At 44.2% G+C, this 72089-nt stretch overlaps 1 protein-coding gene across 1 annotated transcript; it reads right to left on the bottom strand.

Moving 5' to 3' along the window:
* Positions 1-23182: 23182 nt before the first annotated feature.
* On the bottom strand, positions 23183-32354 carry PAX1 (paired box 1). Its single transcript, XM_032859399.1, has 5 exons — positions 32084-32354; positions 31003-31632; positions 29274-29416; positions 28527-28749; positions 23183-23274 (listed from the first exon to the last, which is right to left on the bottom strand). The coding sequence occupies exons 1-5, from the start codon at positions 32352-32354 to the stop codon at positions 23183-23185; spliced, it is 1359 nt and encodes a 452-aa protein (XP_032715290.1).
* Between the last annotated feature and the right edge of the window lie 39735 nt (positions 32355-72089).

The raw sequence follows: 72089 nt of genomic DNA, 5'->3' as shown, positions 1-72089 counted from the left end.
GAAGAGCATGAGACATGGTAAATAGATAAATAAATATAAAATCAATTGGAGGGGTTTTTTGGTCATAATTTCCTTAAAATACAAGAAAAATATAATGTGGTGAAGTTTACAATATACACAGAAATAAAACTATTACAATAATGTCACAAATGGCAGAGAAGAGGTTAAAGGGATTTGACTGTGGCAAGGTGATTGTGTTTGTGAAATAGGAAGGAAGATGTATCAAGCTAGATGTGAAGTACAAAGTGGGAATTGATATAGGGTTGGTAATGGAAGAGTGTGTATTAATCAGCAATTGAGGAACCACCAAAAAATTACATAGAAGAGATATAGCTAGGAAACACATATAGGAGATACAAACAATTCTTACAATTCAAAAGGGAGATGACAACCCCATTAAAGTATGGGGGGGAAAATTACATGGTACTTTACAGAAGAAAATATCTACATGTCCAATATGTCAAAGGTATTTGACATCATTAGTCATTAGGAAGATATAGATGAAACCACAATGAGAGCACACATCCACTAGATAAAATGAAAAATATGAAAATGACTCTGGGGGTGAGGATATGGAGAACCTAGAATGTCCACTCTGTTGGCAGAAAGTGTGCTAGAGAGACCATTTTGGAATAAAAAGTTGTTGGTTCCTTATTTCCTTATAAAATATGCATATTTTATGATCCAGAGACCCCACTCCTAGGTATTTACCAAATAGAAATGAAAAAAGGTTGAGGAAAAGACTTTTAAAATGTTCATAATAGCTTTATGCATAACAGCCCCAAACTAGAAACTTCTCAAATGCTTATCAGTGGTAGAATGCATAAACAGTGACATATTCATATGATGGAATATTATACAGTAATAAAGATAAATATTGACTGAGAGAAGCCAGACACAAAACAATCCACAATAAATTTTTCCATTATAAATCTCTGTATCGGTCAAAACTGTTATTTGGTACTGGAAATCATGACTGTGCTTAGCATTGAGGAAATTGGAGGGAAGAGAAATAAGGTTTCTGGGTATTGAAAATGTTCTATTCCTTGAGCTAGTGAGAAGCTGCATGAGTGTGTTCACTAAGAAAATTCATTGAGCCCTAAACTGCTGACTTGTATACTTTTCCATTTAGGTTTTACATTGACATAATAGTTAATACAATTGGCAACCACCAAAATAATTACTATTTCAGACAAGCATCATGAGTGGACACTAAGCTGAGTGAGGACATCATGAGGATGAACAGGACATTTGTAGTTTCTGGGTGTCTCCTCATGACATATCATTAATTGCAAGGGGAAAAGTAGTAATTTGGCAATAGATAAAATTGATAGATGCCACCTTACCAAGTGATCAAAATTTAACCTGTGAGTTTATTGCTAAGGCTACCATAATTAAATACCAAAACTAGGTGGTTTAAACACCAGAAATTAATTTTCTCACAGTTCTGGAGGCTGAAAGTCCAAGATCAAGGTGTCACCGGGGGTCTGTCCTTCTAAGGGCCACAAGGGAAGAATCTGCTATTCCAGGCCTCTCTCCTTAGCTTGTAGATGGTGGTTCTCTCCCTGTGTGTTCACATCATCTTTCTATATGTGTCTGTGTTCAAATTTCTCTTCTTACAAAGACACCAGTCATAATGAATAGTTACCACCTTAATGATCACATTTTAATATGATTACCTCTGTAAAGATCCTGTCTCCAAATACAGTCACATCCTGATATATTCAGTGGTAGGACTTTAACCTATGAAGGAGGGGGTACACAATTCAGTCCTTAACAACATGTGACAATAACAAGACAATTGGACAGCGTCTGCCTTGTGATATAATAAACTGAAATGGTCATAGTATCACGTTTGTGACATTCTTGCCAAAAATCCGTAACCTGAATCTCATCATGACAACAAAATCAGAAAAATCCAAATTGGCGCCCTTTGACAAAATAACTGAATTGTACTCAGAAGTCTCAAGGTTATAAAAGACAAAGACCAGTAACAGTTCCAGATTAATGGACACTGAACGAATATACAACTTAATGCAAAGTGTGTCACCAGTTTGTCTCCAGGGCCAGATAAAGGGAATAATCAGCAAAATTTGAATGAAGTCCATCAGTTAGATAATAGAATGTTAACTTCCTGGTTTTACTAATGGTGGTGTGGTTTCAGAGGATAATGCCCTCGATTTTAGGAAACACACACTGAAGTATTTGGATACAAATCTGAGGTATCTTTTTTTTTTTTTTTTAAAGATTTTATTTATTTATTTGACAGACAGAGATCACAAGTAGGCAGAGAGGCAGGCAGAGAGAGAGAGAGGAGGAAGCAGGCTCCCCGCAGAGCAGAGAGCCCGATGTGGGGCTTGATCCCAGGACCCTGGGATCATGACCTGAGCCGAAGGCAGCGGCTTAACCCACTGAGCCACCCAGGCTCCCCAAATCTGAGGTATCTTGAAGAGTTATAGAAATTCCTTGTATCATTTCTGAACTTTTTTGTAAGTCTAGAATTATTTCAAAATTTAAAAATTAACAAAAGGAAAGGAAAACAATTTAAAAAGCCTTCAATTGGAAAAGATACATAATAAATATATATGAAAGCAGCTATTACCCATCAAAAGTGCCTGAGGAAACAAAAGGTGCTCTATTTGCTCATTCATGCATTTTTTTATCTCTTTGTTTGTTTGTTTTTGTTTTTTCATTCATACATTTTTTAAATGAATAGGAATGAGTAAAGGGATAAGTTGAAACCAAAGACAAACATGCATGAATTTGCACCTTCTCGGGATCAAAATAAAAATAGGTGGTGCAATCAGGTTCCTCAACTGATACCAGAGCTTGGGCTCAAATTCTGGTCAAAAGCAAACTTTAAACAGTGTAAACCCTTATTAAAATGTCGCTAGTGCCACATAGATTTAACTTCTATTAACCAAAATCCCACTATAAAGATAAGGTTTCCATGACAGTTTTTCCTTGTTTCATTGCTGAAAGCACAGTTACTGTCACACAAGCCCCAAAATATAGACAACTGACAGAAATTTCCCCTTCTAAGATATGATTTTGGGATGGTGCAGATCAAAGTTCAGACTCTGGCTCAATCAGGACTCCTCTCTAGAATCTTCCATTGGGTTCATTCATTATTCATCCAGCAATTACCTAGTGTCATGTATAGTGTTACAAGTGGCTTGAATGGAAAGATAAATAAGCATAGTACTTGTCTTTGAGGAGCTCACCCACAGATGCTAAGAGTAAGTGTATTCCCTTCTTTTTTTTTTTTTAAATGATTAATAAAAATAGAAATTCTAGTCAGTAGAGCATGTGATACTTGATCTGAGGGTCATGAGCCCACACTGGGCATAGAGATTACTTAAAAAAAAAAAAAAAGAAATTCTTCAGGATTAAAATCTTGAGTACTGCCTGTGGTAAGAAATTACCACAAATTGAGTGGTTCAAAACACCAGAAATTAAATAGCTCATAACTCTGGAGCATAGAAATGCAAAATCGAGGTATCAGCAGGACTAAGTTTTCTTCTGAGAGTCTGGATAGAATCCTTGTCTCTGTCTAGTTTCTGAGGGTTACAGTCAATTCTGTGGCTTGTAGCTACATCACTGCATTGTCTGCCTTTGTCATCCCTATGTGCCTCTGTCCTCACACAGTGTTTTCCTCTTCTTGTAAGGTCACTGGTCACATGGAAGTCCAACCCAATGCCATCATCATCACTTCCACAAAGACTCTATGTTCAAATAAGATCATTTTCACAGGTACCAAGGGTTAAGATTTCAACTCAGCTTTCTGGGTGACACAATTCCACCTAGAACATGCAGTTTTCAGTGATGGAATTTGATCATCTCCCTTGAGAATTTAAATCTTTAAGGAGAAGGGCAACATTGGTGTAGGTCTTAGGCTTGGTTTCCGTGAAATAATTGAGTCTCTCCCTGATTTGAAGAGCATCCTTCTGGGCCTATGGAGAAGGTTTAAATATAACAGCGAAAGGGACTGTTTAAGAGGGCTGACAGGTAGTGGGGCTCAAGGGTGCTCAGATCCTGTTGCTAGGTACTGATTATCTATGCTTTGAACTGGAAAAGGAAAATGTTGGAAGGAGACAAGTGGAGAAAGGAGATTGTGTAATGTCTAGAGGAAATGCTGCCCAATCCACACCATCAGGCATGCCACCCACCATTACCTCATTCATTACCTGCCATACACAGGGGTGTCTGCATAGATTCCCTTTGCAAAACAAAACAGTTCTCCAACTTAAAACACTGAAAAGACCAATGGCTTAGGGGCACCTGGGTGGCTCTTGGTTTAGCACCTGACTTTGGCTCAGGTCACGATCTCGGGGTCCTGGGATCAAGCGCTAAGTCAGCCCATGTCAGGATCCATGCCCAGCAAGGAGGTTTCTTATCCCTCTGCCCTCCCCATGCTCATGCTCTCCCTGTCTTTATCTCAAATAAATAAATAAAATCTTAAAAAAAAAAAAAAAAGAAACTAATGACTTAGATGGCTGGGACATTTTTCAACACAGCTAAACATCATTCCTGCTGGCAGTGGTTTTTCTCCCTCAGTCTTTTAATAAAATTAGGCTGTTCAGTTTATTTTCTACTTTAAATTATATTTTCCATTTCATCGCTTTCCTGCTCCTGTACTAATAAAATGCTATCATCCTAAGTTTCTACCAATTGTACAAATGTTTGACTAATGAACACTAGAACATTTTGCCTCAATGTTTCTAACAAAATTCTGAAATATTTTCCTTTTAAAAATCAATAATTCCCTTTCAGTAAGTCAAACTCCAGTATTGATTAAAATCTTAATACTGCTGAAACATTTTCTTATTACTGCTATGAAATATTTTGGATTCATTTTTTTTTCCTCATTCTGAATGTCTTCTCAATAAATTCTGGCCTTCTACAATAATGTCTTGTTTCATGGAAGAAAATTGTGTTCATAATTATTTTTCTACATTTTGCTTATCATACCTCTCTATAAATCTTTTTTCTTTTCTTGCTTTTTAAATATTCTCCCTACTTTTACTGTTTTCCTCTATTACACTTAAGTTTTTAATTTCTTTTTTTATTCTTAATCTTCTTTAACCCTAACACCAAAGCTCCACTTTTTTAATGCCTTATACTTAAGTGATTCTATTTTAGCACTTTTCTTCACTCTTCTTACAACAGTTTTCATTAAAAAAAGGATACTTCATCTTGTTAAATGAACATAATTTTTACTACAAAAATTTCAAAATACAAAAAAACAAAGATTTGAAGAAATCTGATGTTCCTCTGTTTTATTTAATTCCAAATATGAATGAAATCATACAGGATGGGAAGGGAAAAATAAAAAAGAAGAAAACAGTGAGGGAGAAACCATAAGAGACTCTTAACTCTAAGGGACAACTGAGGGTTGCTAGAGGGGAAGGGGGTGGGGGAAATTGTGTAACTGGGTGACGGGAATTCAGGAGGGCACATGATGTAATGAGCACTGGGTATTGTATGCAACAGATGAATCGCTAATTCTACCTCTGAAACTAGTAATACATTCTATGTTTTTTTTAATTGAATTTAAATTTTAAAAAGAAAAAACCAAGCTACCACTTTGGGCAGCATTTTCAACACTTTGAAAGTTCTACTTCCAGAACTTTGCTTAGCATATATAAATTAAATAGTTACTTTATAAAAATGTAAGGATACTGTAAACTGATCCTTATGGGTACTCCTGGTGAGGCACAAGAAATCGAACAGAGGAATCAAAGCACAGAAAGGGTGGCCTTTGTTTGGCCTCACAGGCCTGGTAGAGGGTGATGCAGGTGTACACAGACAGGAGAAGCTGGGGGTCCCAGGTTTGCCCTCCTTGGGCCACCACAACTACTGAACCCCAGACTTGCCCTTGGGAAGCTGAGGAAGACACTGGAGAGTCATCCATACCCAAATGTCCTCCACCTAGTAGATACTCTGCTCTCCACATCTGATGGTGTGGAATGTGCTGGAATGCAGGAACCTCCACAGCTGCTGGGAGTGCCACAAGTGCACAGTCCATGGTGCCTTTAGGGGGTGCAGTAGCTGCAGGGAGTTGCCTGTCCCCCTTTGCCAGCTGTGGCCCACTCCAGGGATGTGAAGGCCCCACGCTCTTGCTTATGGTTGGGACAGCCCTAGAGGCCCACTCGTCTTCAGAACTCTCTCCCAGGCATCACAGCCCTGCTGTCCTCCAGTCGATCCTGCAGATCCCACACCACAACTCACATCAGTTTCCAATGGAATCTGCTTGCTGAGGAACCCCGCCCTGCCACACTGTCCAACTGGACTCCAGAAACAACAACGCCAAATTCTCCTCCCTCTGCCAACCACCAGGCCCACTGTCCCAACAAGCCCCTCCGACATTTTAAAAGAATCTCTGTGGGCTCCTTGGTGGTTCAGTGGGTTAAGCCTCTGCCTTTGGCTCGGGTCATGATCTCAGAGTCCTGGGATCAAGCCCCACATCAGGCTCTCTGCTTAGCAGGGAGCCTGCTTCCCCCTCTCACTGCCTGCCTCTCTGCCTACTTGTGATCTCTGTCTCTGTCAAATAAATAAATAAATCTTTTTAATGTACTGTTGGATGCTGTTTGCTAGGATCTTGTTGAGAATCTTAGCATCCATATTCATCAGTGATATTTGTCTGAAATTCTCCTATTTGGTAGGGTCTTTGCCTGGTTTCGGGATCAGGGTAATGCCGGCTTCATAGAAAGAGTCTGGAAGTTTTCCTTCTGCTTCAATTTTTTGAAACAGCTTCAGGAGAATAGGTGTTATTTCTTCTTTGAAAGTTTGATAGAATTCCCCAGGGAATCCGTCAGGTCCTGGGCTCTTGTTTTTTGGGAGGTTTTTGATCACTGCTTCAATCTCGTAACTAGATATCGGTCTATTCAGGTTGTCAATTTCTTCCTGATTCAATTTTGGGAGTTTATAGTTTTCCAGGAATGCATCCATTTCATCTAGATTGCTTAGCTTATTGGCATATAACTGTTGATAATAACTTCTGATGATTGTTTCTACTTCCTTGGTGTTAATTGTGATCTCTCCCTTTTCATTCATAATTTTATTAATTTGGGCTTTCTCTCTTTTCTTTTGGATTAGTGTGGCCAATGGTTTATCGATCTTATTCTTTCAAAAAACCAGCTTCTAGTTTCATTGATACGTTCTACTGTATCTCTGGTTTCTACCTCATTGATCTCTGCTCTAATCTTGATTATTTCCCTTCTTATGTGTGCAGTTGTTTTGATTTGTTGTTGGTTCTCCAGCCCTTTAAGGTGTAGAGACAGCTGGTGTATTCTGGATTTTTCAATTTTTTTGAGGGAGGCTTGGATGGCTATGTATTTCCCCCTTAGGACCACCTTTGCTGTATCCTATGGGTTTTGGACCAAAGTGTCTTCATTTCTCGTTGGTTTCCATTAATTGTTTAAGTTCTTCTTTGATCTCCTGGTTGATCCAAGCATTCTTAAGCAAGGTGTTCTTTAGCTTCCAGGTGTTTGAGTTCCTTCTGAACTTTTCCTTGTGATTGAGCTCCAGTTTCAAAGCATTGTGATCTGAGAATATGCAGGGAATAATCTCAGTCTTTTGGCATCAGTTGAGTCCTGGTTTGTGACCCAGTATGTGGTCTATTCTGGAGAAGGTTCCATGAGAAGAATGAGTATTCTGTTGTTTTAGGATGGAATCTTCTGTATATATCTATGAGGTCCATCTGGTCCAATGTCCAATCTGGTCCAGTGTCATTCAATGCTCTTATTTCTTTATTGATTTTCTGCTTCGATGATCTGTCTATTACTGAGAAAGGCATGTTAAGATCTCCTACTATTAATGTATTCATATCAATATGACTCTTTATCTTGATTAACAGTTTTCTTATGTAATTGGCTGCTCCCATATTGGGGGCATAGATATTTACAATTGTTAGATCATCTTGGTGGATAGTCCCTTTAAGAATTATGTAGTGTCCTTCTGTATCTCTGACTACAGTCTTTAGTTTAAAATCTAATATATCTGATATGATAATCGCTACCCCGGCCTTCTTTTGAGGTCCATTGGCATGAAAGATGCTTCTCCATCCCTTCACTTTCAGTCTGGGTGTATCTTTAGGTTCAAAATGGGTCTCTTGTAGATAACATATGGATGGGTCCTGTTGTTTTATCCAATCTGCAACCCTGTGTCATTTTATGGGTGCATTTAGGCCATTCACATTGAGAGTGATTATTGATAGATACATTTTTATTGACATCGTGTTACCTTTGAAGTCTTTCTTTCTGTAGATTGTCTCTATATTTCTGTTCAATGATATTCATCCCTGGATTATAAGGATGGTTCAACATTCACAAATCAATCAATGTGATAGAACAAATCAATAAGAGAAAAGAGAAGAACCACATGGTCCTCTCAATTGATGCAGAAAAAGCATTTGACAAAATCCAGCATCCGTTCCTGATTAAAACGCTTCAAAGTATAGGGATAGAGGGAACATTCCTGAACTTCATCAAACCTATCTATGAAAGACCCACAGCAAATATCAACCTCAATGGGAAAAAGCTTGCAGCCTTCCTGTTGAGATCAAGAACATGACAAGGATGCCCACTCTCACCACTCTTGTTCAACATAGTATTAGAAGTCCTAGCAACAGCAATCAGACAACAAAGAGAAATAAAAGGTATCCAAATTGACAATGAAGAAGTCAAACTCTCTCTCTTTGCAGATGACATGATTCTTTATATGTAAAACCCAAAAGACTCCACCCCCATACTACTAGAACTCATACAGCAATTCAGTAACGTGGCAGGATACAAAATCAACATACGGAAATCAGTGGCTTTCTTATACACTAACAATGAAAATACAGAAAAGGAAATTAGAGAATCGATTCCATTTACTATAGCACCAAGAACCATAAGATACCTGGGAATAAACCTGACCAAAGAGGTAAAGGATCTGTACTCGAGGAACTACAGAACACTCATGAAAGAAATTGAAGAAGACACAAAAAGATGGAAGACCATTCCATGCTCTTGGATCGGAAGAATAAACATTGTTAAAATGTCTATACTGCCTAGAGCAATCTATACTTTTAATGCCATTCCGATCAAAATTCCACTGGTATTTTTCAAAGAGCTGGAGCAAATAATCCTAAAATTTGTATGGAATCAGAAGAGACCCCGGATCGCTAAGGAAATGTTGAAAAACAAAAATAAAACTGGCGGCATCACGTTACCTGATTTCAAGCTTTACTACAAAGCTGTGATCACCAAGACAGCATGGTACTGGCATAAAAACAGACACTTAGACCAGTGGAGCAGAGTAGAGAGACCAGATATGGACCCTCAACGCTATGGTCAAATAATCTTCGACAAAACAGGAAAAAATATACAGTGGAAAAAAGACAGTCTCTTCAATAAATGGTTCTGGGAAAACTGGACAGCTATATGTAGAAGAATGAAACTCAACCAGTCTCTTACACCATACACAAAGATAAACTCGAAATGGATAAAAGACCTCAATGTGAGACAGGAATCCACCAGAATCCTAGAGGAGAACATAGGCAGTAACCTCTTCGATACCAGCCACAGCAACTTCTTTCAGGATATGTCTCCAAAGGCAAAGGAAACAAAAGTGAAAATTAACTTTTGGGACTTCATCAAGATCAAGAGCTTCTGCACAGCAAAGGAAACAGTCAACAAAACAAAGAGGCAACCCACGGAATGAGAGAAGATATTTGCAAATGACAGTACAGACAAAAGGTTGATATCCAAGATCTATAAAGAATGCCTCAAACTCAACACACACAAAACAGACAATCATATAAAAAATGGGCAGGAGATATGAACAGACACTTCTCCAATGAAGACATACAAATGGCTATCAGACACATGAAAAAATGTTCATCATCACTAGCCATCAGGGAGATTCAAATTAAAACCACATTGAGATGCCACCTTACACCAAATGGCCAAAATGAACAAGACAGGAAACAACATGTGTTGGAGGAGATGTGGAGAAAGGGGAACCCTCTTATGCTGTTGGTGGGAATGCAAGTTGGTGCAGCCACTTTGGAGAACAGTGTGGAGATTCCTCAAGAAATTAAAAATAGAGCTTCCCTGTGACCCTGCAATTGCACTACTGGGTATTTACCCCAAAGATACAGATGGAGTGAAAAGAAGGGCCATCTGTACCCCAATGTTTATAGCAGCAATGGCCACAGTCACCAAACCGTGGAAAGAACCAAGATGCCCTTCAATGGATGAATGGATAAGGAAGATGTGGTCCATATACACTATGGAGTATTATGCCTCCATCAGAAAGGATGAATACCCAACTTCTGTATCAACATGGACGGGACTGGAAGAGATTATGCTGAGTGAAATAAGTCAAGCAGAGAGAGTCAGTTATCATATGGTTTCACTTATTTGTGGAGCATAACAAATAACATGGAGGACATGGGGAGATGGAGAGGAGAAGGGAGTTGAGGGAAATTGGAAGGGGAGGTGAACCATGAGAGGCTATGGACTCTGAAAAACAACCTGAGGGTCTTGAAGGGGCGGGGGTGGGAGGTTGGGGGAACAAGGTGGTTGGTATTAGGGAGGGCACGTATTGCATGGAGCACTGGGTGTGGTGCAAAAACAATGAATACTGTTATGCTGAAAAGAAATAAAATAAATAAATAAAATCTTTTTTAAAAAAATAAAAAATAAATCAATCTCTGTATATTCAGTGAACAAAGAAAAAAATGGTAACCATTTTTATTTGGCCTTTGATTACTACAAATGTGTGATTTTCATTGCTTCCCCAACATCCGCTCTTGACCTTTGTGATTGATACACAAATGTTTGTTTTGTTTTGTTTTGTTTTTCCCAGTAACCCACTTTCTACCACAGTGAGCATCTTTCCCCTACTAATTGGTACCTTTCCAAATGTAACCCTGGCCTTCAGGGTTACTTTCAAATAAGCTGATGTTTTCATTTGTATGTAGTGAGATCTCTCAGTCTTCTCCTTTGTGATTTGTGTTTTTAATATCACATACACAAAGTCCTTTTTTACCCTACCATTATATAAATATTCTTCCAGGGAAAAGATTATTTAGAACTGCCTTAAAAAGTATAAAATTGTCTATATAAATTGGGAAAGCTCTGTTATGGTCTTATTTGCTGTGTCGGTGTTCTAAAAATTTATTATTTGGGCAGGAACCTGGCTGGCTCAGTCAGTAGAGCATGTGTGACTCTTTATCTTGGGGTGGTAAGTTCAAGCCCCAGGTTGGGTGTGGAGATTACTTAAAAATAAAAAATTTTAGAATTTAAATAAGATAAACAAAAATAAATAAAAAATTAAGGGTTATTATTTTGTCAGGGAAGAAAACAAAAGCCAACCAGTATGATATCCAGGAATGTCTGTCCTCTGTCCCACAGATTCTGAAGTCACAGACATTTCCTCAGGACAGGCAAATGTCCTGGTTGGGCTTCTCCAGGACTCTCTCAGCCTTCACTGCCTTTTAGGCTCAGTGGGTTGAGCCTCTGCATTCGGCTCGGGTCCTGATCTCAGGGTCCTGGGATCAGGCCCCGCATCGGGTTCTCTGCTCGACACCCCCACCTCTCTCTGCCTGCATCTCTGCCTGCTTGTGGTCTCTCTCTCTCTCTCTCTCTCTCTGTCAAATAAATAAAAATAAAGAAAGAAAGAAAGTGTTTTTCCTGGGACCAGCTACATCATTTTAGGGTCTGGTGCAAAAAGAAAACCTTGGGCTCCTTTTCAAAATTAGTAATAATTTCCATAGAGCAACAACAGAGCATTAAACCAAGCTTGGGCTACTTCTAAGCACAGGAGCCTGTGTGACTGAATGCACAGACCATAAACTTTTGAAGCCACCTGCCCAGGACATAGATACCAGTGCTTCCAGTTCGATTCTTTTGATCAGGTAGATCAGTTAAGCTGGTCAAAAAATGTCTCATGAGGTTTCACTTGATGAGTTTCTAAAAAGGATGTGACTGAATTCTTTTTGACCGAATTAGCTGAGTGCAGTGGTACCAGGTGGGAAAGCAAGAAGATTATCAGAATGTAAGTCTTACGAGCAATTTGGGGATAATATCTGAAGTGAAAACCTGAAATGTGAGATCTTTGAAGATCCCAAAGACAGAATTCCAAAATTCAACAGTAACTATCTATAATGATCATCCTCCAGACCCTGCCTGGGCTAAGGGTACTAACAGGAAGGTTTGTTATAACCCATTTGGCAATCCTACTGGGTAGGCACTGTACAGAACGATTTCACAGATGAGGAACTTGAGGCTTGGGGAGAAAACAATAAATTCCCCCAGTTAACACAGCCCATCAGCAGAGAACAGGGGCTCAGGTTCAGATCTGAATCACCTCCCTCTTGTCTCCATGTTGTTCTGGCACCATGATCACAGCCCCTACTCTCCACAAACTCATGTGAAACTCTGGATTGGGGAAGACTGTGGGGATGTCCACATGGTGGTCTCACACTTCACATGCCTTAAAACATGTTTTATGCTTATGAAAAGGCCTCATGCTTATGAAAAAACCAGGAGCTCCTGAACAAATGTGAACTTGCATGCCCAAGCTTCAGGGCTGAGGAAGGAGAAGCTGCTGTGTTTTCTGCTAAAGAAGGATTTTTTTTTCTCCCCTTCTCTGTATAAACAGCAGGTTGTTTTCCTAGTTCTTAGCTGAATACCAAGCCTCAATAAAAAATTTTTAAAAATTTAAATTCTTGTGTAGAACATTAAGAATTCAGCAAATGGATCTCAAAAACACAAGTGTGGGGGTGCCTGGGTGGCTCAGTCCTTAAGTGTCTGCCTTTGGCTCAGGTCATGATTCCAGGGTCCTGGTATCCAACCCTGCATCAGGCTCCCTGCTCAGCATGAAACCTGCTTCTCCCTCTCCCACTCCCCCTGCTTGTGTTCCCTTTCTCTCTGTGTCTCTTTCTGTCAAATAAATAAATAAAATCTCCAACAACAATAACAAAAACACAAGTGTGTTCAGGTCCCGTGTATATACCCCCAGCATTCCAGTTACTTACTTAAGCCTTGCCTTCCAACGGTGTTTAAAAGCTGGTGGTTATATAAGGTTTTGCATTTGATTAGCCCTCTGCTTTTGATCCTGCTAAAAACAAAGCTAAAATGACCTGCTCACAACACTGTGTTTATCTGCTCTCCTTTCACAGAGGTCTCCAGACCCAGGGCAAAGTCTGAAAGCAGGAACTGAACTGTCTACATGATTGAAGCCAAAATCAGAGGACATATGGCTTTCTTAGCTTTTCAGTTTACTATTTACATACAGATATTAAAATAAAACATCAAATATCTATACCTTTTCCTACTTCCCACGTTCCCTCCAGGATGCAGACAACTGGACAGAAGTTTAAGAAGAAAATACATTTATTCACTCTTCTCATTCATGTTGGGTTTACTAACAATCCAGAAGTGTCTACTGACTCCATACCTAATGTTTGCTTAACACAATGATTATCAATGTCTTAATGAGAACCTGGAAGTAAGATGCTGAAATGACTTCCAAGCCATTAAAGATACCATTGTAAATAATGTAAAAACTATATTTTGTTGTGTTTATTTAAAAATTGGTAGCCCCGCAAAACTTGACCGTAAATTCCTCCCATCTGGGTAGTCATGGCCCTTTGCAAAGTCAATTTGCTGTTGTCCCATAAAGAAGTCTATATTCTAGAGTCTTTTATTACCTCTGGAGTCTTGGTTGGTCTTGTGACTTGCTTTGACCAACAAAAGTCTAGGGAAATGACATTATCCAACTTTCAAGACTATGCCTTGAAAGACCTTGCAGCTTTCACTCTGTCCTTCTTGGACTGCTATCCTGGGATGGCGAGAGTAACCAAAGAAGTTGTTCTAGCTTACTGGATAAGAAAAGGCCATATGGAGCAGACCCGTGGAGGCCCAGTCAAAAGTCAGCACCAACTGCCAGCTACATGAGTGAGGCCACCTTGGGCCTTCCAGGCCAGCCAACCTTCAACCAAATAAAGCTGCATAAGTGAACTCCAGGGGAACCAGCTGAGGAACCACCCAGCTAACCCACAGAATCATGAGAAATAATAAATCATCGTTTTAAGCCATTATGTGTTGGAACACTTTGTTACACAGCAATGGCTAGCTGATACATCTGTGATAATGTTCCAAATGTCATGCACAGATAATAATTCTGCATTGCCTTGGAACCAATCCCAAATGTAGGGACTTTCCAAATGTAACATCATATAAGCATTAGAAACAGGTAAGACCTAAAGGGCAGAGACTCTCCACTTGGGTTCAGGGGGAAGAAAGAATGGAATCACTGAAGGCTTAGCAGAATCTCTTGGTTTTGTAGGGATTAAGCACAGGCTCTGAGGCCAAAGTGTATGGACTTGAGTACTAGATCTGCATTATTAGTTGAATAACCTCAGCCAAGTCATGTTACCTCTCTGTTCCTTAATATCTTCATCTCCCAATGGGGATAGAAACAGCATCTCCCCCGAGGTCTGTGAGTATTGAATTAGAAAATATTCATAAGCTATTTTGAAACATAAGTGGCACCTATTAAAAGCATAGTATTAGCCTTTATTATCGAGGATGGAGGAAGCCTATGTACTTTTTAACAGTGAATTTAATAATGTAAGGTGATAGCTAATGTTCATGGACCCTGTTCTCCTACACCCTGGCTTTGAAAACTCTACATTAAGTATCATTGATGAGGTATCTTTCTATCTCTGTTAGGAAAGTTTGGGACAAACAAGAGATTCCACTTCATCTATATTGGGGCAGTGAGAATGGGTCTTTCAAGATTAGAACTTTTTCTCCTATATTACTTCTTTTTTTTTTTAAGCCATAATACTTTTTTGGAAACAATACTATTTTACACATATGAGGGTATGAAAACTTCATTTTTATCCAAGGAATCCTGAGTTAAAAGGCTCTACATTGATCAAAACAGATGGAAGTCAACTAAACCATTTATTATTTTCATGTGTCTTAAACTCTTAAAAGAAATCTCTTACTGAACCAATGGTTACCACTCTTAACAGCAATTGCTAACATCACAGTGGAAAGTGAATCTTGCAAGAAAAAAAAAAGTGTCTATGTTAATTTGTTTTCATTTAACTAAATGGAATGAAATTCTTGCAGCCAAAATTTCTTCTGATGCTGAGCCTAGTACAACCTGAATAATTCTCTAAGGCTATGTTATCATGACAACTGAAATTAAAAACGTTGGCTACATTCTTGACTGGACTATAGATCTTTCACCGATTCAGAACACAACTTAGATACAAATGTTATTTTACATTCTTGACAGAATCCATTCCATGTGACCACAGGGTCTGAACATTGCTCCCCTTCCACTTCTTTTCCTCTCTCATGCCTCTTCCACTTCAATGTAAACATCATGAAGCCTCAACTATTTGACTCCACTGTGGGTGCTAGCCAAACTTAAATAACAGTGATAGTGTGCTGAGCATAGCAACCTGGAAGTTTGTGCAGGAAGAAAGAAGACTGGCTATAAACTGTAGAATGTGCTTTAAAACAGAAATTCAAATTGCAAGGGCCACTCTGAAGTGTCTTTAAAAAAAGACCCTGGGGGGTAATAGTAATCATTATCCCATAGTTCAAATGACATCATAGAATGAAGGAGTCTGCTCCGTTATGAATATATTATGCACCTCTGATTGTTTTTAAAGTCTAATGTGAACTAAAAACACATTGTAGCCAGCACATTTTCTTTTAATTTTTAAATTCATGCATATCCTAAGAGAAATGAGATCCATATGCTTATAAAAATTCATTTACACTTTGCACTTCACGCTGTGTGACAGAGTCTTTTTATACGTGTCTTAATGTCTTTGTTTACTTTTGAAAGCATCCGTTCTGTGAGAATAAATTCCAAATAACTTGGAGTCAGAACCCAACTGCCATATTCAATCAGTAGGCACCTTTCACATACAACTGATAAGGCTACAAACATTTGTAGACTCCCTCTGGAGCAAAGAAGCATTGTTAAATAAAAAGATCTAGAAGGATGCGTAAGAATGTTACTAAAATAGTAAAATCTAAAACTACACTTTAAATATTCTTTTGCCACACAAATTTGAGCATGTGTGGATTTCTTCTACTTAAACTTCAGCAACGTATGATCTCACCTACACTTCAAGTTCCAAAATGGACACCTAAGGGGTCCATTTCCTCTCCCGATGTCCTGAAAAGTCTCTTAGGAAATTCTTGAAGTTACTGAGGTGAAGACTTCTGTGTTCTTTGTGTCCCCATTGCAGCCAACCAGAGGGAGAAAGCAGGAATGGGGGTGGCTTTATCTTTATAAAACTCATTTATTCAGAAAAGAGCAGGAAGACAAAGGCCAAAATCCAACATGGCTGCCAATAATCAGCATGCTACAGTCAGCAGGAAATGCAACAGGCCTTTTGGCCCCCTTGAGAGAAAGAGAGTAAGACAAGTTCTCTGTTTCTGGTCTGTTGACCTGACAGGAAGCATGGTCACATGACATTGATCTAAGCACACTTGGCACACAGTAATGATGGCAACCTGGCTGGTCATTAATCCTCACTAGTTTAGCTATAAAATCATCAAGTACTCTTAAGGTTTTGGTGAATGTCCCAGGACTACCAGCTTTGATTAGTAGCTGACAGTGGCACTCCCTTTGATGCTGTTGAAAGTTTCAGGAAATTCCAAGGCCAGCATTAGCAGTCTTGACTGCCTCTGTATTTTTCACAAATCTGATATATAGAAAATACAGTCTCCAGGACTGTGACATGAATGAATGCACTATAAAATATTGATGGGAATGCAGAAAGGACAAGAGAAGAAAGCCACAATAATAAAACTAATCACAACCAACTGACCCAAAGCAAGTCTCTACTCTTTACATATAATTGAATTTAATCCATAGAAGTGCCCCAGAAGTCCCATTAAACAGACAAGGAAACTGAGGCTGTTAAGTTTTGTCTAAACTTGCTCAAAGCACCACAGCTGCCAGGTGGTACAACTCAGATTTGAACCTAGCTAGCTCTGCCAACTTTTAGCCAGCATGTACCCCATCTCTTCCCAGACTACTTTCAGCAGATGGAGTGATCCACAGCTGGTAGGATGAGTTCAATATATGTAAAAGTCCAGGTTAGAAGTGACTAGAGAGGAAAAAATAATTAGAGAGGTTCCCCCTCCTTTTTTTAGGATTTTATCCTAAAATAAAAAGAAAAGTAAGAAAATAAAAGTCTTTTTCCTTGCTGTCTGTTGCCTCTCTGCAACACATTGACCATTACTGTAAATGTGAATTGTGACTTGACCTGATTAAGAACCTCAAAAATCACTAAAAATGGGTGTGTTGCTTAAAAATTCAGGTTCAAACCCAAATTAATCAAATCAAAAAAATCAAATCAAAAAAATTGGACAAATACAGATAAAAATCCATTGTATTTCTTAAAAATGTCAGTTTCGAATAGGTTACTTTTTCCAATTCATACTTATTTGTTCTGGATTCAGAGAATTGGATATATGTATCTACCAGAGTCAAAGGCAGAAGTGAAACTTATTTATAAAGGGCTCTTGACTTCTCAGCTAACTTATTTGATAATTCCCATGTGGATGAGCCAAAAAATCTATTTTCACCACACGCCCAACTGCTCCTCTTTGTTCAGAATCAAAGCGTCTGGTCACCAATTACAACAATCATATCAACAACAAAAGCACTCTTCTTGTAAACAGATGTTGTTCACAACCTGGAGAGGTTCACCAAAATGATGATTTTTTTTTTTTTTTTTTTTTTTTTTTTTTTGTAGACGGAGTGTTAGCTTTGTTTTCCTCTTTATCTTCATGGAACAATGTGTGCTCCCCCTGGTGGCCAGAATGATACCTTTGGCTTCTTAGATCATCACACTAATCTTTTTACACCTTGCTTGCCTAAGGAACGTTTTCTTTTCTCTTTTCCTTTCCTTTTCTTTCTTTTTTTTTTTCTTTTTAATGTTTCATGGGGTTCCAGGTTCTAATTCAACTCTTCAAAAAAAATCTACTTCTTTCAATTCATTCAAATATCTCACTTATTTTTTCCTCCAAGAGATTTCTTGTTAAATCCAAACCAACTAGTTAAAGAATTTTCACTCTGTTGTGTGTTGTTTGGGGTAAAAGAAAACCTTAGGAAGCTAAAACCACATCCACCAGCGACCAGGAGAACTCCCAAAAGTGAACATTATGTGGCTGGTCTAAGAAACTGAAGATAATCCATTGATCAATATATCTCACCAGAGAAAAAGGAAATAAAATGGTACAGGATGGAAATGTAATTTAAGAGCTGAATGAACACACGATCAGCTTATTTCAACCTTAAGAAGAAAAAAGACAGTGGAGGCAGCCCAGGTGGTTCAACTGTAGTGCAGCTGAAATTCCATCAGCCATGAAAACTGTAATTGGGATTCCACTTTTGGATTTGGCTAGCCCAGAAACAGATGTGTGTTCCAACCAAGATCACAGACTGCTTCTCCTGGAGAAGAGCTCTTTAGAGTGAAACAGGGGTTTCAACCAGTTTCAATTCCAAAGAAGAGACTTTCCTAAATTGAGTATAATTGTTCCAAGTGTTTAGAATTCCCGAGTTGGATTCTGACTAAATGTGTGGTTCTTGTTGTAATGCCTTGAAAAAGAGGCACTGTGATTCCTCCTTGCTCTGGCCTTAAAAAAGAAAAAGCAAAGAAGAATCCAAATCAAAAGAATCCAGAAGTTTTGTTTTGTTTGTTTTGTTTTTTCTAAGTGGAAATCCGATCGTTTGGTTAGAACTATCTCGACCATGGGACATTTCTTCAGCGAATGAAGCTATAGTTCAGACAGCAAGGTCAAGGTGAAGACCAAATACCATTTTGCGCATAATTCCTGCCTATTAAAAGAAGAGAATCAAGTGTTTCTCATTATGTAGCCTGTCTGGATGCACAGTCCTTTCAACTGAGCTCCTCAGGCACATTTTGCCAAGATTCTAAATTCATATTATCCAGCATAACATGGAGCAGGTAGAGTTTCTTTTGAAAAGAAACTGAGGCCAATGTAATTCTAGCTAGAGTGCTTTAACAGAATGCTTTAACCCAAACCACCATTCAATTAAATAAATCCCATCCTCTTTAACAGGAGTCAAGAAACAAGCAAATGGGGAAACACAGTTGTCTACAAGTGAGGTTCATCTGTCAGGAAGCTAATTCCATGGGGATTCCACGTGAATTGGGACAGGTAAGAAGCAAGGTTGTACCAGGATTGGATATTTACATTTTGTTCCTATCCAATATTTTTCCCCACCCCTTTTGCCTCTGTCTCTCTTTCCTGACCTAGAGAAACATTTCTTTCAAAGGAAAGGAAAATTGCATTTGCCAGCCCCTCAGAGCTTTGAATCTCTTCGGTGATCTGGAAAACAATCAGAATATCTTTAAGAAGGACAAAACTCGGTGTCTCTTGTCTCTATGTCTCCTTCTCTTTGGTTTGCTTCCTTCCCCTCTTGCCGAAAAGCAGCCACCTTTCCCAGAGAAGTTATTACAATCCACTTGAAGCACTTTCTCCAAAAATGAATGCAACAAAATCCTGCCTTTATTCATTTAAAGCTCGAAACTGGCCCCCCTTTACAAATACTCTGTTTTCAATAAACCCTGTTGATATGCATCCTTTCAGAAGAATAAAGTGAATGCTGTGGAACTGAAGCTGCTGGTATGCAAAGATCAGATCTCCAGACCCTGTCTCTGTGTATACAGTTCAGATCCTTGGTGTGCACTGTTAAATAGCACACATACAGAAACAGATTCTGCTGCCTGCCTTTTTTTTTTTTCTGGGAAAGATTCATAAAAGACTGTAACAGTGTTCACCTTTAAGGACAGAGAAGAAGACAGGAAAAACTTTCACTTTTCTTTTCAATGTTCCTGTACTGCTAGAATTTTCTAACAATGTACATATATTACTTTCATTCTTTAAAAAAAAAAAAAAGCAAAGGGTTACTTGAATGATTACATCTTTTTTTTTCCTCTTTAGTGCTTCTCTAAATTAAAAAGAAATATTATTCTTAAATTAAAAAAAATAAAAGGCAAGAAGAAAAACAAATTGCTTTTGGGAATGATTTTTCTTAAATTATCCTACCTAGCCTGGTATTACCTAATTTTATCCTATGTCCCCACTATCTCCACAGATCCATAAGCACAGACACCAAAATTGTAATATTCTGATGGGATCTTCTGAGAAAAAAAGTTTAAAATTCTGGATCCCCCGTCAACCGTTAAAATGACTTTCCTATCCTTTGTTAACAGCAAAATCATCTCCAGAGGGATGAAGCAACACAAGTATCAGCTTTCCTCGAGGCCAGGTCACCATGGGTGTCACTGCATTGGATGGTGCATTTCATAGACAAGACTGTGGAGGCTCAGAGGTCACAGCTTCCTTCAGTCACACTACAGCAGAGCAGGGATTTAACCCAAGCTCCCTGGGACTTCCCATGGCCTGAGACTCAAGGGAGAAGGGATATCCTTGCATATCCCACATGCAATGTCAAAGCCTTCCAGCAAGCCCTCAGACTGGATGCAGCTCAGGACCCGTGAAAGCTCACCCTAAGGCCAAGGAACTCTGAAAGGTTCATCTCCAGCCACAGGACACGGGGAACCATCGGCGACAGATTTAGAACATGCCGCCCTTTGCAGGTAGCTTTTACAATGTAGGTGTCTTCCATCCTTCCTGGGTGGCTTTTCCCAGCTTTTTTACCTTTAACTCCCAGAGCACAAACACAAAAGTGGGAAATGTCAGGGAAATAGGGATGATGGCAACTCGGAGACAGGCTAACCACAGAGTCTTCTTTCTTCAGAAAGCAGAGGGATGCCTTCTTCCTGGCCCAGGCAAACCCGTCCCCTCCGGGGAGCAAGTGAGGACTCATGAAAATCATGAGCATGTAAAGCTCATTTAAGTACATGAGGACAGACCGAGAGGACTTATAACTTGAAAACATGCTTCCTTTTCATACATTATTCCTATTACCTTTTTGACTAGTTTCTCTGTAGGAAATGCTGGCACAGAAAATTAAGGACCCCAGACTCAAAGTACAAGCCCCAGTCCTGGCTCTCTGATGAGATGGTGCCACGTAGTTTTCGTGCCCAAACCCTGCAATTTGCAGTTAGCTGTATAGTTCAAAGAAAGGAAACCAAATAGCTAGTCCTCAATGTTGCTACCTATAAAATGGAACTTTTTTAAGGCCAGATCCTTTGAAAACCTGGAAACAAAAGTTTCTATATGAAAAAAAGCAGATATCATTTTGTAATTAATACCTTCAGTGTGTATGATTGCAATGAGATATAATAATTTCCCCACTGGTTCCCTCCATTAGTCTGAATAGGCCACTCCATTTACAAGCAAAACCTTCAATTCAAAAATGCCTTCTGTCAGTTTGAAAAAGCCAAACATGAAAAGGAAAAACAAAACAATTAGCCAAAGACCCCTGTGTAGTTAGAAATCCCTAGATGGTTTGGCAGCCTGGCATAATTTTCTTTCGCTTTCAGAATGTGAGAAATGTTCTGGGAAAGTCCCCACTGTTGCTCCCTGTCTTTTGCCCACTTTGTTCTTCTAAGAATCAGCCTCCTGTTAGTATGATTTCTGCACAGTACGTCTCTTCCCTGGAGTACCCTGGGACAGCCCTGGAAGCATGCCTCCTTCACCTTCTCCTCCACCTCCTGCCCAACCCAGGCTGCAAGTGTTTGTGAAAAAAACAATCAAATAACTTCATCTTAATAGTGTTCACACTGGGAACTGAGGGGCTAGAGTCAGTGAGGCAGACCTACACCACACTGCGAAGTGGACACAGACTTGCTCACCCTTACAAGGCGTTCTCCACATGCTTTCCTTTATTCAAAGGCAGCCACGTTTAACAGGTGATGTCACACTCTCACCAGTGACATTTTTATGACTACAAACATTGCAGTTTATGTCCAGGGTCCCGCCACCAGTGCGTCTGAACCCGGAAGCAGTGAACAGCTCTCGCGTCCAGCTCTAGAAGACACTTTCTCACCCTCATCCCCTTGCAAACCAGAAGCCAGATTGCACCTTTGTACCCGGAAGCAGTTTGTGGTTTAAATTAACAAATTGCTGACCCCTGAAAACCAAAAACAGTGCTGATGCATTTACCTTGTGTCAGATTCCCTCCTATTAGGTATGGAGGGGTGGGAAGGAGCACCTCCAGGGCGGGCAGTTCTCTAAGCAGAGAAAATACCTATGACCCCAATGCTCCCTACTCCTACCCCAGTCTTCTTTGGGGTGACATCATCTCAGAGGAAGCAAAGAGAAGCTCAGCCACTAGGCACTGAGAACATACAGATTATCAGATCATATCCTGGGGGAGAGAGAGAGAACAGGGTAGTTCATCCCTGTTTTGCTTGGGTTCATTAATATAAAAAATATAATATAAAGGCCATGGCCTCTCTGTCCATTTCCTAGGTTCCAGACCTCTCCATTAGGGCTGGGGGGCTCCGAGAGGTGGAAACTAAAGAGTCCCAGCGGCAGAGCGAGGACTGTCGTGAAGCCCAGTCTGGGGCTCTCCTGGGAAGTGAGACAGGTCAGGGAAACAGTAGGAATGAAGAGAAACGGAGTCATTTACTGTAAAAGACGTTAGAGAGAGAAGGGGGCAGGACCCCAGGAAAGGAAGCACGGTGCTGCAACATGGGAAGGAGAAAGGGAAGCGGGAAGACTGAAGGGAGAGAAATTAAGAGGACAAAAGGGAGGCAGGGCAACAGGAAGAAGGAAAGTAATGTAGGATAGGAAGGAGGGAGGAAGCAAAGACAGGATGCAAAGCAGAGAGAGGAAGGGAAGAGAGAGGGAGGATGCTGAACAACCCTGGGAGAGGTAGGAAAAGACACTTGAGACTGGCCGGGCGAGGGAGGCCACGTCGGAGCAAGGATCGGGACGAGGCTGCAACAGTCTAAAGCCAAAATTCAGAAAAGCCTAAAAACTCTGGCCGGTGAAGGAAGTGTGGCCGCCGGGCCGGTGAGCCAGGCGAGGCCTAGGGACCGACGGGGAGGGCCCCGTCCGCGGGCTGGCTCCAGGCACCTCCTCGGCTTGTCCTGGCTCCCGCGCGCGCCGCCGAGACTGCAACGCCGAGCTGTACGCCCCCCTCCGCCCGCCGGTCCGCCTCTTGCTTCGGGCTCGGGCTCGGGGTCCGGGAAGCGCTGCCCCTAGGACGTCGAGGCCGGGATGGGCAGTCCGTGTAAACTACTCAGGCCATCCGGGGCCTTGCCGCTGGGGCTGGACGGCTTCCGATCGGCCGCTGCGGGAGGAAGCATAGGGGCGTCGTGTCACTGGCTGGCGCGGCTCAGAGTAAGAGACCCTGAGGCCTGGGACGTCGGCAAATACGGGTGACAGCGCGAGGATCCGGGGTTGACACTATAGGGGTTTGGAAGAAGGAAGCAGGGACCCGCGCCGTCCAAGGACCCCACGCGCCCAATGGCGCCCATCCCTCCGGATCCCCTTAAGGAACCCTCGAGCGAACACAGCCTTGGTCGCGTTGCAAACGCTCCCTGACCGCAGCCCGAGTGTACTTGCTTTTGTCCCGCACCCTCTCAATAAAGGAGGTGATGGGCGCACGGGTCCGTAAAGCAGCCGGGCCGGGGAGGTACTCAGATCCCAGACCCCCCACCACCACGCCCCTCCTCCCACCGCCACCCAGACCCCAGCCGCGCGCTCGGGCCTGGGGAGCTGCCAGCGTATCAGGTCCAGTGTCCCCCGAGCGGCTCGGGACGCTCGCGGTGGACAGGGGGTAACCCAGCGGGAAGCGGGTCACCAAAGCCACCCCGATGGAGGGCCCGCTTCGGCCTGGATCCCTTCGACACGGGAGGTGGTCGCACTTTAAGTGGGTGGCCGACTTCGTTCTGCCCCGCGGCCCGGGAATCCCGCTGCTATCCCCACTGCGGGCAAAGCACTCCCTGGGGCTTATGGGCCTCCGGATTAAGTGACAGTGAATTTGCCAGATCAGACGGCATTCTGCACGTTGCTCTATTACTTAGGGTTTTGGGAAGGGGCCCGAGTTTTGCCTCTGGAAACCAGCAAAGTGACGCCAGGATTGCGCAACCTGTTTCTCCTTTCCCAGCCCCTGGCTGTTAGGCTCCTCCTGCAGGAAGCTCAAGTTGTTTATACCTAAAGGAGCCCATTTTCAGCTTTCTTCTTTTCCCCTGCAAGTTATCCTTTAAAGGGGGGAGCTCAGAGCGCTTCATTTTGGGATCGGGATAATTCTGGACTTTTTCCCCCTGCAGCTGCCGGTGCACCAGTTCCAGGAGCAACTTGCAGTGACCGCGCGGAGCTGCGCCGGATATCCCTGTTTGAAGACGGACACAAGCACGCGCTCAAGAACATCTGGTTTCGCAGAGGTTTTCACCGGGATCTAAAGACCTTTCCAGGGCAGAGTAACCACTCTGCTCTCCCCTACCTCTCAGCTTTCTTTCCTAAACACCATTGTGGCTGCTCAGCCAACAAGGTCTTCTGACCCTTGCTTTCCACCCTGTACACTCGCTTCAAGGTGAGGACCTGTTTAGAAAACATCAGAGGAGAGGAGGTTTCTCAGCTATGGGCCGGCTGCCTTCGACACGAGGGAGAAAATGAACGAGTAGGAAAATAAAGGGGGGGGGCAGAGATGGATTCCACCCCACTCTACGGGGGCTACTCCAGCTGCTGCGTTTTTAGTTCCGTCCACACCAGCCCCTCGCCATAGGACCTTTCCTCCGCTCCTTTCCCACCCGCAGGGACCGGAGCTGAGTGAGTGGCTGTGTCTTGGGGGTCTTGGAGGCTTGAGCCCGCCGCGTTAGGCGCCCTGCCGGTTCATTTAATCTTAGGGGACAGGAATGATGACAAGGGTTTTCAAAATATTGGGACTGCGGTTGCAGGGGCACTGGGACCACGGTTGGGTCGGACAGAGACGGAGTCTGGGAAGTGGTCTTCAGAGGCAGGTCAAATGAAACTTGGTTGGCTTCCGTGGGTCTCTCAGGCAAATGCCAGCAACCTAGTGCTCTCTGGCAAACTACATTTTCAGGATCGATCCCTTAAAAACTAACCCTAAGCAGAGATAAGTGGAAGGAAGGAAGGAAGGAAGGAAGGAAGGAAGGAAGGAAGGAAGGGGTTGAGTTTAACAAGTATAAACATATTTTCTTTAAAGAAAATGCAATATCTTCTAGATTTGATATTCGAAACCTGTCTTTCCAAAACCTCTCTGGGAGGGATTTTAGAACCAGGAGGCTTTGATGGTTTCTGAAAACACTGTCAATTGTAAATACAGGTTGTCTTGCAGGAACCTCTGGTGGGGTCTGTCACCTGTCCAGAGGCTGGGAAGGAGTGTGTGGAAATGGTCCTGCCCTGGCTACGAAAAGAAAATAAATGAGTACTGAGATTCCAAAAATATCAGGTCCCTTCCAAATGTAGATGAGGTGGAACTTTCCTTTTCTTTCAGGTCCCAAGAATTAAAGTTTCCTTTCACAGATGGAAAATTGAAATCATACTTTGTTGCCTATAAAATAGGTAGCCCAGCCTCGCTACCCTTCACCAAGATAAAATTAACAAATAGCAATGCATAATTTGACATTGGATTTGGCTTCCCTCGGGGTAAGAGTTAATGTTCATTTGCACCTGATTTGGAGGATGCACTGAAAGGGATGTGAAGATAGATACAATATTGCACATGTGTTGTGTGTGTATGCTCTAGACAATCAAAAGTATTTGCTTGCTACTGAGCATGAATAATATTAAACTGTTCTCAGTAGAAAACTTTTGTTACTTGGGGTGCCTAGGTGGCAAACTTGTTAATCCCGGAATTCTGGGACCAAACCCCACAATGAGCTCCCTGCTCAGCAGGAAGCCTGCTTCCCCCTCTCCCACTCTCCCTGCTTGTGTTTCCTTTCTTGATGTGTCTCTCTGCCAAATAAATCCATAAAATCTCAAAACAAAAAAAAAAAAGGAAGAAAGAAAGAAATTTTTGTTACGGGAAAAAATTCAGTAAATGCTATTCCCACTATTCTTAAAAAGTGAACAATTAATGATAGCAAATTGTCTTATGGGATAAGTTTCGTTGAAGACAATTTAATGATTATAAAAATTAAAGGCAGTGAGACTTGTTACTTTGTAATTTCTCAAAGCTTGGGGGGAGCAGGGAAGGGGCAGGGGAGGGTCTTTGAAGTAAACTTTTCTGCCAGTGAGAATACAAATAGGCATGTAATTCTCATGATTTTTATGTTTCTGTTCAAACACTAACACTTGCATGCCAGCTTGAGAAATTTATTCGATGATCATTTACCTAGATCTTTAAAGAACTGTGAGGGTCAGGAAATTAAGATATTAATTTAATAACTAAGGTAGCTAATTATTGCTGTGGATTTTGAAAATGGGTGGGGCGTTTCATAACAAGAAGCAAATATACTGGTAAAAGGGACATGAATGTAAGGGCCATCGAATGGCCCTGTATTTCTTTTTTTTTTTTTTTAAGATTTTATTGACTTATTTGAGAGAGAGAGTGAGAGAGATCATGAGCAGCAGGAAGGGTAGAGGGAGTAGCAGGGATTTGGGACTCTATCCCAGGATCCTGGGATCATGACCTGAGCCAAAAGCTGATGCTTAACCGACTGAGCCACCCAGGCACCGAGGGCCTGTATTTCTGAAAGAAAGTATCTTCTAAAGAAAATCAGCCACCAACAGATTCCACCCCCGCCCCCACTGGCCCCAGTTCACTAGAATTAGTTTAGAATACTGAACTGTGTGGTTTTCCCTTTGGACTGTTACCTACATGTTATAATTTGTTTCTAGCATAGAGTCTGAAATGCCTCAGGACAAAGTGGCACTGTTAACAAATGATGGCGTTATTCTGAAGATAATGAGTCCCTTTTCTTAAGTCTTCTTCCTCCCTGAGATCAACCCCGGTGGGGGGTGGATCATTTCAAGTTGTGGATGTACTTTTCTAATTCAAATGAACCTGCTTAGTTAAATTATTTGATTTGTGTAATGGAGAAGATTCCATTTCTATTCCTAATTCAGCAGATAACTTCCGTTCTTAAGGAAGCAGTTAGATTTGAGGCCAAGAACAAGACCCTGGCAAAAGCACGAGGAAGGATATATGCCTGGGACCGACTCCAGCACTCCGAGACCCTGAGCAAAAGCACTTCTACAGATGAAAAAGACCCCTCCCAATCTGTCCTGAAATGTAAAGCTTAAAGGAATGCTAATTCTCAGTTTTTGTAATTTATACCCTAATATGTTTATGTTCTAGAAAAACTGAAAAGCGAAAAAAAAAATTCCCTCCACTTGACGTTCTTGATGGCATCTTAGTGGCTCCTCTCTCTCTCTCTCACGCTCTCTCATCATGCTATTGCATCTTACTGAAACTACATGGAAATAAAGTTTTTTGCCTGGTTGTCACATAGAAGGAATCACCACTCTGTACCCTGATTACCCAATGCCACCTGTCCCCTATGTCTGGTGTGAGGAATATCAGGTAGTAAAGACCCTTTTGTAATCTAAAACATCCCTCTGCCCCACACTGCCCTCAAAGTTTATGCTCTGTCTCCTTCACAGCCAGGGCTGGGACCCCCTCAGGAGACACCTTCCTTGTCTGTAGGGTTGCAGAGGTTGCAAATTTCTGATGAGGAGAACCTAAATGCAGGAAGGTTTGAAATTAGCAAATTCAACCCTTGATCACCAATGAGGAAAATGAGACTCAAGAGCAAGTGAGCTTTTCTCAAGTTGTAAGAAAAAAAAAAAAAAGAATGCAGAGGGCAATGTAAGAAGATGCCCCTCACACGGCTGACCATCAATTAAATACCTCCAATCTGTTAGTGGACTTACCAGGGAGTGTTTTTATGGAGGGAGAAGAGGAAAGAGAACTTTCAGCTACATTTCCCACAGAAAGAAGGACCCCCAAATCACACAGAGTTCAAGAGTCTAGACTTGGGGATACATGATTGAAATGCTCTCTCCATTCCCAAAGCGTATGTTTAAGAAAATGAATCAAAGACCAGGGCCGGGAAGGGAAGGGAGAAACAAAACAGAGAGGCAGTGCCTAGAAGAATCCAAGTGTAGTCCACCACAGAAGCAAACCTCTACAAGCCATGGAAAGGTGAGCCTGGATGGTGCTTCTGAATCCTTCTGCAGATGGAGAAACTGATGAGTCCCAGAAAGGAGCAATAACTTGGTCAAGGACACAAAACGAGGTTCAAACCTAGGAGTCCTGTTCACCAACCTGACCCTCTTCTGAATTCTCTCTCTGTACAAATCAGGAGGGACAGTCCTGGAGACTCTCTCAACTCTGCCTGCCTTTCTAGGAACCGGGCATACACCTGTTAGGAATCAATTGGCTCCAAGAAGCTACAGGCTTAGCAAGTATTTATGCCTGGGACCCACTCCAGCATCCCAGCTCTCCCCTCTTTCTGTCCCTCTCTGTCTCTTTGACTCTCTCACCAAGTCCCACGCTTACACTCCTCCCTGGCAACCCCCCCTTTCTAACCTTAGAGACATTCATCCAACCCCCTCCCCGTCGGTGCCCCTCACCTTCCCGGCTGGGATGCTTGAAGGTCATCGCTGCGGCCAGTTCCCCGCTGTGCACGGTGACGCCGGCCCCGGGGGGAGCCAAAGGAGGCGCCTGCGCTGGCGGCCACGGCGGGCCCGGGGCGAGGTAGCCGCCGGCGGGTGCACTGTACACCCCGTGCTGGTTGGACGCCGGGTAGGCGCACGCCGGCAGGAAGCCGCCTACCGCAGAGAGGCCGGAGGCGGACTGTAGGGATCGAGAAAGAGAAGACAGACCATCAGCAGCAGGCAGTCCCGCACGAGCAATTACTGAGCTAGGGGATCCTCATTTCCCCCTGCAGTCCCCTCCATTATCCCCACCCGAGGCCTGGCCTCTCATTTTTCCCCTCAAGGACTCTAGCAAAGTGATTTTCACGCAAATTGTTATAAATAATAATAAGAGGTGAAGGGGATCATGGTGTTCACCAACTGGGATTTAGAAGAAGGGAGTCCTCTCCCATCTGTGTTCCGGGTTCCACCTTTTTTTTTTTTTTTTAATAGAATTATCTTGGCAAAAAGCAAGGCAATCCCCTGGACAGCCAGCTTCCCCCAAACTAGTGCACTTGAGAAAAGGAGAAATAAGCAGCGCGGACGCTCGCTGGCTGGGCAGCCAGACACACCAACACATTCCCTGGACGCAGGGAGTTTTCTCTGCTCTTTCTCTCTCCCCCCATCTGCCAACCCTCCCACTCCCTCAGTTAAAGACACCTCCTTCTCCTGCCTCTCAGTTACCTGAGTGTATTTAATGTCTGCCTCCAAGGCAGGCTTCTCAAGGCCATTCACTGCTGGAGTGGCCGGGAAGGCCGGGCGGTTCACGCTGGCCCAGTCTTCCATCTTGGGGGAGTAGGTGGCACCTTCGCTCCCAGCCAGGGCCCCTGCGGGGACACAGGATGGATTTGAAGGGGCATCTCAATCTGCGCTGGGCACACGCGTGGTTCTCTGGCCCAGACGTTTCCACACAAGCCTATAAGCGCTACGCTATTTGAGCAGGCGGCGGAGGGTCCTCAGGCACACCTGAGATACTCAAACACTCAGCGAACAGGGTTGGAGGGGCAGTGGGGAACTGGGTTTCGCTTTCATTCCTAGCAGGGCAGAGGGAAGAAAGGCCTGCTCTGCGCTCCTCCCAGCCTTCGACCCGCTTCCCGCGAAACAGTAAGTTTCTGGCAGTAGACGTTCTATGGGGCCAGGGCTGGGCACACTCAGCCAAGGTACATTTCCGCTGTCCAGAAACGGCGACCTGAAATATCCAAGTTCAAATCCCCAGCAGGCTTGTGAGAACTACATGGGTTTCTCAGTTTCAACATGTATCTGGAAGGCTATGCAGAACCGCCCCCAGAGACATCCCAGGTCTCCCAAAAGAGGCAACAACCCAGACAACCGCCTGTGTCCCAGGCACATGTCTGCTCCTGGAGCACATGTGTCCACAGGTAACTGAGAGAAGACTCGAGATTTGAGTGAAGACCCGATGAGGTCACCTCCCTGCCAACTGTTCACTGATCACACCATGGGGAGCTCTGGCCCAGCAAGTGGCCCAGGGTTTTTGAGCCACCCGGATAAACAAAACTGCCCGGTCTCCGCCTTGGAGGAACACCCCACTACCACGGGAACTAAGTATTCTGTTTCCTTCAAGCTTGCCCTCCTCCGTCTTGGGATAAGGTGAGTTTTGCTTCTTAGGCATGTCCTGAGTCTGCTCACCCAAGAGCATGCAATTCCCTGGCTCGTTCTTGGGAGCAAGGGACACTGCGAAGAGACAGGGGACTTGGTCCCAGCCCGCATAAGTTCTTTCTGAGCCCCGAATCAATGCTCCCAAACCATCCACCCTCCCCCTTCACTCTTCCTACCCCTGCCAAGAAATAGGAACGAGGGTGTGCTGGGTTAAAATTGAAGGCAAAGTGCAAATCCTCGTGACTTTTCACCCCAGGATGGCTGCAGCCCAGGGGCACTGACAAGGGAAATCCCAGCTCCAGGAGCTGCAGGGCTGCTGGGCCTGGTGGACATACAGACCATTCGACAAGACCCGCCAGACAGCTCCGCTGTGCCTTTTGACTCAAAAGAGTCTTTGGGCCTGGGAGGAACAGAACCCTTTGGGAATGTTGAGGGAACCCAAAAGATCGGGATCGTAAGAAAGGGTTGCAGTATTGACTCTGTGGTTTGTTTGGCTAAGATCTGGTGATAGGGTTTTGCATACTTTTTGCAAGAATGAAAAAGCGCAATTTCAGGCCTCCGAATTTGTGGTCGGCGATTGCTCTTCCATTTGGGAAATATTTTCCATATTTGTCATAAAAAGTTCAAGATGTCCAAGGACTCCCACAGAAGGCCCAAGACCCTCAGTCTCCCTGGCCAGCCCTGAACCCTCCCTTGAGCCAAAACCGGTCAGAGGAGGATGGCATGCCCGCCCCCCCACCTCCAATCTCCAATTCGGCCCCTTCCAGGAACACTACAGAGGGCCACCGAGACTGACCTGTTTGCTCCATAAACGTCCGAATGCCCAGGATGTTGCTGACCGAGTGTGCCGAGGGCCATGAACGGGGTATGCTGACGTGGCCTGCTGTGCCCGGGACCCCGTGGTGGCTGGCCATCTTGGCGCCCGTAGGCGACACAGGGCTGGGGTAGGGATATTGGTAGATATGGTTGTAGGGCAGCGCCGGCTGCGGCGGCGGCTGCTTGCTCGCCTCGTAGGGCCCGGGCTGCGCCAGGCTGCCAATCTTATTGCGCAGGATTCGGCTGATGGAACTCACAGAGGGCACGTTGTACTTATCGCAGACGCCGTCGGCCAGCAGCCGGTCGCGGATCTCCCAGGCAAAAATGCCAGGGTCGCCCTGCTTGTAGTCCCGGATGTGCTTGACCACGTTGGGGGTAGTGACGCGGGGTTTGCTGCCCCCGATGGCCCCGGGCAGAATGGAGCCTGTCTCGTTGTAGCGCGCCAGGATCTTGCTCACGCAGCCATGGGATACGCGAAGCTGCCGGCTGATGTCACAGGGTCGGATGCCCAGCTGCGCCAGCTCCACGATGCGCAAGCGGATGGCGTTGGGCAGGGGGCGGCCGTTGACAAACACGCCGCCCAGCTGGTTTACCTCGCCATACGTCTGCTCTGCGGACGCGCCGGACGAGAGTAAATAGGAGGGAGAGAAAACACCGGCGGGTTAGCCAAGAAGAGTGGCCACACCAGGCGAGGGGCCGCACCAGGCGCGCCTTGGAAGGTGATGGGCGGGAGGGTCCTCAGAATCTCGCAGTGCGAGCAAACCGACCCGGTCCGGGATCCAGGAGTGGGCGCCCGCGTAGGCACTGCGGAGGGGGACGCCGCGTGCTTCAGCCCTGCTTGCCCTTTCTGGACTTTTGACGCATCTAAGTGGCACATCCCCTCCTGCGACACGCAAGCTTCCCCACCCCCAACCTCCCATGGCTGGGGCGTGAGGAGAACGCGACTTGTCTGGCACCCGGGACCCGCTCTCCCAGGGAGAGCAGGCGAGAGGGAAGGAAGGCGCCGGGACCCAACCCGCCTCGTCTGCCCGCCCGCACCCCGCTTGCCGCTCGCCCCTTACCCATGGCGCGCGGGCCAGCCAGCTGCCTGGCGCCGAGGCGACCGGGGCTGGGCCCGGCGCAGTCCGGGAGAGCTCGGGCGCCGCCGCCGCGGGAGAGGCATAGAGGGAGGGCTCGCGCGAGTCGAGAGCCGCGGCGGTCGGGCCGCGGGCTGGAAACGCGCCGTGCGCCGCCGCCGAGCGCGCAGCCGCCCTCCCCCGGGCCGGCCGCCGCCGCCGGGCGCTCCCAGGACACTCTCCACGCCCGCGACCCCAGGCCTAGAGTGAACTTCATCCGATTAGGAGAAATTCGTCTGACCGGGAGGCTGCAGCGTGCGGAGATCAATTTGACGTGTCCTCCACGTCAATCTCGGCAGTCACGCCGGAGACGCGCGAGTTGGCAGCTCATTGGTTCCCGTCACTGCACCCCGGCGCCCCCCTCTCGGGCCTGAAACTCTACCCCCTCCTCCTGCTCTCCTCCCCCCCTTGGCCCTTCTTTGCAACCCATCCCCCCCTACACACACACACACACACACACACACAAGTGCTAACCTCAGCCGGACCTGGGATCTTACACTCTTTTTGGCTCCCCTCAAAGCCGTTACACCTCCACTTTTGAGAATGATGAGGTAGTCGTTCCAAACTGATGAGTATTTATTGGTGCTACTATTAGTACTAGTACTAGTTTTGGGTTTAGTTGTATTACTACTTCCAACATTACCGCTAAGATATCAGAGGGTAAAAGTGATCATAACAAGGTCCTCAGTGCATGGTTGCCTCTACCGCCTCTCTCCCCTGGCAGGGAGTGCCTGAGCGCTGGGCAACGTACTGCAGGGTGCCTTTCGGGGAGAACTATTTGCGGTTGAGCAGACTCCTCCGTGTCTCATTTCCAGACGACACCCCAAACCTGATCTCAGGGAAATCTTTACAATATTTAATTGCCACCCACACCACTAAGTGGTGTGATATCAGCGATGTGAAAAAGGCACATTCTAGATTCTGTCTCTCTGCGGACAGGTCCACCAACCCGCACTCATTTCTGATAGGTGGCACAGGATGCAAGTCGGGAAGTAATCGTGAATTGCTGCCCCCAGGAAGAGGGATCCTTCTCTCCAGACCACAAGCTTGTCTTGGTGGCCTGGCCTGTAGGACGTCACTCATCATAGCTTCCCCTCTAGGCCTAAAGGACCATTCCTTTCTTCCAGGCCAACAACCCCACATCCTTACCTGCCCAGGCAACCTAGCCTCATCTTTCACCCAGCACCCTAGCTTCCAGGGGTCCTTGTTAAGTTACTAAATCGTCCTTTCACCCTTATATTTAAGGGGGAGGTCTTGCACAACCCTGAACTTTTTGGCCTTAGCATTACCTGTCAACTCTTCTCTATTTTTAACTGCATCAACACCTGGTTCTGGACTTCCCAGTCTGTGTTGCCAACCATGGCAGTCCCAGAGGGAATCATACAGTGGGGTCCAAGAGATAGCAGGTGCAGAGGGAGAAGGCTCCCAATTTTGCACCAAACTGACAAAAAGAGGCTGGGACCTGGGATTTCTGAGCTTGGGGGCAGTGAGTGCCAAGAGCATTGATGGAACTGGCAGGAGCAGGAAGGGGCACCTAGGAAGAAGCGTTCAGTTCTCCGGATTCCCAGCTCTCCTCAGGAAACAGGAAGATTCCCCTGTCCTCCGTCCCCATCCCCAGAAATTCTAGAGCTTGGGATCTGGTGGAGAGCTGCGTACTGAGCCTGAGCAGCCATGCTGCAGGAGCCACACGTGCTGACGCAACCAGCAAAGCCGAGGGAGCAGCGGCGATCCTCTTGCCTCCGCAATGCAACCAAAGAGCATCCAACAGCTCCTAGTCAACCTGTTGAAATGTGTCAGTTAGGAGAGCCTGAGCCATATACCCTGGGCTCTCCAGATAGAGAGCGAGGGACAAGAATTATCCCTGGAAAAAGAAAACCCAGGTTCAAAAGAGGTGAGGACGCTCCCCTCCTGCTGCATAGAAAACAGAGTGCAGTCTTGGGCTCTGGAAGAAGAGGACAGTCAGCACTCTGCCGGGAGGTGGGTAGGGTGGAACTATTTGGAAGACTAAGCCTGTTCAAGACCGAGCAGAGTCGAGTTACTGAAGCGGGGAAGGGGGCGGTTTGGATTAAGGTGGGTGCCCAGAGAGAGGAGCTCAGGCGGAGAACTGAGCAAACACAGCATGCCGAGTATCCAGAGGCCCCGCGCCATATCCTGAGCACAGCACCCCCCACCCCCTTAGTTCTCTCCGGGGAGTTTGAAACCTGTTATGCTCCGATCTAGATTTTCATTGCCTGGATTTCAAGTCGGTTGCTGGAAACCAAAAACATTGGTTTGTAGACCTGAGAACTACAGCATCCATAACCCAGTGCACCCCAAAGACCAGGTGAAGCAGCTAAAGCCATTTTTTTCTTATGTAGGACAGAAGACAACATGCACGCTCAGAGACGAGCAAATAAAGTCAGAGGTGGCACAGTGAGAGCTGGTTCACAACTGCCCCATCGGGGGAACATCAGCCCACCTCTGCTAGTAGAGCGCGGAAGCTGGCAAGGATGTGCAAAGAGGTGAAGTCCAGGAGAGCATCTTCTGCCCATTGCCCTGGGCGAAGGCCGTTGGGGCTGGGAGGAATGTTGGAGGTTTGGGCCGGGGAGTTCTTCATGGTGCCAGAGTCCGCCGGTCCTCAGTTCACACTCCATATCTCCCTCTCACCCCACCCCTCCAGGAGCCAGCTGCTTGCTGCTGGGACCACACAGCGCTAGCCACAGCCTGCTCACAGCCTGGCCCCCGAAAAAGCTTACAGTTTGTCGCCCCCTGTCGGCCTTCGGTTGCACTCTGCAGGTTCCCGCGGCGGCTGTGCTAGAGGCGAGGTAATCCAAAGGTGGGATTGTCGAAGAAAAGGAAGGAAAGCCAAAGTCTCTTCCACTTGCCTTGGATGCAGCATGGTTCCCTGCACGACAAAAGGGACTCCAGCATGGTTGGCGCTGAGCCCGCAGAGGTAAAAGAAGAAAAAAAAAAAAATCTCAGTTCCCTGTGACTGTTTGCCGGGCTGGGTTTAGCTTGGTTGTTTGGAGCGCCGGAGGCGCAGCCTGCAGCCAAGGGAAGAACGGTTCCCAGGGCGCGGGAGCTGCCGAGCTAAGGGTGCGTGCAGGGACCTGTGATTTGACGGGTCCAGCTAGGGCTGGACGTCCTGAGGGCCGAAGGACGGATTCAAGTGTCCCCGAACGGCCTCGGGAACTGACCCAGAAGGCAGAGAAAGGAGAGGCAGGCAGACTGTGCCAAAGTCGTGAATTAAAGTGAGGCAGGAGGAGAGTGCCTGCCACCCGCCCCCCACCCTCCTGCTCCGCCCTGGGGGCTTGGAAGCTGGCGGTGGCAGGAAGGGTCGTTCAGGGTCCTTCTTGGAATGACGGTCACGCCTACTTTATGTTTCCTGCGTCGCTTTATTTTTTGGTGGGACTCTCTCAGGGAGCCATTTGGGTGCAAACGAAACGTGCCAGTCGCAATAGGCCACGGTGTTCCCGGGAGCCGTGTATTTCGTAGTCTTCGGAAGAAACCTAAACACGCCTATGAAAGCCCGATTCGGGTCCCGCTGGGCTGAAGAAGCAACCTTGGCTTGCTTTTCGGTTCTGCCAAGAAGGACCCGAGGGAGGGAAACACAGGCAGCATCCCAGGAGGGCCCTGGGCAGAGCCTGGGCCTAACGACCAACCGCGGTAGCCCGCAGCCTCCCGCCGGGAACGCAGGATCAGCGCAGGCTCGGAGTGAGCAGGGTCAGAATCCTAGGTCTTCCTTCCGACAGCCGCGCCTCAGGCCTGCGGAGCCCCCAGTTGCTCCCGCCGTGCCCTGGTCAGCCCAGCCCCCGAGTTTTTCTCTATGATTTTAAGAGCTCTGTCAAACTGGATCTCTTAATTTTATTTTTCAGAAAAGTAGCGCGGACTATAAATATACCTTAATGCACCAGGTTATATTGTGCTCCTCCTCCCCCCCAAAATTTGCAAAGTCTTTCCCACCCATCACACTTAAAAAATACTAATGGTAAGGAGATATATGGGAGGAAGCGCTGACCCCGAAGAGGGAATTGCAAACCCTCAAGCGAAAGTTTGAACAGCAAAGAAGCTCGTCGGAAGGGAACGTGAGATAAAGGCAATGAAATACCATTCCGAGTGTCCGCTGTAGTGGCAGGGGGCAGGGGAACGAGAGGAAGGAGGATTCAAGGCCGAATTGGCTCCTTTGCGGGTGGTCCCCCGCCGAATGCTGGGCTGGTGCGACCTCCCCTCCAAGTAGACTCACAGGGAAGTGGGATGGGGGAGTTGCGCCCTGCACCTGCCGCTCGACTTTAGAATACACACTGCAAAACCAAACGACGGGTGTTGAAAATGGTGCCAGTTAGCATTAAAATAAGAGCCCCAAGAAGAAGCAATACCGTCTTCGACCCGGGTCCCGCCTCTAGTTTCCACTCGGCCTGCTGGTGACCAAGGTGGGCTTGAAGTTCTTTGTCAAGCCTCGCATTTTATTTGCTATCCTGGAAATGTTTATTATCGAAAGCGGGTCAAGTCGGCAGTGGGGGCGGGGTGGGGGCGGATAGCGAGTCATGTCTGACTGCACGGGCTGCTGTTGGAAAAGAGGAAAGAAAAAAAATTTTTTGTCACTTTCCTAAAATGAAAGGATAGATGCGTATTTTCCGCGTGAATAACAAAACAGTCCCGGGATTCCGTTCAAAGAGGTAGGGGGAAAAAATCGAAAAACATCTGCCGTAAAACTCCCACAAGAAATAAGCACAGATAAATTGAGCATGGCAAATGAAGATCTAAGATACTTTCTATCCTGTGAAGCAGGAATCTAACTACTGCATTTGCAGCATTCCTTTTGGAGTAGAAACATTTTAAATGTCACATTTGTGTGATAAAAATAAACTATGGAAAAATCATGCGATTTGCAGGAAGGAATGGTTTCTTTGAACCTTCTGCAGGAGCAGCGTCGTTGTCATTCTTGCATGTGTTCAAATAGGCACCAAATCCAGGGTTTCCTTTACGCTTAAATCTCCCCCGTTTCCCTGGCCATGGTCATGTCAGATAAGCTTCAACATCCGTTATAAAATGACCTGTACTGTTTAATTAGATCTATTTCATTTTATTCCATCAACAAAAAAAAATCCTGCACAGGGCTTCAGGCACTAGTCAAAATACCACCTTTGCAGTGAGCTCTCAAAAATGTTTATGTGACAGTGCTAAAAGTCTAAACAGCAATATTAAAGTGGAAATATTTGGGAAACTTTAAATGTCCATGGGGCATATCTCCTGTAAAGAGTATGGTACTTGGAAAAGGAGAGATCCAGGAATAGCCACATGGGTACAAAAGATAGAAGTGACAGTTTTGAAGGGAAGCGAGAAAGCGAGAAGGTGATGGCATGTCTGCCCGGAAGACGGCTTGCATAGGCAGCAGTGGGCAAGGGTTTTCTGCTGCCTGAGAGGATGCCCCGGTGAATCAGACATGCTCTGTTGCAAATACTGACACATCTAAGACATTCATACTGACCAGCCTAATTGGAACCAGCTTGAAGTGAGCTGCCCTTGAATGCTTTGGAAATTTCTCATCCTCCGTGGGCATAGAACCTGGATATGAATGAGGCTGTGGAAACTGGAGGACAAGAGGAGAGCCCTTTTTCCTGAATTAAAGACAATGCCCAGCCAGTCCAGTTTACCTGAATTTGTCTGGTTTCTTATAAAAGATCAGTCCTCTTCAATCTTCTATGTGTGTGTGTGTGTCTGTGTGTGTAATTCAAGCACTGGAAACTGGGTAGTGAAGAGGCTTTGCAGAATGATTGTTGTAATAATAAGTTGGGCACAAAAGAGAAAGGAATGCTGAAACCTGCTGTCAGATGATTCTCAACTTCCCCTTAGGCAGATGGACCCTGAAGCAGGAGTACTGTCCCCATTTTGTTTATGTATTTCTTGCATGCTTAAAAAATTATCATTCATAGTTAGATGTTACTTTAGTTTTTGTATCCTCTGTACTATTTAGAAACGTTGCTATTTTGGAATAAAAGTTTTGTTCCCTGGTTGTGGGTTTGTCTGTAGCATAAGCTTAGAAGTTTTGAAGGCCTCTAGAACTACATATTCTCAAAGTATGCTCTCCACGTTCATTTAATTTTTCATATGCATGTTCTAATGCTATTTCTCCCTAGGATGCCTCTTAAATCATTTTCCTTGTCAAAAATCAAGTGTCCTTTATGATGAGCTTTCTTTCAGGCACAAATGGGATTTTTATTTATAACTTTTTACTGGTGGCTTGTAGCTAATCATTGTTTGATAACTTTTTCTATCTAATTGCTGCGATATCCCAATGCCTGCTACATATACGTATATATATTTAATATGTCCGCAGCTTGGTGATGGTTTTGATTTTCTCCCCCCCTCCCCCTTTTGTAAGGGCTATGGAGTTTTATTGAAGACCCGTAATGCCTCCGGTTTTGATTTAGTGTTTTGGAGTTTGTGATCTCATTGCCCGGTATGGAAAATATTAGACAGGGTCTGCAGATTGTATGCAGGGAAAGACCCGCATCACCATCATGAGCTGAGTGCTCGTCCCCGGTGCTGCAATAAGCTGACTGCACAGCCATCTAGAATCAATGCTCAGTTTTTATGCCTTTGAATGAAGACCACTTCAGCCAGTTCTCTTATGCAAAAAGGGTTCTTGAAGATGCTGTTTCTCCAGGCAGCTGCACGTTAGAATCCCCAGGGCGCGGGGGATTGGGGGGTGGCGGGGGGTGGGGAGCTTTAGAACATTTGATGCCTGCGTCCCACCCCCAGAGATTCTGGTTTATTGTTGGGGTACAGCCTGGACGCCAGAATTTTGAAGAGCTGCCCAGGTGACTTTAATGTGCATTAAAGTTTTGGAATCTCTGCCTTAGGGAAGGGACTATAGAATGGGACGCATCTTGCTTTTTCACTGTTTTCCAGGATCTTAATACATGAAAACATGTTTAAATCCACGTCTAAAACATCCATCCTGTGCATTTTTATACAGCGTCACTCTGGCTCTTGGAAACAGCTGAAAAGGAAGACCACTGCCTTCTCAGTCTGTTTGCTGCTCTTAGGCTTGCTGTTTTTTTAAAAACAAGAACCCTCTGTCTCCCTGTCCCATACAGGTGATCACAGCCTCCTGGTTAAGTGTAACCATCTGCACAGTGAGCTGGGGGCGGGGGCCACCCTGGAGGGAGCAATTGACAACCATGCCTGTTGAAGAAGATGGACTTTGAGAGAGGTGGCAGGGAATCAGAAACGTTACCCCAAAGGGAGTCAGAATAATTGCATTGTCCAAGGAGGTGGGAGCCGAGCTAGACTTTTAACATTGTAAAGTAACACTGTATCTGAGACGCCTAACAAAGCAGGGCAGGCAAAACCCTCAAGCTTCTGGTAGTATCTAAGGAACACTGAATCTTCCCTTGAAGTTTTTCTGATCATTGCTCTTATGGTCAGCATTATTTGCCATGCTTTTAGGGTAGGACAACTTTTTTACAAAGGCTCTGGTAGTGTTGCATTTTAGACCTCTGGGCTGCTTTCCCACAAGACTGCTGTCTTGGGGATAACAATAGAAATGTCAATATCATGAGGGGAGGGTAAAAAGAGAAGGAGGGAAAAGGTAAGAGAAAGAAGGAGAAATACTTCATGTATCTTCTTTTAAGTCTAGAAATCAATTAAAAGAAAACTCCTTTTCATTTCATGTATTAACCTCACATTGATAATAAACATTAAGATTTAGCCTGCTTTATTTGTTGATTTTTATTATTTTATAAGCTTATGCATATTTCAAAATATAAACTGCATTTCATTTTTAAACAAGGTCCAAGAAAAGCTGAGAGTAAGTCTGTTGCTGTAGGATCTAAATGTCTTTGACTTTTAAAGTGCAGGTTTTAAAGAGCCTTTTTAACCTATAAATTTTTTTTTTTAAGTCAGTGCTACAACTAAGAGAACAGATACACTAATTCCTGTGGGGTTCTTCAGCCTTGTTTATTTTTTTAAATCTTATTCGGGCATCTCTTGAGGAGACCTTAAAATGTTCATTTTACAAAGTATCAATCTTGTAAAAAAATTCTTTATATTCATCTACTTTAATAAGATTATCCTGTTTATACTGTGTTCTAAGATAATGTTAAAATAATTTAAAGGTACATGAAAATAAATAATAAGAAGAACAATAAAAACTAAAGTGTCCTTAAAATGATCCAGCATTTCTCAGCAACAACCAGAAGCTTAAAGGCTCCAGGATTGTAAAAAGGCAGTAACAGATGCTGAACACGGACAGAACTGTAGACCTACAAACGGATATGCTGAGAAAATGAATTCTGACAGCGTTTCTAAGCATTGAGACGTTGGCAAAGTGGATAACTGAATTAATAGCCATCCGACTGGGAAATACTCAGCATTTGGAATATTGCCTCTTGACAGGCCAGGAGGCGAGAAATTTGCTCCTCTGTAATGGGGCAGGAACAGAGGTGCCGTCCATTTCTCTTTTTGTAATAACACCTCTGGTTGAGCCAAGACTCTGCCTGGTCTCATGTCTCTTCTGTAATTACATTTCACAAAATACAACCCAGGTCATTTTGCAAGGAGCTGGTCTTTGCATGTGTGGGACATGTGTTCGTGTTTGCAATGTCAGCCAACTGATTTGGGCAGAACGAATCTGGCACTTTCATCTTAGTCTTTCTTTAAACTGGGGCGTAGGTAACTCTGGAAGACGGGCAGCAGAACTGGCTGGGCTTGGAGACCAGCAGAGCTTTAATTTGGATGAATAGCCTTAGGTGCAGTTTGATGGCGGTTTAATGGCCCCATAGGCTTGAGGTGCTGCTGTCATTTTAGGCTGTACTCACCCTGCCCTTCATCACAGAGCGAATGGGGATTTAATTTGATGGCTCTCTGTTCTCACTGTGCCTTTAGAGCCTTTATTTGTGTCTCTAATATTTAAGCTGATGGGAAGGTTGGGGAAATTTATGATCATATGTGATTAGAGCTACTCTTCATGGCAGGATCGTGTGTTTTTAATTGTGGAGTTGGTGCAGAGGGTCTATACCTTCTCTTTAAGCCTCGCTATCTATTGAATCAAAAATGCGCGTGCACCTCCAACTCAGAAAATGACCTGGCTACGGAAAGCACAATATTGATGAGCCTGGGCTTTTATTAGTTCTAAAGTCCCCGTTGGAATCCAGGCTTTACCACTTACTGAGACCTAACCCCCTGGGTCTCTGTGGGCTCACCTACAAGAGAGGGTCATAATGAGGATTAACTGCTCCAACTCTGGGAAATGCTTCACAACAGGAGGTGGTTAATCAGTGGCCATTGTTCTCATTACATTATTTTTCCATATTTTTAAGAAACTAATACATTTTAATTTTTGTCTCTTTTCTGGGACATCTGTTAGACATGCAGTGGGTGATTTGCTAATAGAAATATTTATAAATCAAGCTGTGTTAAATTGTGTCTTCAGAAGAAAACAGCTTAAAGCATTTTCCCGAGTTTCTGCTTGTTTGCCACATTCTTTTGTGGTTCAGAGGCACGGGACTGGCTCAGGGCAGTCCCCGCTGGGGAGATGGGGTCTACTGTCAAAGGAAGGCAAGTAACAGAGGTGTCAAGTAGCAGTTGTAAACTCTCTAGTTTGAGGAAAGTAAGGATGAAGGAAATCAATAGTTGGCCAGGGTTTTCCAGTAACATCGGAGAACTGTGGCTTTTGTTGCAGCCAGTTCTTCTGGAAATGTTGGGCCCTGTGCTAACAGGATCCTGGGCCTGTTCTGGCTTTACCAGCTGTAATGTCACTCTCTTCCTTTGTCAGAGATAAGAAGATCTTTTACTTCTGTGTTTACTTTCTTGCTCTTTTGTCCTGAGTGGAAGGTTTTTCCCCTGATTGTCTGCCTTTCATGTTCTTTCTCCCAGAGGAAGCGGCCTTCACAGGGAATAAGCCTAGTGTCTTATGAAACAAACCCAATGTTTTGGTGTTAAGGGATTGTTAAGGGATTGTCTCCTCACAGAGACCCCTGCTTTAATGACATGTCCCTGGCTGAATGAGAGTGAGGTGTGAGTCCCCTACCTACCACAAATTACCATTTCTCCCCAGAAATTCACATATCTCTTGAGTTGTGCCACATTTTTAATTTTTTCCCCATGCCCTAAAGTGCCTCAAATCCAAGATTTTGGTAATGTGGTAACTTCTGTTCTTTTTTTTTTTTTTAAGATTTTATTTATTTATTTGACAGATCACAAGTAGGCAGAGAGGCAGGCAGAGAAAGAGAGAGGAGGAAGCAGGCTCCCTGCTGAGCAGAGATCCCAATGTGGGGCTCGATCCCAGAACCCTGGGATCATGACCTGAGCCGAAGGCAGAGGCTTTAACTCACTGAGCCACCCAGGCACCCCTGTGGTACCTTCTGTTCTTAAAAAGGTCAGTACCCTTGAGATAACCAGGCTGCTTGTTATTTATACCTCATTCATGGAGGCAGAGTGCCTTAGTGTTCTGATGGCCTCTGTTGTACGGCAGGTGCTTTATGTACTGCAGTGGGCACTGTTGAGTGCTGCCCAGATGCCTCACCCACCATGCCATCCAGCTCTGAGACATTCACCTCTGCCACTATGAGTGCTGATGCCGGCAGTTTGCACCTAAGCCCCCTTCCCATTGCCCTGGGCTGATGACAGCCGTCACACCCACACAGACATCCCCTTTCTGGGGGCAGCCCACATCTAATGACTGATCATGTGGAGATACTAAGTCTCAAAGAAGGGCACCTGTGAAGGACTATCTCAGTGCCAGAGCTCAAGGGGGACTGTGAAGGCTTTTGTTGCCACGGCATCACAACCAATCCTCTCCCCTAGCTCCACTGCAGACCCTCGTCCCTCAGAGGTGTCAGTCCCCAGGACATTCTGCAATAAAACTCCCACCAAAAATTCTAACTCAGCCTGCTTCATGGAGCCCAACCCATGACATATATTACCTCGTTTGCCGATCGTGTGGGTTTGTTCCAAAGATGAAGGGTGAAGGCATGGAGCAAATATCATTGCCACCAAATCACACAGGGATGGAAGCCAGGGTGGTTTCCAACTGCCCCACCATCCTCCTGCCCAACTGAGGGAGCTACATTAAGCAGGTGGCAGTTCTCAGAGAAGGGAAATTATTTAGGAGGGAGCTGGGGAATCTCTAGCAGGGCCATCTCAGATTAACATCAGGGCTCTTAGAATCTGAGAAGCAAGAGAAAAGCACTAAGCATGAAGGCATTGGGGTGAGGGGGGCTCGGGGACAAAGGCAGTGGTTTAAAACTGTGGTCTGGCTCTGTTTCCAATGTATGTGAATTTCTGTAATGGAAATACAACGGAACTCCTAGGGTCTCCACAAATTAGAATTAAGGACTATGAACTGTGTTGGTGGGCTTGTACCAGCTCTAAAAAATAGTTTCACCAAGCAAATTAATCAACTAGCTTCGATTACAAGGGAAACTTATATCTACTGAAAAATAAAATGACTTTCAGACTCTTTAGAAGGGTTGCATTAATGGGTACTTCATTTGCGAAAATATAAAGTTCTTTCTACAATTAACGCAAGGGTGGTAATTCAGGGCTTAGGATCAAGATGTAGTTTTTGTCCCTTATAGACTTTATGTTCTGGTCACCTGTTTCTTAAACTTGGTTAGGCATCTCCAGCTGGTGCTTGGCCATGGGAGAGAGGGAGCTGCCAGTCATGGGAAAGCACATCCTCCTGAAATGTTAATCTCGCCTAATGATTTTAGAAAATAACATTATTTTTATATCAAAAAAGCATGGACACTATGATTCTAGCAGCATCACTTACAATAGCCAAATTTGGAAGCAGTCCAAATGTCCATTGACTGATGAATGGATAAAGAAGAATATATATATGCATATATATATGCATTTGCATATATATGCATATATATGCATTTGCATATATATGCAAATGCATATATATGCAATGGAATATTACTCAGCCATAAAAAGCATGAAATCTTGCCATTTGCCATGACCTAGGTGGAGCTAGAAAGTATAATGCTAAGCAAAATAAGTCAGAGAAAGACAAACACCATATAATTTCACTCATATGTGGAATTCAGGTAACAAACAAGGGGCACCTAAATGGCTCAGTAGGTTGAGTATCTGCCTTGGGCTCAGGTCATGACCCCAGGGTCCTGGGATTGAGCCCTGAGTTGGGCTCACTGCTCAGTAGGAAGTCTGCTTCTCCCTCTCCCTCTCCGCCTCCCCCAGCTTGTGCATATGTGCACACTCTCTTTCTCTTCCTTTCTGTCAAATAAATAAATAAAATCTTTAAAAAAATAAGTAATGAAACAAATGAGCAAAGGAAAAACAAACAAACAAACAGAGAGACAAACCAAGAAACAGATTTTTAACTATAGAGAACAAACTGATAGTTACCAAAGGGGTGGTGGGTGGGGGAATGGGGGAGATAGGTGATGGGGATGAAGGAGTGCATTCATCATGATGAGATTTGAACAATGTATGGAATTGTTAAATCACTACATTGTACACCTGAAACTAATATAATACTGTATGTTAACTATACTGAATTAAAATAAAATATATATTTGAAAAAAACAAAAATTTTCTTCCTAAAAAAAAAAGCCAAAAACCAAAAAACAAGCATGGATTCTTCATGGCATAGGATACAAAATTTTTGCCCATTTGAAGAACAAAATAGATGTCACCCTGGAGCCTATGGGCATCGGGAAGAGTGCTGTGGTGGAAGTCTCTGAGCCCCACTGCAGGCAGAGCGAATCAGAGGTAAAACACAGTTCCGGGGTGGAATAGGTCACAGATGGCTAGGAGCCACTGGGTGTTCGGGGAAGGAGTTAGTTTCTGAGATCAGCCTTAAAGGGTGAGTGGATTTTGACAGGTGGAGGCCCAGAGAGCTAAGGAGGAGCAGGAAGGGCCTTTCCAGGCAAGATAAGTGAGCAAAGGGAAGGTCATGGGAAAGCAGGGGTGAAGATTAAACAGTTTGGTTTGGGAGGGAAGCAGGGCCCCACACAGAAAGTGGTGGCAGGGAAAGCAGGACGGGGCATGGAGGCGGTGCAGTGGAGGCCTTGGAAAACCAGTCAAGAGGCAGCTGTGGAATTCAGGGGCCCCAGGGGGAGAGACTGCTGAGCTGAGCCCCAAGTCCTAGAGGAAAGAGCACTGGCTTCAGAACCCAGACCGTGCAGACCGAGGGTGACTCCCGGCTCTTCTACTTTCCTCCTGTGGACAAGGCATCAAACCTATGGTTTTGCCATCTGGAAAATGGGATCACAATAGAACCTGTTTCTTGAGGATGCCAGGAGGTAATGAGATGAGGAAGATAAGGCACTTAGTACAGTGTCAGCTGCATAGCAAGTGTTCAATAAATGTTATAGTAACAATTATTGGTTATAATGATACATAACACTTTTAATATAACATATACTGGCTATGATGGTTCTCAAGACAAATGAGTGAGAAATCAAGAGAAAGCCAGATGAGCTGGGAAGGCCAGAGAGGAAAGCCACGCAGGCAGGCATTTTGCTCTGCTAACTGTAAAACACTCTAAGTAATTCACTAAGGCAGAATTTCTGCAAGCCTCAACTTGCTGGCCTCCAATATATTTATCCCTGGAGAACAACAGGACGTCATTTTAAAAATCCTTTTTAATTGAGGTATGCTTTCAAAATGTTCTCCCCCACCATCCCACCCTCACCCCCCGAAGTCCCACCCCAAAACACACAGAATGGGAGCAGCCATTGGAGAGCAAAATGGTGCTTTAGGGATAACCTGGAGGGTCCAGGGGCGAGAGGGAAGCAAAAGCATCATATCCAGGGCCTGCCTGGAGATTGATGAGCCAGGCTTGTGGGTGGGACCACTTACACCTACCAGTACAGTTCTCTTCCCTGAGGATGTTACACACCTTTGAGACCATGGACTATCATTCTTTAAAATTTGACTTTGGGGTCAGGGCGCCTGGGTGGCTCAGTGGGTTAAAGCCTCTGCCTTCAGCTCAGGTCATGATCCCAGGGTCCTGGAATCGAGCCCCACATCGGGCTCTCTGTTCCACGGGAAGCCTGCTTCCTCCTCTCTTTTTCTGCCTGCCTCTCTGCCTAGTTGTGATCTCTGTCTGTCAAATAAATAAATAAAAATATTTAAATTAAAAAAAAATTTGACTTTGGGGCATCTAGGAGGCTCAGCCAGTGAAACAGCTGACTCTCAATTTCAGCTCAAGTCATGATTTCAGGGTCCTGAGATCAAGCCCTGCCTGGGACTCTGTGCTGAGTGTGGAACCTGCTTGAGATTCTCTCCTTTTCCCTCTGCTCCTTCTCACCCTCCCACTCCCAAGTTTGTTCTCTCCAGACAAACAAACAAATAATTTTAAGTTGACTTTAGTTTTTGTCAATAGATAAGACATTCATATGACCCACGTGTCTGAAAGTTATAAAAAGCATCCCTTTGAGAAGCCTTGTTCTTATCCACATACTGCCCTGTCCCCTCTCTGAAATGTACAGGGACACATTCTTGTTATTTGTTTTTTTGTCCTTTTATGCAAATACATGCGAAGAAGAACACATAGTCTTTCCCTCCTTTTTTCCACAAAAGGCAGCGTGCCAGGCACAATGCTCTGCATGTGGCTGTTTTCACTTATCTTGGAGATCTTCTATGTCAGCGCATGAAGAACTTCACGTTCTTTTCTTAATAGCTGCATAGTGTTCCACTGTCTGAGTACCAGAATTTATTCAGTGTTTGAATTATGTCCAATCTTTTGCTATGTTGTGGTACACAGGTATGCATCTGTGAGATAAATTCCAGAAGTGGAATTTCTGTGCCAAAGGATACATGCATCATAATCTTGATAAATACTGCCAAATGTTCCTCCATGAGAGTTGTGCCATTTTGCACTTCCCAAAGCAACTTTTTTCAGCCAATCTGTTAGGGGTTGGAGGGTGTATTGTTGCAGTTATAGTTTGCATTTCTCTTTATATGCACGAGATGGAACATTTTATCACGTGTTGAAGGCATTTTGCAGTTCTTTTTTCTGTGAAATATCTGTGCGCATTTTTTTTAAAGATTTTATTTATTTATTTGACAGACAGAGATCACAAGTAGTCAGAGCAGCAGGCAGAGAGAGAGAGGGGGAAGCAGGCTCCCTGTTGAGCAGAGAGCCCAATGTGGGGCTCGATCCCAGGACCCTGGGATCATGACCTGAGCTGAAGGCAGAGGCTTAACCCACTGAGCCACTCAGGCGCCCCTGTGCGCATTTTTATATTGGGTCGTTGGCTCTTTTCTCAGTTTCTAGGAAATCCTCATATATTAGGGAGATTCACACTTTATCTGTAATATAAGAGGCAGATTTTTTCCCCAGTTTCTCACTTGTCTTTGACTTTGTTTATGGTGATTTTTTTTTTTTCGCATAGAGATTCTTGACTTTTAGGAATCGGATTTTTCCTTTTTCCTTTAACTTTATGAGTTCTGGATTTTTGTCACCATTAAAAAAGCTTTCCTCCCTCCATGATACAAGCCTTTCATGCTTTCATCTGGTACTTTCCTGGCTCCATGTTTTACCTTTAATCTGTGACCCACTGGCGTTAACCTGAGTGTGTGGTGTGAGGTGTGGGTCTTTCTCCGGAGGGCCACTTTGAGCTGACAACTGCACAGCTCATCAAGCTCCTGGCTTGATGATGACTGAAGCTTCCTTACCCACGCTCTGGGCCTCTGATAATGTCATCTCTTGCCATTCCCCTTGTGTATACATGGTTGCCCAGTGTCTCCTAAAATGCCCCTCTGACCATGCTGATCTTCAGTCGAAGACATCCAGTGCTCCTCCAGCCCTCCTGGGCAGCACATACGCTAAGTAACCCCATTGGTTCACTTCCACAAATGGCCCAGCTCAGTGTCACCAAAGAAAGAGAGAAGTTCCTGTTTCACAGCCCCAACCAACTAAGTCATTCTGCCCAGTGGGCAGCCCCGCAGTGGGGTGCTCCCTTTCCTGGGATCACTATGTTGCCTCAGGGAAGTAGCAGAGTAAAATGGTTCAAACTAACAACAGGAGTAATATCATTTATTAGTTAACCTTGTTATGCCCAAGACACTGCTCCAAGTGCTTTATATATATACAAAACATTTAACACAGAGAGCCTAAGCTACATGTGTTAAAAAAAAATTATTATTCGCACTTCTATCTTCATCTTGCCTTGTGTCCCTATATGAGCTCTCTATCTTTTGATGCTAGTCTGTTTGCTGTATCTTAAACATGTTAGAGTTCAAAAATTGTCTTCAGGCCTTTCACAAAAGGTGAAAAACTGTCCATCGATAAGACTGACAGCACTTGAACCCAACAACCAATCTTATCACAAAAAGAGGAAGAACCAGACCATGTCTGCCTCCATATGTTGCAGTAGGAAGTCCCAGGCTTGAAGAGTGAACCTGAGTCTGATCAAAACTCTAGATCAAATTGCCAACTTACAGGACATGAAAGATAAAGATTGTTATTGAATGACCTCATGAGGATGCAATTAGTCAAATCCAAAATGTGAGAAACACTACACATGTAAGTGACCTAATTTATTCAATAAATAGATGGCAAGTGGTGCCTGGGTGGCTCAGTGGGTTAAGCCTCTGCCTTCGGCTCAGGTCATGATCCCAGTGTCCTGGGATTAAGCTTTCCCCTCTCTCTCTGTCTGCCTCTCTGCCTATTTGTGATCTCTGTCTGTCAAATAAATAAATAAAATATTTAAATAAATAAATAAATGGCAAGTTGGTTTTTTTTAAGATTTTTATTTATTTATTTGACAGACAGAGATCACAAGTAGGCAGAGAGGTAGGCAGAGAGGCAGGCAGAGAGAGAGAGAGAGGAGGAAGCAGGCTCTCCACTGAGCAGAGAGCCCGATGCGGGGCTCGATCCCAGGACTCTTTTAAAAAGAGAGAAAATATAGGAGGACCTGGCTGGCTTAGTCAGTAGATCTTAATCTCAGGGTCACAAATTCAAGTTCCATGTTGGGCATGGAGAATACTTAAAATAAAAGTAAAATAAAATATTAAAAAGAGAGAACATAAAATAAATAAAAATAAAATTAAGATACATCAAAGAGCCCAAAGAGTTATATCAGCCAATAGAAAGAGTTGACCTTGACCAAATCCTGATTCAAAGAAAACAACTGCAAAAACTCATTTATTGACCAAACATGGAAATAGGCACACTGACAAGATACGAAAAGATTTTAAAGTTATTGTTAGTTATCTAGGTGTATAATGGTGTTTTGATTCTTAAAAATCCTCATCTCTTAGCTGTATATACTAAAACATTTACTGATAAAATGGCATCAGGGATTGACTTTACCACAATCTAGCAAGTGTACCTGTACTCTAGTACATCTCTTACCATGCACACTACATCAGAAGCTGTTCAGTCAGGATGCAGGTCCTATGTCCTTCCACTGGGCCTCAAGCATTGAGTTTCCAAGAGGCATTTGCTGAATTTTTCCAGTACAGAATTACACGAGCATAGGAGCATAACTTGGTTTCCCAGTGCCCCTCAGTATGAACGTTACCTCTAGGCAAGTTGGGTCACATGAATCAGATAAGACACAGGTAGTATGATGAGAGTTGACATTCTTAGTTTTTCATTGAAGGCATGGTCAAACCTATTTTTTATACCCAGTATCTTCCCCACAGGAGTGGGAAAATAGTGGTAACAAAAGCCACCTACCCCTTTCTTAAGTGTTTGAGGCATAGGAAAATAAGAAAATTTATGTGGTCAATTTCAAATGGTTCTTAAAACTTGTTTTGTTTTGTTCCCAAACATGGCTGAACTCAAATGGTTCTCCAAAGAATGGCCAGTCAACCATTCTGCACCTCCTGCTAAATGTCAACTTCTTGCTCACCTATAATTTATAGATCTACAATTCCTGTTAAATTTTGAGACTAAGTCTATACATATAATATGAAGCATACTTTTCTAGAGTTGATTTAATCACATCACCATGGGGGATACTAAAAAACTTATCCATCAGTGTTCCTTGCATGATATCCCTGGGCAGAATCTTTCCTAGACCCACTCCCCATTTGTCTTTCTTAAAGAACTGGCCTGGTTTGGGGCACCTGGGTGGCTTAGTCGGTTAAGTGTCAGACTCTTGATTTTGGCTCAGGTCTTTACCTCAGGGTCGTGGGATCAGGCCCTGTGTCAGCCTCCATCCTCAGGGTGTAGTCTCCTTGTCCCTCTCCCTCTGCTCCTCCCTCTGCCTCTCTTGCTCTCTCTCTTAAATAAATAAATGAAATATCGAAAAGAAAAAAAAAGAACTGGCCTGCTTCTCTCCAACGCAGAACTCTATAACCCATTCTGTTTTCCCTAAAGTTTAATGTTCAACTACCACAATTATATTGGATATCATCATTGGAGCATTTATTTCCTTTTGTAGAGGTGTTGGGGGAGCAGAGGGAGAGGGAGAGAGAGAATCTTAAGCAGGCTCCCAGCTCAGCACAGAGCCTGATGCAGGGCTCGATCTCACAAACCTGAGGTCATTGCCCAAGCCAAAATTAAGAGTCAGATGCTTAACCGACTGAGCCTTCCAGGTGCCCTCTTTTCTTCTTCTCCTCCTCCTCTTCCTCCTCCTCCTCCTCATGCTCCTCCTCCTCCTCCTCCTCCTTCTTCTTCTTCCTATTCCTCTTCTTCCTTCTTCCTTCTTCTTTTTTTTAGTAAGCTCTAGGCCCAATGTGGGGCTTGAATTTGCGAACCAAAATCAAGAGTCACATAGTCACGTGCTCCACCGACTGAGCCAGCAGACCAGCCTGGAACATTTATGTCATAATCCTTTTGTGACCTTGCTATTTTATTGGTATTATTGATATGGAACCCTATTGTATATTAACATAAAATAAAACCAAGATTCTCTCAAGGGAAGCTTGACATGTGTGGTAGCAGCCAGACCCTGCTGGGTATGATGGTGACAAAGTCAGGTGTTGATGTGGTAGAAGACAAAGATGAGTGATGGCCTGGTATTTGGGGAAAGTTTTCCCTCTATTGATAATGGTCCTAGATAAAACAGCTCTATCTGTGAATACGTTTTTTCCTCTGCAATGGGACATCAACCGTCTCATTTCATGTGCTTCCCTCATCTCTTGGCTCACAGATTTTTTATGGGCCATGGTGGACAGACAAGAGAGCACCATGTTATTCCTGATAACCACAAGCAGATTCTGCCTACTGCTCCACAATGAAGGAAGGCAGCTCAGATACAGCAAGGCCATGTGCACCATGGCCTTCAGGGTCATCAGCCCTTTTTGATGCTTTGCTTCACCTGCATGTGAATTGTCCTTGGTCATCACCACTCCCACACCAGAGCTTCCCTAGCCAAGAGCACCCACTGAGAAAGAGCTGCCCAGGCTGGGTGTCTTGGGTGTCAGCTTACCCCGTGAGTGAAGTGTGCTCCTATAAGCCTGCTTTACAGCAGTCCCAGGAGCACTGGGGAGGAAAAAAGATGTTCTCTAATATTCCCAGTTAGGAATATCCTGCCTTGCATTAAACTGACAATTCAGGTCATGAAGTTCATAGAATTTGAACTCTGAATTTCACAAGAGTTGAAAAGCTTCTTAACATTGAAAAAGACTGATAAGAAATAAAAAATGAGAATGAAGTGCTTTTAAATTAAGTCTGCTTAGAGGGAACATGCCTTCTGTCCATGTGCCTTTTTTGTGCCAGACATTATTTTAAGCATTTGTAAGTAATACCTTATGTGAGTCTCACAACAGCCCTTGGAGTTTAAACTAATGTGGAATTAGTTTCCTATTGTACAGATGAGAATATTGAGGCACATAGAAGCCGATGTGTCCCTGGCCACACAAACCAGGAAGTGGCTGAGCCAAGATTTGAAACTGGCATTTGCCTCCAGGGTATACATTTATTCCCTATGCTATACAGATGGAAACATTGAGAAACGGACACTCTGTTCTCAGTTCAGGAGGCTTCATCCCTCCTTTGAGATCTATTACACAGTCCACTCATAATTTCCCAGGACTGATTTCTGGCCAGTTATCCAGGTCCTGAATGTCTCCTGCACACCCTCTGGCTTCCCACCTGGAGATGTGTTGACTGCTCACTTGTACCCTCACTGGGAGGTGGCTGGTGGGAAGCCAGATGATGGTAGGTAATTGGAAAATTTGGCTAAGTCTGGTTTCAAAACTAATTGGTAGAGGAGATGCTTGCTTGAAGGTGATTTATAAAGTGAAAACCTGGGATAATTTGAATATTTCAATTATACATCCATTACTTTTTGACTGGAGGCTTGGGTCCTGCAGACAACAGGTCCCCAAAGCCCTAAGATTGATTAAGAAACTGTGTCTGTATATTTTATTGGGAGAGTATCCTTTGTTTTCATTATATTGTTAAAGAACTTAACTAAAGAAAAAAATCTAAAACCATTATTTTCTTTGTTTTTCAAACTTGTGGATAAATGAAAGTTTATTGTTAAATAAGCTTGGTGACAAGTAAAAAATCACTTGAGGTAGCACAGCAAGTTTTATTGTTCTTACCAGGAATCAACTTAGCCTCTCCAAAGACACGTTGAACTTGGAATAAGAAGACATTGGTTATGGAGCCGGCTCAACCACTTGACCAGCATGTGCCCCAAGGATAGTTGTTACTGCCCCTTCTCAGCCAGCTTATCTGTGAAGGAGCATAACAATATCTGCCTTGCCTACCAACTACGGTAGTTCCGTTGTGGGTCTAAAAATTATAAAATTTCCTTGAGAAGTACCTGAACCCCAGTGAATGTCCCCCAGAGTCAGTATATAATGCTACCCTAAGCTTTGGAGAGTGAAGAAAGACAAGCAGTCATCCTAACTCACAGAATACCCCATAGATCTTTTCCTTCCCTGAAAGGTGGGCATTGGAAAAAGATTCACTTGTCCTTTCTTAGGTTGGATGTTGGGAAACACCACTGTTTTCCCAGGTTGCAAGGACTCTGGCCTCCCCAGGGACCCAAGAGCTGTGATGCAGAGAGGGGAGAGCCTTGGTGCTAGGGCATGTGAGAGCCTGGGTTTCCTTCATCTTATGGAGTCAATGGCTTGGCCAGAGCTCCATCTCAGATTATGAATCACACTGACCAAGGCAGGAGTAAGGTGGGGTTACAGTAACTGGGCTGGGCCTAATGTTGCCCAGAAATTGCTAACTGAACATGGCCATTGCTTACAAACTCAGGCTTCCCTGGCAACAGCAGCTACTGAGATTCATTCATTTCAAGGGCCCAAAATCCAGTGATCAATCAAGCCCATGTTGAAGAGCCCCCTCTTAAGCCCCATAAGGCTTCAGGGTCTCTGTTTGAAAAAAAAAAAATGTATATTCTTTGGTCTGGTGGCTTTGTATCACTGAGTCTAATGACTGTTTCTATTTAATTTTCAGATACTTAATTACAGTGGAACACTTCAACACCATTAAATTAAAACAAGCTACTAGCTCATTCTTGATTGTGGCCTGGCACACTTCCAAATGACGTTTACAGCAATATCAGATATTTAATTCATACCACACATTTTGCTAACTTCGGAAAAAAACAGGAAAATGCCTTCCACAGATTCATTTGTGAACTAGGAACACTTCCACCAGGGAGAGGGTTGGGGCAGTGTGTCCCATCTGCTAATGAGTTTTTAGTGTTTCGGGGAGACCAGAGTCCCTTTGCTTGTGGTATAATGATTTTCCAATTTGGTTTTCATAAGGACTGCTTATATTACATTTTGTGAAAAGTAATGAAATTACACATTTCTTGTAATCATGGTCTTATTTGCATGGTCATGTGACCGAGCCTATTATTTGGACTTGGCAAATGAGCAGACATGCCATTAATCCCCAGGCTTTCGGTGTGGAAAGCAAGCTTTTCAGGTACCATGAACCCTGCAATACACAGGTATGGTTGTATGAAGGGAGTTAAAGCCAACATAAGGCCCCTGTAAGATAATATTCTTTGGGAATGGATGTTAAGAGTTAGTTTGTGTCTTTACAACATCAGTCATATGGGTATTGTTTGCATCTGACAGTTTTTCTTTTAAGATTAATGTGCTTATGAAAACCTTGTGCGTTACTCTACCAGGCAAGCTTGAAATCCATCAGCATTACCATTGGAATGACACAATGCTGGGGGAGCAAACCAAATGACAAACAGAATCTGGTTTTCAGAGGCCAGTGTGTGTTGAAGAGAAATGATCTGAAGCCAAATTTGGCCTCCTTCCATAAATTCCTCTTGCTGTACTATTGGCACAGTCCACAGAGGGTGGGGGCTGGGGGAGGGCAGATGAACATGGAAGGGGGGACAGCACCTCAGGGAGAGTGGCGTCGGAAAGGAAGCATGATTGATTGGAAAACTTGAACTTTATAGCAAACAATAATCATATGTAAAACCAAGTTGGAGAGAAAAACTTCATGAAAAATGGGACTTTTTCTGGATCATTAGGGAAAGTCGTTTCTAACATCACCATTTGACATGCAGTTGGTGATACGCAGTTGAAATACGTGATGGGAAAGTTCAACATCTGCTTGGATTGGGGGAATAGGAACAGAAAAGGGGGACAGTGGCTTAAGGGGAAGAGGACGGCAAAGGACCTCAATTGTATAAAGAGCCTCTACATTCTGCAAAGGGATACATGAGCTCATGAGAAGAAGCTAGGTCTCTAGGACACAAGGAAATCAAATTGATGGCCAGCTTGAGAAACCATGATGTCTGTGGAAGCAGGAAATGTGTCGGGTGCTTGCAGGGCTCAGGATGAACAATCCTATACAGATGGAAAAGGAATGAAAAGCCAGGCAGACAGGCTGGCAAAGCCCCATCCCAGGCATGTGAGTTAATAGTCCACTAAGCTGGGAAGGGCGAAGGGATTCTCACCCATCCCCTCCCATCATTTGGCTACCATCTTTCTTGATTTCAGACAGTTTCACTTTGCCCCAGCTTGGCCAGATCCTGCTTTCTCAGCTCAGAAAGTGGGTGGCCAGAAATGGAAGCAAGCAGCCTTCTGAGTTTCCTCGTTCTGCAGGCTTTCTCAGTCCCAAATCACTTCCAAATGCAGCAGCCCCAGTGGAGCACCAGGAGATCCGCTGCCTGCAGCCACCGCACTTTGGAGATGCGATGAATAGGCGGGACCCCAAGGCAGCCTTTGTCAGCAGAGCGGGCTGTCACTGCCTGGGGGAGTGAGAGCACTGCACACCCTCTTGGCCCAGGCCAGCCGTCCCCAGCTCACACACAGCTTCAGAAGGGTGTTGCCTGGCGTCTGGCTTGGGAGAAGCTACGGAAGCCCAAGTGTCTGAACCGGATGGTAGATCAAGAGTGAAAAAGATGGAAGTGGCAGAAAGAGGAACCAGAGAGTACATTTCATCAACTGCCTGGGACATTCCTAGACATCGCATCTGGGGAGCCCCTTCCCAGCTCCAGGCCTCAGCAAAGCTTGTGTGTGAGTGCAGTTCAGACTGGCTGCCCTAGAAGTGACTTCTCAACAGTCTGCATGCACAGCTCTGTAACTTTCAAGGAAAGGAGAGACGCCGGTGCCCGTGGGCTGCAGCCCTCTCTCTCTACTCCCCAGCTGCCCCATCTGTAGGACAGATGATGGTCATCCTTGTGTGCGTTTGCTGGGTGGGCTACTTAGCGTGTCCAGAAGGTTTTGAAAGCAGAAATTATTATAATGCAAAAATGTCTTCACCTTCTCTTCTCATGTAACTGGAGCGTATTCCTATGACAATCCCCCCCACCACCACCACCACCGGCAATTTCTTTCCCATGGAGGTGGCTCTCTTCAAAGCCAGCACTGCAGGGAGAAGCAATGGTCCGGAACTGGGTGAAACCTCTGTCAGGATCATTTTATTTTAATCTACACTCACCCCCAACCTTCCCCTGAGCACATCATTAACAACCAGCACCTCTATCTACATTGGCAAAATGGGAGCAGCACAGTGACCACAGAGGCAGAAGGTCGGCTGTGAGGAGTTTACAGGTCACTGGGTTTTAAAATCAGCATCATAGACCTAGTCTACTGACGAACACAGGATGTTTTTTTCCCTACCTTTACTGAAATATACTTGACATTTTAACTTGTTGTGTAAGTTAAGGTGCACAACATGTTGACTTGATACATTTCTGTATTACAAAATAATCACCATCTCACCCCAGAACATGGGATTTCTTAAAGAGTAAAGCTCGAACTCTTAAAAAATAGGTAAGTCAAGGGCATTGAGATGTAGTTAACTGAAACATCTTTTTCATGATTCTGATTTGGATATCTCCATTCTGTTCTGGTGACTTTAAACTTCTGAGAATTCAGTATTCTCATTCTCAACAAATAAATCTTTCATTCTCAACAAATAAATCTTGTTTCCTTTTTCCACCCGGTAAGCAGGCACCATAAACCTGTCCATTCTTCTGTGTTGTCATGGAAGGGTCCAGAGGGGGTATTATTCTATACAGGTCCTGTGAGGGCACCACTCCATTACCCTTCCCTGCTGAACATGCATTTTGGGAACATTTATAATCCATGAGAATGGATTACACCCCCATTCTTGAGGTATTCTCAGCCTCAGTGAATACTTAATGTAGATATCCCCTGAGCAGCTGGGATGGGGGCCAAGTCACAAAGCCAACTGTGAACAAGTAGAGGGACAGCACACAAACATTGCCGGTGGAAGGGTAGATTGATTGGTACAACCTTTGGAAGAGGAATGGACAGCATGGCAAAAGGTCTATAAATGGGCCTCCTCTTCGACTCAGGAGATTGTCTTACACTGACTGTACACCATCCCCCAGAATACTGGAGCTGCCCACTATGTTAGGTATAAGAATGTCCAGATAGCATAGCCCCTAGCAGTGAAAGAATGGTGCCCAACCCAGGTGTCCAACAACACCAGATCAAACTGTAGTATGTCCACTCAGTGGAACAACATACGACCAATAAAAATGATATCAGAAAACTAATATGTGACAAAGAAATGAGAACAGTGCTGGTTTTGGGGGTGTGGGGTAGGGGATGAACCAGGCAGGAGAGAACTTCATAGATTGATGGTAATGCCCTACACCTTGATAGGAGTTTGTATCACACAGGCGTATGTGTTTCTCTAAAGTCCATGAATGGTTCACCTAAGATTTGTGCATTTCACTGAATGTAAATTTTCCTTAAGGAACTATAAACAAACATTGGTCTCTAGTTAATTACATGCATGCTGAGGTGTTTAGGGGTAAAATGTACTGGTGTCTGCAACTTATTTGGAATCTGCAAAATAAAAAGATTGATGGATGAATAGAGTGATGGATAGATAAATATTTAACAATACAAATGCAGGAAAAAGTTTATAGAAAAGATGTTAGATACACAGGTGTTCACCATCTGTAAATTCTTTCAACCTTTCTGTGTATTTGACAATTTTTATTTAAAAATAGGGGGAAGATGGCAGATAACTATATTCATAGTAAATTATTAAAATATGTTTGATTTAATTCTATTCTTGTTGAAATGTTAAAGGAATTATTTCCAAATATTGGTTTTAGAAATGATTTGCTTTAAAAAAAAAAGATTAGCTTTTCTTGACAATCTTTGACAATGTCTGCATGTCAGTTTGTAATCAGAAGTTGCTTCTTATAATCCCATTTCTCCCATTGCTCAAAGTGAAAACTGAGGTCAAGGTTGCCAGCAACTGACTTGGACAGATTCCACACCACGTGTGCTCTGAGGACCACTCAGGACCTTCACTGACAAAGGTCAAGACCATGGATTTTGTGATCACAGCCACAAATAAATGTGTCCTTTTCCCATGCTGTTTCCAAAGCCTCACAGGCATGTTGCTAATTGTACATGTTATTTTCTGTGAAACCAAACTACAGGTGGCTTGAAAATATTCATCTGAGGTGACATGGTAATACACTTAACACTTGAATTCCAAACAGCTTCATATGTTACCAGTATGATTCCAGTTCTATTTCTCCTTAATTTTTCCTAGGGGAAGAGAAAGCTGGAGTGTGGAGTACTGGGCAGGTCTAGAGCTACTAGATTAGATGGCTCAGTGAAGTTCACCCCTTCAGCAGGTGAGGAATGGTAGGTCGTCATAGAGCTCCTAGGAAACAAGAAGAAGTTGCACATGATGTCATTTTTTTAATGAACTACTGAAGAGGACATTCATATTATTTTTTAGCCTGATATTTCTAAGAGGACTCTGACCATTCCTCTTCTTTTGAATTACTGGTACAATACATTCCAACTTTTAAAATGTTCTGACTTCCATATGGTAAAATTCCATTGTATTGGTATATGGTTGAGTGAGTTTTGACAAAATGCATAGTCATGTAACCACAACCCTAATCAGGATATAACTTCTTTTTGTTCGAGAAACACACATAAATAGTGGAAATCTCTGGATGTGGCAATTCTTTCAAATATCGCCTTTCTACTCATTTTGTACCTGGAGAAATAGAAGCCAGTGATGGTCTTGGAATGTCTTTGCTGAAAAACAACACCTGAAGTACTGCCTTGAGAATGAGCCTCATCTTCTTGAAACATAGTAAGACTTCAGGGAAGGCAGTTAATTTAATCAAGGTGTGGCATAGAGGAGAGTCTTTGTAAGTGAATGAAATTGAATTTTTTGCAATACAAGTTCAAAATCAAAATGATGAGCACAGCTGGGTGCTGTTGTGGGGCAAGACTGATGTTTGACGAGAGCATGAATGTTAGAACCATACTCCTGGGGCTCCAATCTTTTTTTTTTTTTCCTTTTTACAGCTTTATTGAGGTATGATTGATATGCCCACTCCCCCCAAAATCAAAACTTGTCTGTATTTAATGTGTACAATTTTATGAGTTTGCCTGCAGTCAAATCTTGCTCTGCCACTCACTAGCTGTGTGACCTTGGGAAAAAGTGCTTAACCTCTCTGTGCCTCAGTGTTCTTATCTGTAAAATAGGTTATAATAGCGTCCACCTCATAAGGGCATTGTAAGGATTAAATTAGGATTTAGGCACTTAGAGGACAGTTAAAAATTATCAGATCTTATTATCTTCCTTATTACTGTCAAGAAATACTATTAGGTATACATGCCTGGACCCAACCACATTGAAAATGACACTGGGAAGGGTCAGGAGAGGGAAGTTTGCATCGGACTTCAGGCAGCTTTTTAATGGAAAAGTCTACTAAAGAGAGCACTGGTGGAGAAAATCCCAAAAGCTTTTGCTCCGGGCAGACAGGAAACCAATGGAGCAGTCATCCCTTTTATTTATTTATTTTTTAAAGATTTTATTTATTTGACAGACAGAGATCACAACTAGGCAGAGAGGCAAGCAGAGAGGGGGGGGGAAGCAGGCTCCCCACTGAGCAGAGAGCCCGACGTGGGGCTCAATCCCAGGACCCCAAGATTATGACCTGAGCCGAAGACAGAGGCTTAACCTACTGAGCCACCCAGGCGCCCCAGGAGACATCCCTTTTAAAATCGCTGACAAACCACACATGCCCACTCGCCTTGTGTGGGGAAAGCTCTGGCAAGGCAAGAGCTCCAGAATGTCAGGACAACTGTGCCTACCTAGGGACGCCTTTCTTCCCACTCCAGCAACTGGAATGAGGAGACTGAGCAGGGTGCCTCTCAGGCAGGAGTGCTCTGAGCTGCCTAAAAATGCTGGCTTTGAATGAAAAGCAGATCCCTAACCAACACATTACACTCCTATTCAGAAGTGCAGACTCGATTACCAAAACACCCCAGCTTAGGAGATGAGGGGGAAGTTGTGCTCATTGCTTATCACATTTCTCTGAACGCCGGAATCTCAAATCTCACTAGGGTTTCAAAGACAGTTCCAGGAAATCATTCTCAGCACCTGCTTTGTGGGGCTGTTTGTAGGTTGGCCTGGTTCTGTCATCACTCCCAGCCTGGGCCCCCTCAGCCCCTGTCATCCTCCGAACCCGGTCCCCCATCTCTCACCCACCAGCCTTGCTTCCCACAGCGCCCACCATGCACCACAAGCCTCACATCCCAGCAATTGCTCTCCTTAGGCAGGGGCCCAGGACTCCCAGCCCTGCCACTGGACCCCAACCCCCTCCTTCTTATTCCTTCCCATAATGCAATTCCATTCTCCTACTGACATCCCAAGTCCCCCTAGGCCCTGCGCCCTCTGAATCCCTCTCCAAACTGAAGAACAATGTGGGGGAAGGGATGAGAACTGCAGTCCAGGACCTGGACCTGGAGGCCACCTGGGGATGGCAGGAATGGGAGCACCCAGAGTCTGGACGCACCAAGACAGAGGGGCTGCATTAGACAGGTTTTCAGTACTATGTTTCTTTCTCCTAAGTTTCTGGATTGGAAGACTTTCTCACTGAGGAATTTCAGTTATTGTCTCACCTAACTGTAGTTGTTAGGAGTTAATTGGACACTTAGGTAGTCAGGGCCAGGGTCCCCAACAAGAAAACAGGGAGCCAGGACAGCTAAGACAATATCAAACTGGTGTCCTACTCTACAGCTTAAACAAGGCCACAATAGCAACCTGTTGAGCAGATTACATAGAAATAATTTTTGCAAAACCTCCTAAAATGAAACAATTAACCATAAAACAGTGGTCACTATCACAAATTGAGACAGTTAGTCTCCAGATGTCAGTCCAAAAGACCATCAACACATGAACAATAACCCAATAGGTAGACAGGTGCATGTCCAAAGCCTTGATTGGCACACCTGAGCAGTCAGTCCACAGAGGGCCCACTCTCAGGATGCTTAAGATAGTTCCTTGAAGGAGCTTGTTAAAAACCCCTAGATTCGAACACCAAATCGGCAACCCTCTCAGGTCCCCTCCCTCTCCAGGAGCTTTATACTTTCACTCCATAAACTTTGCTTTGCTGCCCACCATTCTCTCTCTTATCTAGCTCTTCATTCTTCAAAGTGGTGTGACCAAGAACCATGAGCACTAAGGGAACAAAATTCCTGTAGCATAGCCACGTCAGACAAATACATCCCCATAGTCTAGAGATTGAGAGAATGTATGACCTTGTGGGGGCGGGGCGGGGGTGGCTTGTGGGTATATGTGTGTGTACATGTGTACGTGTGTGTGTGTCTGCTTTGAGTTCGTTTACCAAAGCCCATATTTGTTTTAAATTAAAAAACTGACCTCTTAATAAGGTAATCAGAAAAGATCCACCAATGTGGCATTGTGGCAGTTTTACTTTATTTGACAAATGCTTTCAAACTGAAGGCAGTGTTTGAGCAAAAATGGACCCCCATTAGGTAGAGCAGCTCAGGTTTTTCATGATAGTTTGGATGAAAGCAGACTGGCCCAAATTCCCAGTTACCCATTGGGCATCACTTCCCAGGTATCCTAACGGATTGAGAACTCCCTAGAAAGAATGACTCCATCCCTGCTGTTCTCTTATTTGTTGCTGTGTAACAACCACCCCACCACTTAGTGGTGTGAAACGATATCCATTGTTGACCCACTGATTCTTCTCAGGGGTTCTGTGTGTCAGGAATTTAGACAGGACAGAGGGAGGGTGGCCTATGTCTGCCCCTCCACATATGAGGCCTCAGCAGGGAAGGGTTGAATGACTGGAATCTTCCAGACGTGTAGTTACTCCTGAGTGTGTGGCTGGGCTGGGATGACTTCAAGAACAAGCCAACTGACAGGAAGGCCCACAGAAGGCCTCTCTTGGTGGCTCAGGCTTCCACACAGCATGGTGGGCTCAGGAGGTCCAGACTTCCTACACACTGCTCAAGACTTGGCTATTCCTATGTACAGGCTGGAGGTTGCATGGCTTGTCAGGACTGCACCTCAAAAGTCCCAGAGCATCACTTCCACACAGTCTGTAGATTGCAAGTGAGCCACAAGCCCACCTAGGTTCCAGGGAAGAATGCACAGACCCTACTGCTCCATGGGAGGGTGTTTAAAAATCTGTGGCCATGTTTTACAACCAACACACCTGCCCTTGTGAATTTAACAATACACTGAATAAATACTTGTAAATAATCTTAAACATTAATGTAAATTATTAAAATCATAAGAAACGCTAAGTGGGAAAAGACCATATATGGAAGTCCCCTCTGCTGGCATGTTGATATTCCATGTACACGCCATGCTATTATAATCACTTTCTATTTAAAACAATCTCTACTGGTGAAATATTCAGTAGGGTCCAAACTTGGGCTTGCTTTTGCTTTCCTTGCCTTCTTCTCAAGGTATTAGCTGGGGCAGGGATAGTCAGACCGGTCTCCCTCAACTCCTGCCTATCCTTACATGGTGTGACTGAGGGGCTGTGGGCCAGCTGGTATAGCTGAGGGATGGCTCATGGTGGCCACCTCTGGGAGCATTGCTGGTGTCCTCTGCCCGCGTCGGCCCCTGGGGAACTCATGGTCTTCCCCTGACTCTCTAATAGTCAAGGGGTCTCCTGTTGTTGGCTCATCCACTCTGACTCTTGCTGCCATAACTTTCAATATTAGAGTCAAGAACTAAACCATCCTCCTTGACCTGACAAAAGTTGAACATTGACTCTTTGTATGGGCATTTTTGTAATGGTTCTTTTTAATTAACATATAATGTATTATTTGTTTCAGGGATACAGGTCTGTAATGGTTCTAACCCAATCTGACACAGAATTGGAAGGACGTCCCAAAGAGCAGAGCTGCTGACATATTCACAAAGATCACCCCTATTACTGGAGGTATGTTTTCAAAACGGATAGATACCCAGACTGAAGACTCTTCCCAGTAATAATCATAACAACACCATACATTGTGAATTATACCATTTGAAATGTGATTTCTCCTACAATGACTTATTTTGTTTTCACATCCATCCTGTGATGTGGAAGGGGTGATATCCTTCCTGACAAAGAAACCAAGGCTCAAAGGGGTTCAAAGCCTTGCCCTGGGCCACACAGTAGACCAGGCGAGCAAGAGAGAATCAACCCTTTGCGTTTACAGTATATGATAAAAATGTCGCTGCAGTGTTGCCATGTCTCATAGCCTTCCTTATTTGAGGTGGCTGAGGTTACAAGAGTTTAAAGAGGGTGCAAGGATGGTGGCAAGGGTGGCATGATCCTTTAATCCCTTCAATCACCACCATCAAAACACGCAGAGCAACTAGAATAGAGAAACCCAATCCCATGAACCCCACCCTCCAGCAGCGTCAGGAGCTGCGTGGTACCAGCTTCCGCTCATGAGGAAGCAGCAGGAAGTGAAGGAGCAACTAGAGTCTTAAGACAGAGTCTTTTTTTTTTTTATAAACATATATTTTTTTCCCCAGGGGTACAGGTCTGTGATTCGCCAGGTTTACACACTTCACCGCACTCACCATAGCACATACCCTCCCCAATGTCCATAATAACCCCACCCCCCCTCTCCCAACCCCCCTCCCCCCAGCAACCCTCAGTTTGTTTTGTGAGATTAAGAGTCACTTATGGTTTATCTCCCTCCCAATCCCATCTTGCTTCATTTATTCTTCTCCTATCCCCTTAACCCCCATGTTGCATCTCCTCTCCCTCATATCAGGGAGGTCATATGATAGTTGTCTTTCTCTGATTGACTTATTTCGCTAAGCATGATACCCTCTAGTTCCATCCACGTCGTCGCAAATGGCAAGATTTCATTTCTTTTGATGGCTGCATAGTATTCCATTGTGTATATATACCACATCTTCTTTATCCATTCGTTAAGACAGAGTTAAACCACAGGCTAACCTCAGAGGTGCTTGCCTTCTCCACGAATCTTAGTTAATGTTCACAGGGGCTGGAACAGATACAACCAGCACACTCTCAAAACCAACCACCCCACATTCCCTCAGGGCAAATCTGAGAGTAGACTGTAGAGGTGGGGATCCCACCTGCACTGGACGGTTGTGGGAGAGACAAAGGAAAGGGAAGGTCCAGGAAACTGTGGGGGACACACAGACCCCAAAGATCTCCAAAAGTCATGTCAGGTTCGTTAATACCACCCACCAACCATAGAAGAGGTTTTCTAGAACCGTTTTAGAAAAGTGACCCTAAATCATGCCTCCTTCTAAAAGTTCCTGAAATAAAACTTTTAAGTTTTAGTCCCCTTTAAAAAATGGGAACCAAAAAAATGACCCAAGTCAAATCCTATAGAAAATTATTATAAGAAAAAAAAAGATGAAGAAGGAAAAGAGTATGTGCAGATGACTTACACTTCAAACTGCCTTCCTGATCTCCTTTTACATCAGGGCAAATAGAACTTTACAATAATTTATAATGATTTTTAATATAATGATAATGAATGTACTTTAAAAACTCAAAGGAAAGATAAATAAAAATTAACCCCAGGACTGTGGAGTTTCCCCTGGAACCACAGAAAGTTAACCAGCTTCTCAAAAGACATGGTTTCTTGAGAAGTAAATGTGACCATGCGCAAGGCATTCATCAGGCGTCTCTTCAGGCCCATTGTACGTCATACCACATTCAGAAAAGGAAACAAGTCCCATTCTTCCAGGAACAACCCAATCAGAGAGAGAGGTGTATGTGTGTGAATGGAGGAAGGAGATTGGAACAATAGAGTGATATATGGTTGTCCTTATCAACAACACTCTGCTGAACGATGACACAAAGATAATCCCCCCAACTGAAAACTGGCCTGGGGGAGTGGTGGTACTTTGGACAAGACAAGTAAAATTGGACAGGCTGCTAGTTTAGAGATCAATGTCGGCTTACTGGCGTTGAGAACTGACAGATGCAGGCAGGCCTGTTTGCCAGGCACTCAGCGAGCTGAAGCTAGGTCAGACGTGAGTTGGAGCTAGAAGCAGTAAGAGGAACTCCTGCCTAGGCTTTATGACTCTGAGTTTGCTGTTTTTGATGCTTGATACTACTTTTGGCTTTGTGGTTTGTAAGTGAAGTCCTGTCGGACATGGGGCATGTGCCAGGGGCTTGGAGCCTCCTCCCTCACATAGCTCTTCAGCCCCCAGCTCCCTGCCTTCCTCAGATGGGGTCTTGGCCACCCATTCTCTGCCCTCTGGCTCCGGTGACCCTCTGCACGTGGCAGTGACCTGGTCTCAACAAGTGGGTGGATCTGGGGCCCAGGCAAGGGGAGGTTAGGATCAGATGTTCCACCCCATGGTGTCTCAGGGCAGGGCAAAGTGGCAGCCATCCTGCCCCAGACTGGTGGCACCACACACATCAGATGGGTTGCTTGGTCGGGCCTTTTGCCCACTGCCAATCCAGCATGTCCCAGCATCATGGAGGTTACAGTCTCTGGGGGTTTGCCTAGCAGTTGTGGACAGGGCAGTGGGCCAGTGGGAAGGGGACACCAAGTTCTGTGCTCCCAGTTGGGGGTCCTACATTTTTCTCTTGTACTGGGTGCCACAACTTGTTGCCAGCTCTGCACACTCTTTGGTCTATACCAGTCTGGAGGTTCGTCACAAGGAATCCATAACTAAGAGTTGTTGAAATATTGACAAGGTTCTAATCAGCAACTTCTCTTCTTAAGCTAGAGCAGATTTGAGCTTGTTCAACTCGCTTGGTTTCCTTGAGGAGGAAAGAGAGGGATGGAGCCACAGCCTGCCTGTTGACCCAGGACAGAACCTGTGGCATAAGATCTGGGAGAAACAGCTGGTGCTAGCTGGGGAGGGCAAACAATGGTCTCCTCCAGCTGTAGCTGATGTCAGGAGGCATCGGGGTGTACAGACGCCTATCCTTTTGGTGATAGGGGAAATGTTTTTATTGGAGTGGAAGGAGAAACCAGATAGGAAGGGGCCAAAATCATGTCAGAGTGAAGTCAGATTTGGAACAGAAGGCATGAGATTTGGAACAGAAGGCATGAGCAGGAGCCAAGCAAAGATTCTTTGAGACACAGAAAAGGTAGAGGAACAAGACCTGGAAGAGAAACAGCCTCAGAAAGAAAGGGAGGGGTGTGGTGGACACCATGACTTGGGTCCGGGTCGGAGAACTGCTTGCCCTATCCATACACTTGCCTAGGCTGCCCCATGTCCTGTGTCCTATGCCCAGTGGCCCATTACCATGGAAGTATAAAGCCTGGCCACTAGACCAACTCAGAAGAACTTGGAAAGACCATTTTACTGTAGAGCTCCCTGTAGGCTGGTGGAGGATATCGTGGACTTGCATCAGGGCTCTACTCTTTCCTCTGCCTGCTCCCACTTCCTTTCCTGCCTTTCCACACAAATCCACCCCAAGGGCACTCCTGAGGAGACACCCTGCCTGCTATCTTCCATCTCAGAGCCAGCTTCCTGAAGAACCCTCCCGTGACAGCTGGGATTAAGGGACATAGGGTACATCTAGGCATTGATGAGAGGACAGCCATCTAAGACAGATGTTAGGCTCAAGCACTGAGCCATTTGTTTCACTCAGCCTACTGACTCTGAACAGCAACCTCCCTAAACTCTGCATTCCCAGATCTCTTCTACTAGTTTGTGATTAGCTTTTGGGAAAAATTGGACCATGGGGTCTCTCAACACCCCCAGGGTTGGTCATGCTGGCAGACCTGGGTCAATTGGAAAGGAAAGCTATATGGAATCAACTGTGTGATACTGAACTTTTTAAGTTTAATGGCACTGAAATTTCATCTTAAAACAGCGGCAGTATCAAGAATAATGCCAACTTCAGGAAAAATAGAAAAGAAGTATAAATAAATGCAAGACTACTCCACATTTGACTCACATCCAGAACTCACACACCAGGCCTGGACCCTCCTGACTCACCAAAAGATGGCACAGAGCCTGCTCAAGCCAGATTTCTTTTTTTAAAAAGATTTTATTTATTTATTTGGGAGAGAGAGTGAGAGTGAGCAAGAGAGCACAAGCAGGATGAGAGGCACATGGAGAGAGAGAAGCAGGCTCCCCGCTGAGCAGGGAGCCCAATGCAGGGCTCAATCCCAGGACCCTGGGATCATAACCTGAGCTGAAGGCAGATGCTTAACCAATTGAGCCACCCAAGTGCCCCGCAAGCCAGATTGCTCATCACATTGCCCACTTCTGAGGGAATTCTGGCACTCCACTTTGACATGTCCCCTTTCTTGAGACCGAAGAGCAAGGAGAGATGGTGGGGGCTTCATTTGGAGAAGAGGAATATTTCCAAGTAAGTTTTTTGTTAAAATGGATAAGCTTTCGTCCTCTAGCCATTTCTTAGAGTTTACCATCAACACTGAGGAAGAACAAGATGTAAAAATGCTGTGCAAAACAGTAAAGTCTCCTTTTGTCTCTATATTGGATTTACTTATTAAATTTATTAATTTCCAAAACATTAGACATGCGATAAGTTCTACAGTCTATAAGAAAAAGATAAACTTCAGAGAGCAAAGGACGACAGCAGGGAATACACCTGAGACATATAGCAAATATGCAATGAAGTGTTACAACCCACAAGGAAACAATGAGACAGCAATATTTCCTTAGAATACCAACAATTTATAAATGGATGAGACCCAGTGCTTCAGGTGGAGGGTGAAGAGAACTTTTGCATAGCACGGTGGGTGTATACTACCTTTCTGAAAAGCAGTTTGCTGATATGTGTCAAGGCCATAGAAATGGACACAGGAAAGACATACTTACCATTTGTCCTACAGAAAGAATCACCAGGAACTGTAAAAACTGGATCATAGGGACATTCCCTGCAACACAGTTTGTGGTGGTAAAAACTGAAACCAACCAAAGTGTGCAACATTATGAACGTTTCATATATTGGTGAGATCATTCATGGTGTGTCTACAACAGTATATGATACAATCACACGAAAAGGATCTAGTATATTTAGGAGGTAAAATAATAGTGATTAAAAATGCAGGCTCCAGAATCATACAGCCTAGCTCTTAAAATCTACTTCATGTACTCACAGGCTGAGTGACCTTGGCAAGCTGGTTAACTTTTCTCTGCCTCAGTTTCCTTACCCACAAGACAAAGCCAATAATACCATCTTCACAGGGTTTGGGCAAGGAATCAATGAGACTATGTTAGAAAATTCTTGGCAAAGAATTTGACATAGAGGATGTATCCAACAAAGGCCATGTAATAGCATCACTGTTATTTATCAACTTGGAAAGATGTTCACTATAGTTAAGTGACTGAAAAGGGAAACACTGGGGATCCAGGGTGGCTCAGTTGGTTAAGCATCTGACTTCAGCTCAGGTCATGATCCTGGGGTCCCGGACTCAAGCCTTGCATCAGGCTCTCTGCCCAGCGGGAAGTCTTTTTCTTCCTCTCCCTCTCCCCTTCCTCCCTTTCAGCCTGCGCTCATGTTTTCTCTCACATTTTCTCTCAAATAAATAAATAGTCTTTTAAAAAATGTAAATACTAACTCAATTACAGACCAAGAGCTTATTAAATAAAGATGAAAGGAGGAAGAGAGATGAAAACCCACATGAAACTTGCACTGCTGTGAACCTCTTTGGAGAATACTGGAGGCTATGTGGAACATTCTGATACAAATAAATTTTTTGCCTGTGTGATCTCAATTGGGGCTTTCTCATTTTCTCTGGAATAAATACAAACTTTCCTATTCTTTGCCTGTGTTGGGGTTTCTTTATGGTCAAGAGTAGTTTACACATTTTTAGAGGAAACTGATGGTGAGTCAGATGATATTTTTCTGGAAGAGGTGGCATCTTAAACAAGCCCTTTATAAACAAACATCTTTCAGAAGCCCATGACTCCTGGCCCACTGACCTGTGAACAGGTTAGAATATGGGCCATGCAAACAATTTCATCCTCTATAGGTGGCACTAACCATCCAGAGATGACAGCTTGGAGAAGCACAGAAGAACTTTGATCCAAAGAATGACAGAGGAAACTCAAGTTCTTCAAGGTGGCTGGCCTGCCTCGTGGAGTAAACATCCAGGTCTGAATCAATGCGGTTAAACAAGGTCAGTCAACAAATAGCGGAGAGGGTCTGGAATGAACAGGTAATTTTTAAATGAGTTCCATCCACTGTTTGTGGAGGCTACATAACACTGTCTTGTAAAAAGAGTAGAGCTAGACCCTAATCCTATCCTTTCTGGAGCCTTATTTTTTCCATTTCCACACTTCAAACCCTGTCTCTCCTTCAGTCTCACCCCCTTGGAATATGGCACCACCATTCACCCAATGCTCAGGCACAAAAATCAGGAGTCTTTCTCAACTCCTGTCTTCTCCTTTTCCCTCATATTGGGTCCATCAACAATTCTAAGTGATCCTACCTTCCAGACGTATCCTGAATCTGACCACTTCTCATTACCTCCACAACTGCTGCCCTGGTCCAAGCCAACATCATCTCACACATGGACCACAGCAACATTCCTGACTGGTCTTTTTAATACATCAGCTGTAGTTAGCTTTCTAAACTATGAATTGCATCATTTCGCCAAACTCAGGGGCTTCCCATTGCACTTAGAGTCACAGTCAACTCCATAATGTGGCCCCCAGACCATTGTGATCTAGTTCACAACTCCCTCCCCAATCCAGGCTTTTACCACACTCACTGTCACTGTCCACCTTGCCAACTTGCCCTTCACTTCCTTGTGCCCCGGCCACTTTGGCCTTCCTTCTTGCTGTCCTGGATAAACCAAATTTGTCCTTGCTGTTCTGTCTGCTGAGAACGTTCTTCCCCCCTTATCTTCACATGACATACTTCACATCATTCCAATGTCACTTGTTCAAACACTGTATCTAAAATCACTTCTTGTATTAGGTTACATTCAACTGCAAGTAACAGCTTAAATGCTACAGACCTTTAGTAACTCAGTTAACAAGAAGACTAGAGATGGGCAGTTCCAAGTCTGATTTGGTAGCTCAGCAATGCTTTCAAGAACCACCCTGCCATCCCAACTGGTTGGGTCAGTGTAGGGTCACAATAGGTTGCCATAGCTCCAGCCTTCAATGTCAGTGTAGGGTCACAATCGGCTGCCATAGCTCCAGCCTTCAAGTCCCTTTATAACCACGTTCAAGTCAGGAAGCAGTGGTCTTTCAAGGCAGAGATTCTTCTTCAGATGCTTTTTTGATCAATGAAGGAAGAGAAAGCTTCCATAGAAGCCAACACACTAGAATTCCCCTTCACATATCTTTGGCTAGATCTTAGTAAAAGAGCTACCCCTTAATCAGTCACTAGAAAGAAAAATAAATTTTTATGTTTGCCTTAAACTAATTATACTTCCTTCTCTAGGAAAAAGAAAGTTCACCTCCACTGAGCCATTTTGACACTGTAACAAAATTCAGTTATATAATTGAGAAAGAAGAGGGGGAATGGATGTTGGTTAGGCAGCCACTGGTGTCAGGACAGATGCTCACCTCCATTATTGTCTATCTCGGTCTTGTGATTTGTTTTTCCTTATGACACTAATCACTACCTGAAATACATTCTGTATTTATCTGCTTGCTTGCTGTGGGTCCCCTCACTGAAATGGGACCTGGCCTTACTTGTAACTACTATGTTCCTGGAACCCTGAACAGTGCCTGGGACTCAATCTGTATTCACTGAATAAAAGAATGAGAGCTCAATAAATAAATGGTTAAAACTTGGGATTATTATTTAAGCCTTATTTTCCTCATTTTTAAAATGAGGATGATTTGCCTACCTCTTTGGAGACAATAAAATGAGATCGTGCAGGAAAAACTCTTAATCCAGTGCCGAGCACTTTCAAGTGCTCAACACATTTAGTTCTCAGTGTTATTCTGTAGCGGCAACATCAGGCAAGTACAGGAAAAGTATAAGCATACATATTAATTTCATATACTTTTTCTGATTAGGAAATAATGCTCTTACAAGAGTCAAGCATTTAGGCAATATATGACTTAGAAAGTGAAAGACATCCAGCCATGGGTATATGTTTTTCCTAGCTATTTTTTTTCCTAAGAGTATACTCGTATAATCTTTACATAAATGGGGAATACTATGCATGCTGCTTTGTAAATTCATTTCTGCACTGAGTATCTATTAAATATTTTCCCATAAGTATTAATGCAAATATATATTTTTCTTCTTCAATATTATGTTTGATATAAGATGGAGAACTATTTTTGCTGGAGACCCTAGTGACCTGCCCAGAGCTCACCTTCTCTCAGGCCATATACATGGTTCTGGTGTGTCTACACTGGTGCTGTGGTCTTCCCTGGTACAGTAGATTAGAAGCTGTCCCTTACTGTTGCTTTCATTTTTTCATTCTATGTTGGTGCTGTTGAGCATGTCCTTTATTGCATAGTCTTCCCTTCATGCAGATCTATGGGAGAAACAAGAAGAAAATTTACATCTCCTATGATCAGATGCATGTTTGTAAGAATTCTCCACCAGCCCTTTTCCTACACAAATATAATTTATTTTTAATCTTTTGGAGACTGTCCTGGAAATATAGCTTTATGTCCTTGGCTTTCACTTAACATTAAATGATAAAAGTTTTTGCAAGCCTTACACAAACAAGATCATCAACTCCTCAAGCTGTAAGAAACTGTAGAAAGTATTTTGTTCTGGACCATCATGCAAATTTTACAAGATGAGGCACTTCAGGGTTGAGTTGTTTGAGTTTCTCCAAAATGTTTTAATACTTCAGTGATTTGCAGTCTGATTAAGCATTGCTTTGTGTACACACCAACCAAAGGTGAGAGTCTCTTTATCCCACAGAAACTGGGCTGCCAGCAGAGCTCTCCTCGCCCTTGGGTGACTTCGCTGACAAGTATGCTATCCTTACACACCTTTCTGTCAACAACCCTCCTTCAGGAGGGGTTCAAGACCTAGATAGGATCTGGACACCAAAGCAAACCTGTCAGACCAGCATGGATCTCAAGAGAAGCTGCCTGTTCTGTGCCCTTCTTGAGGATCTAGGTGTTTTGTCGAGCTGGCATATTTGTACTGCAGAGGCAGGAGGGGAAAGAGTGCAGCCAAGTGTGGGACTTAATCCCCAACAAGATCAATCATGGAGTGAAGCATCTATTTTTCCATGTGGAATGCCATCACCAGGTACTACTTTGGAAACACACCTTCCTGGTGAAATCTGAAGGAGTGCAAGGTTAAAAACCAAGTCCTCTGCTCTATAGCCATGGGACTGGGACCAAACCCTTCTTTGACTTTTAGTTCCCTCTTTTATAAAGATGGGATCCATGGTGCCCACTTGGTAG

This window comes from Lontra canadensis, unplaced genomic scaffold (assembly GCF_010015895.1).
Source record: "Lontra canadensis isolate GAN:19392208 unplaced genomic scaffold, GSC_riverotter_1.0 scaffold16, whole genome shotgun sequence".
Classification (NCBI taxonomy): Eukaryota; Metazoa; Chordata; class Mammalia; order Carnivora; family Mustelidae; genus Lontra; species Lontra canadensis.
Note: the sequence above shows the minus strand (reverse complement) of the source record. Positions and strands in the feature narration are given on the sequence as shown.

Bases quoted from the DNA above. Each gene is read 5' to 3' on its own strand.
- PAX1 (XM_032859399.1), bottom strand. From the start codon at position 32,354: ATGAAGTTCACTCTAGGCCTGGGGTCGCGGGCGTGGAGAGTGTCCTGG. The intron at 31,633-32,083 runs GTAAGGGGCGAG...GCGCGTCCGCAG, and splicing joins GGCTGGCCCGCGCGCCATGG to AGCAGACGTATGGCGAGGTA. The intron at 29,417-31,002 runs GTCAGTCTCGGT...GTGTCCCCGCAG, and splicing joins GACGTTTATGGAGCAAACAG to GGGCCCTGGCTGGGAGCGAA.